This window comes from Sorghum bicolor, chromosome 6 (assembly GCF_000003195.3).
Source record: "Sorghum bicolor cultivar BTx623 chromosome 6, Sorghum_bicolor_NCBIv3, whole genome shotgun sequence".
Lineage (NCBI taxonomy): Eukaryota > Viridiplantae > Streptophyta > Magnoliopsida > Poales > Poaceae > Sorghum > Sorghum bicolor.
In genome coordinates, this window is record NC_012875.2 from 45,615,802 (window position 1) to 45,676,596 (window position 60,795).

At 43.2% G+C, this 60,795-nt stretch overlaps 5 protein-coding genes and 1 pseudogene across 8 annotated transcripts in view; all 6 read left to right on the top strand.

Annotated features, from left to right (window-relative positions):
• LOC8080323 (probable pectinesterase/pectinesterase inhibitor 51) overlaps positions 1-419 on the top strand; it is a 2,758-nt gene extending 2,339 nt beyond the window's left edge. For both annotated transcript variants that reach the window (XM_002446468.2, XM_021463099.1), the window contains exon 2: positions 1-419. This exon is cut by the window's left edge. The gene's annotated coding sequence lies outside the window, so the exon portion shown is untranslated.
• On the top strand, positions 17,344-22,374 carry LOC110436327 (zinc finger CCCH domain-containing protein 28-like). 3 transcript variants are annotated; one of them, XM_021463101.1, is made up of 9 exons: positions 17,344-17,770; positions 17,894-17,989; positions 19,596-19,641; positions 20,026-20,118; positions 20,337-20,450; positions 20,703-20,784; positions 20,886-20,980; positions 21,070-21,180; positions 21,961-22,374. In XM_021463101.1, exons 1-8 carry the CDS (start codon positions 17,391-17,393, stop codon positions 21,160-21,162), a joined length of 999 nt encoding a protein of 332 aa, XP_021318776.1. In that variant the 5' UTR covers positions 17,344-17,390; the 3' UTR covers positions 21,163-21,180; positions 21,961-22,374. The 3 variants fall into 3 exon arrangements, with proteins under 3 accessions (XP_021318776.1, XP_021318775.1, XP_021318777.1); XM_021463100.1 differs by having other exon boundaries at positions 21,984-22,374; XM_021463102.1 differs by having other exon boundaries at positions 20,029-20,118; positions 21,984-22,374.
• On the top strand, positions 23,348-27,346 carry LOC8080324 (glycolipid transfer protein 3). The gene is made up of 6 exons (XM_002446469.2): positions 23,348-23,828; positions 24,066-24,121; positions 26,164-26,294; positions 26,412-26,559; positions 26,759-26,902; positions 27,042-27,346. Exons 1-6 carry the CDS (start codon positions 23,498-23,500, stop codon positions 27,075-27,077), a joined length of 846 nt encoding a protein of 281 aa, XP_002446514.2. The 5' UTR covers positions 23,348-23,497; the 3' UTR covers positions 27,078-27,346.
• Positions 31,690-32,542, top strand: LOC8075835 (probable calcium-binding protein CML25/26). The gene has a single exon (XM_002446470.2). The coding sequence runs from the start codon at positions 31,888-31,890 to the stop codon at positions 32,386-32,388; it is 501 nt and encodes a 166-aa protein (XP_002446515.1). The 5' UTR covers positions 31,690-31,887; the 3' UTR covers positions 32,389-32,542.
• Positions 35,156-37,687, top strand: LOC8075836 (uncharacterized protein C57A10.07). The gene is made up of 4 exons (XM_002446471.2): positions 35,156-35,430; positions 35,521-36,310; positions 36,891-37,015; positions 37,169-37,687. Exons 2-4 carry the CDS (start codon positions 35,728-35,730, stop codon positions 37,487-37,489), a joined length of 1,029 nt encoding a protein of 342 aa, XP_002446516.1. The 5' UTR covers positions 35,156-35,430; positions 35,521-35,727; the 3' UTR covers positions 37,490-37,687.
• LOC8075837 lies at positions 39,830-45,488 on the top strand (annotated as a pseudogene).

Here is a 60,795-nt window from a genome sequence, read left to right on the forward strand (position 1 = left end):
GAAGCTGCAGCAAAATCAGTTCACAAGGATGAAGGACCTTAGGTGGGGTTTCAACACCATAGTCATCTACATTATGTAGAAACTGTGGCAAGAGGACAGTCGACAAATTTTTTTAGAACAAGAGCCTTTCCACTTTATGGGTGACAGAGAAAACAAAAGTGTGTTTATTACAGTACAGACGGGCTTTCCAAACCCAGGTGTAGGGGTCACTTTTGGCTATGTGGAGGGACATCCTAGGTGGCTCGTTTTCAGAAAATGAGCTGTGTCCTGCCTTGTTTGGTGAAGTTTATTGCCTCATTCTTGTATTTAAACCCTTTTCTTATTCATTGAAAGACAGCTCCTGCCATTATGTTTAAAAAAAAACTAGCACAAAAAGAAAGTATTAGCTGAATGGATACTAGCAGTCACCGGTTTATTCAGACTTCTGTTGGCAACAGTATACTTGGTATTATGATTTATCTTCACATCTTTGCAGTCAATGCTATAAGCAACTTAAGTCATGTGAACGATTTTCCTATAACAGCACACTTGACAGTGATATGTTCTACCACTTTGAACGGTTTGGTCATATCACAAAACTATAGTTACTAACAAATTATGATGCAGTGGGATTTGCGTTTAGCTAACCATTTGATCTTGAACTTGAAGATTTGAGAAGGAAATGCTATGTTGCATGTTGTTCACAAATCATAGGCTATAAAACAATGTATTCTCACCTATGACAATACGACCTGTAACCTAAATTGACTACTAATGTTTTAGAGGGTTTAGAATTGACACTTTCTGCCTGGGCAGCGGTACCATATAACAGAGTGCATGTATAATACTAAAATGTGCCTTGTTTTTAGATGTTCTGTTTTTCTTTCTCTTGTTCTTCTGAGATCTTGGATGCTCATTACCCAGTGCCTATCAGAGAAGTTTGCTTTTTTTGCCTGGACAATTTCTCATTTTTGTAGACCTTTATGGCTTTCATTCAGAATGCAAAACTTCTGAAAAATATGGTGTCATCATGTCAGGCAATTTCCACCATCTTGCATGCACTTCAACAATTGCAAATTCTTGCAAGGTGCCTGGTTGGCTGGGTGCAGCACAAACCAGAGGTGGTATCCTGCTAGCTGTAAATGAGGACTTCTTCGATTTATCAGATATCCATCTGTCCACAAATTCTATCACCGCGACAATTACCATGAGGGCGGACATGATAAAATGGCAGATTACTATGGTCTATGGACCACAAGGAGATGCTGAAAAGATTCAGTTCCTCCAAGAACTAAAAAGCATCCCCATTCCCGACCATGACAGATGGCTCGTTTTGGGGGATTTCAACCTTATATACCAAGCGGAAGACAAAAATAATTCAAACCTCAATCGGCGACTGATGAATTCCTTCAAAGCAGCCTTAGATGTTATGCAGCTCAAAGAAATCAAATTAAATGGTCGTCGTTTCACCTGGAGCAATGAACAGACGAACCCAACGTTAACCAGAATCGATAGGCTCTTCTGCACTGCTGAATGGGATCTATTGTTTCCGGCTTGCTTCCTTCACTCCTTGCCGTCTCTTATGTCTGACCACACACCGCTTCTACTCCAAGGAGACCTTGACCATCGCCCCAACTCTTCCTTCCGATTTGAAATTTTCTGGACAGCTATGCCAGGGTTTCAAGACATGGTCCAAGACACTTGGGTCCGACCAGTTAACTCCCAGCTACCCCTTAAACGCCTCCACATCAAAATGGCAAGAGTAGCAAGAAGCATCAAAAAATGGCGTAGAGACAAGATAGGGGACACCAAGCTGCAGCTAGCTATAATCAAAGAAATCCTGTTGCAATTGTAATTAGCGCAGGAATCCAGGACGCTCACAGACCAAGAGTTGGACCTACGACGACGTCTCAAAATCCGCAGCACGGGTCTTGCGGCCATCGAGAAATCAAGGATAAGGCAAAGATCGAGGCTCACATATATCCGCTGTGGAGATGCTAACACAAAATTCTTCCACATAAGAGCAAGTGCCAGACGGAGAAAAAATTACATCCACTGCTTGCAAACAAATGAGGGGATGGCCTTCAGCCATGAGGAAAAGGAAACGTTAGCAGGAGAATATTTTAGGAACCACCTAGGCACTTCCACCCAAAGGACCAGGACCTTTGATTGGCAGGCACTGGGATACAACCCACGAGATCTCTCAGAGCTAGAAGTGCCTTTCTCACAAGAGGAGATCAAGGAAACAATAACTTCAATGCCGTCGGATAAGGCCCCGGGCCCCGACGGATTCACCGGTGCCTTCTTCAAATCCTGTTGGGAGATCATCAAAGATGATGTCACGGTGGCCATAAATAATTTGTTCCATCTGAACTCCCAGGGTTTTGAGCTCATGAACTCGGCGAACATAGTCCTACTCCCAAAAAAGGAGGACGCACTGCAGATCACAGACTACAGACCCATCAGTCTTATACACAGTTTTGCAAAGATCTTCTCAAAGCTCTTGGCCAACCGGCTCGCCCCCCTTCTCAACTCGCTGGTTTCCAATTGTCAAAGTGCCTTCATAAAGAAGAGAAGCATCCACGATAACTTCTTATATGTGCAGACCACAGTACAAAAGTTGCACAAACAAAAAACTCCGGCCCTCTTCATGAAACTAGACATCCAAAAAGCTTTCGACACGATTAACTAGAGTTACCTGCTTGAGGTGCTCCAGGCATTGGGCTTTGGACCACGTTGGCGTGAATGGATATCCATCCTCTTCCGCACAGCCACCTCGACGGTATTGTTGAACGGCCAGCGAGGGCCTAACTTCAGCCACAGTAGGGGGGTCCGACAAGGTGACCCTCTATCACCTATGCTCTTCATCCTGGCCATAGATCCCCTACAACGGCTGCTTGAGCTGGCCACACAACATGGAATCCTCTCTCCTCTACCACCGGCTGCAGCAAGATGGAGGATCTCCATGTATGCAGATGATGCAGCCATCTTCTTAAACCCCATAAAAGAAGATCTAGAAGCTACCAAAATGGTCCTACAAGCTTTTGGAAATTTCTCAAGCCTACACATAAATTTGCAGAAAAGCTCAATCCACCCAATCAGATGTGAAGAGGTGGACTTGGACCACATCCTATCCTCTTTTGCGGGAACCAGAGGTGCTTTCCCTTGCCGATACCTAGGACTGCAGCTGCATGTCCGTAAGCTTCAGAAAATACATGTGCAACCACTTATAGAGCGCATTGGCCAAAGACTGCCTGGGTGGAAAGGGAGATGGCTAAATAGAGCTGGTCGCCTCACTCTAGTCTCCTCGGTCCTCTCCTCCATGCCGACCTACCATCTCACTGTGTTCCCCCTCGCAGCTTGGGCCAGGAAGAAAATCGACAGAATCAGGAGATCATTCCTCTGGAAAGGAGAAGATAATGCAAACGGCGGTCACTGTCTAGTGAATTGGCCAACAGTAGCCAGACCCAAAGACCTTGGTGGTTTGGGGATACTGGATCTGGAAAAATTTGGTAGGGCGCTTCGCCTACGTTGGCTTTGGCAAGATTGGGTGGACGAATCCAAACCTTGGGCAGGCGCAGAGCTGCCTTGCAGCGAAGCCGACCGACTGCTATTCAACTCATCAACTAAGGTCACGATTGGCGATGGCGCAAAGGCTCGTTTCTGGCACAGCAGCTGGCTGGACGGTGAAGCACCCAAATATTTGGCACCACACTTGTTTGACTTGGTGAGATGTAAAAACAAATCGGTCCAGCAGGAGCTTCACAACTATAGTTGGATACGTTCGCTACGGGGCAGGATCACCTCCGCTGTCCAAGTCGAGGAGTTTGCCTCCCTTTGGATAAGGTTACAAAGCATCCAGTTGACACCGGGCGTTCGTGACTCCATAATCTGGAGGTGGACAGCCGATGCTTCTTACTCCACCCGTTCAGCATATAGGATCCAATTCCAAGGTTCCTACGACGGTTCCGTAGCGAACTCATTTGGAAAGCACATGCTGAGAATAAAGGAAAGGTGTTTGCTTGGATAATGGTGCGAGAAAAAGTCTTAACAGCGGATAATCTTCAGAAGAGAGGTTGGCCTCACCAGGACCAATGCGCCTTATGCAACGGACCTTTAGAATCATGCCTTCACCTATCACTCCTCTGCCCATTCGCCAAGGCAGTATGGAACCAAGTTCTTTCATGGGAGCATTTCGATGCACAGTTGATCTGTCCCACTCAAGACCCACCTAACCTGAAGTCTTGGTGGCAAGAGGCCGCAAGCAAAATAGCGAAAGAAGAAAAAAGGCGCTTCAACGGGTTGGTCATCTACACACTATGGAACATATGGAAGGAAAGGAATAGGAGAATTTTTAACAACATCCAGGAGTCAGCAATGCAAGTGGCACTAAGGGTAAAGGAGGAGATCGAGCAAAGAAAAAAAGCTTTAGTTTGGGGAGGGACCAATATCGCAGGGGGCATCGTGTAATCCTTTTGGGAGTTTTGGCCCTTTTGATCTGTACATAAACCTTTTTCCCCTCCTTAATTGAAAGACAGAGCTCCTGCCATTAAGTTCAAAAAAAACAAAAAATTGAGCTTGAATTGGGTGCTTAAAGTAATTAATGAAAACCATTAGCTAATGAAAACCATTAGCGTACTCCATATAGCCTTTCGTATTGACAGTTTGCTATATGCTTATGTGAGCAGAGTTGTTTTTGTGTGCACGCTCTGGCGCGCGGCCAATCGAGAGGCGAAGTACGGCAGGAGTAGAGTTGTTTTTGTGCAACTAACTACTGTTTCAGGCATATGGTTTCCTTGCTCGATTCCATGTACGGTGAATCTTTGAGCACGCAGTAAAATCACCAGAACAAATCCAACAATTCTTCCCTTTCCGATCCCTGCGTGTAAAGCGGCCAATTGCAGCAGCCTCCAGCGGATAATGATGCTCACATCTTTACCAGTTTTAAGTCATATGTCTTTATTTTTACCACATTTGTCTATGTGATACATCAGGTCGGGTTGACACGCTCAAACACAGTTAGTACGGGCACACAAAATGTTCTTGTTGTCCTTGACTCCTTGCTTGCTCCTCTCTCTCCCTCCCCAACAGCTGGGCTGTCACTGCCAGGTGAGCCTCACTTGCCACTCCTGTCACTTTTTTTTCGTAAACCATCAAGTTTTAGTTCTAGTCTAGCGCGCTTTGGTTTTTTTCTAAAGATGTTCCCGGAGAGCGGCAGCCCTTTCTCGTTACAAACAAGTTATTAGTTTTGGATCGCCTCCATGTCATGGGTGAGCTTGCTCGGCGACGACTGCCCGTGCCCGTCCGCGGTCAGCTTGCACGTCTGCATCATCGACAGCTCGAGCCTGCACGCGGCCGCGACTTAAAACCTCTCCCTCCAGCAACGTCGCGCCTTTCGCACCACGGCCTTGTCGAATGCAGCTAGCTGATCCCTGAACTTCCTCTCAACACCTGATGAAGGTCCGTCATCGAGTACTGTCGTCGTCAGCAGCTCGAGCTCCTCGACGAAGCGCACTAGGCTACCACGGAGACGGAGGCATGGACTTGTCTCTCCGTGTTGCACTATTGCTAGTTCGCTTCGTAGGTCAACCACGCCCACTTTTATTGAGAGCAAGCCGCACCAGAGCCCTGTTTAGTTCTAAAAAATTTTGCAAAAAATTATAGATTTCCCATCACATCAAATTCTGTCATACATGTATGTAGCATTAAATATATATATATATAAAAATAATAACTAATTGCACAGTTTACCTGTAATTTACGAGATGAATCTTTTGAGCCTAGTTAATTAGTCCATGGTTGCACAATATTTGTCAAATACAAACAAAAGTACTACTATTCCTATTTTACAAAAAAAAATTGAAGTAAACAAGGCCTTAATGAAGAAAAAAAGTTTAGTTTACCAACCTCTTCTGTTACATAGTCATCCGTGTTTCCTCCATAAATTATAAGACCAATTTTTTTTATCTTCTTTATTTAATTTTTAAAACCTTTATTTTAATAAGTGGTTTTGACTGTGGTTTTAATAATGTGGCGCCACATTAGAGTGCGATAATTTGGATTGAACTAAAAGTCTATGAAGGTAAATTAAACTAGAAATCCTTTTTACAAAAGATATCTAAAAACATACAAAATATTTTTAAAAAATCCAAATATTTTAGATTTATATCATGTGTGCATATATAAACATCAAACCGATGAGAAAGCTATAGTTTTTCTTTCCAAATGATCCTTTTACGCAGCAATCTCATGAGTTGGATAACCATACATAGATACGTGACATGAATCCACCATAAGTGCACACAGTTGCCTCATGGGGATAGTCCTCACCTAGTTTTTTCCCCGGGGTGGAAGCAGTAACACGTGTTGAAATGGTAATACACGAATTCACCATGAGACCTGCGGAGAACCGTGATTCCATACGCTATAAGGATCTCAATATTATGGATTGACCCATCACGTATTGATTTAAAGTCAAAACAATTTGTTCTTTAGAGATTTATTCAGCGATCATCATATTTTTAGTACATTTTGAAATTGAATCGCGGTTTGGAATTGGACCTCATAACGCCATTAGACTCATGTCATTCTAACGGGTACAACTATGAACCGTGAGTCCGAGTCACGAATGGTATAAGAAGGGGCTAAGGATATAGTGAGAAGTAAAAAATGGATCTTCTCATACTACTACAGTCAGGCATAGCAGGGGCGGCTAAATATGTTCTATAAAGACGGCTGACCTAGCCGCTCTTATGCAAACGCTCTTAAGGGAGGTTCAACACCAGCCACCATTATAGTGGTCCACTACCAGCCGCCCTTACAGTGAGCATTAGTAAGGGCGGCTGTTGTTCCAACTGCCTCTATTTTCTACATTTGTAAGGGCGGTTCAATCTAGAACCGCCCTACAGTTATTTTTTTAAAAAAATTACAATAATCAAATTGACAGCACAACATATATATATATATATATATATATATATATATAATCAGATTCACAGCATGTCTATTTCAAATCTGACCACATCACCACATTTACAAATCCATCCAAAAATCCGAAATATTTCTAAGTCCATTACAAATCCATCACAGTCCGCTACCACAAGTTCACATGTAATCAACGACCTAGACATAGCCTATCCCACTGACGAAGATGCTGGTAAAGAGGATTGCTACCTAAGTCAGAAAGTAGGTTATGGTAATCACCTTTGTAATAAACAACCTGATCCATTATAAAGTTGCACAGGTCACCGACAATCTCTAAGAGGTCATCATCCTTGTAGACATCCCTTTTCAGTTCTTTTTCTTCTTTCCACTACAAGATCATAAAAGACAAGTTTAGGTCTAGTGTAAAGAAGAGATTGCAAAGCTAAGTTTTTATACTATGTTTTCATACTACGACCCACTAAGAGATTCGAACTTACCAATTTAGAGTGTCTCCTGTAGCCTTGTGTGTTACTGATGAAAGCACATACGTAGTATCCACAATGCAGACTCCCTGGCCTTTGCTTGGGGAACTTTGTTTGTTTCAATTCACAAATGGAGATGTCAAGTATAAGTACTAAAAACCACGTAACTTAGTGCCAAACTAAGTCACACTTACCGAACACAGAGTTTTGAGACGCAAGTGGCTCCCCACAACTGGATCATGCCTTCCTTTGTGATTCTTGACATAGGCCCTGAATGCCCTGTTCGAATGAGAATCGATATGAAGTCTTTATATTTTGAGGTCACTAGGATTAAAGTGAACATTAAAGTGCAAATGCAACTTATAGTATGCAGAAGTCAATATTAAAGTGAATCATATAAGGTTACTAGGATTACTAATTTGCTTACGTAATGAGAATTGACATGAAGTTTTTATATGTGTGAGGGTCAAAATCTACAGAATCACAAATCCATGTCGTGTTCATCCTGACATCGACGTCTATGACTATCCAGTGATTGCTGCAAGAATTTTAAATAAATACATAAATATCTTTGCATCGAAATAAGATATACCGAACAATCTTTAAATATACATTCGAACTTACTTGAAGTGGTATGGTATCCATATTGTTTCAAAGTGTTGGAGATTCTTTAAACATACAACAATCTACGCCGCAACCTTAAGGGATTCTTCTCTTATTTTGGCCACATGGATCTTTTCTTTCTCCTCCAGCGTCCCTCCAGCAGCTAGTTGTGGTGCATCCAATTCCTATCTCGATGGGTAATTAAAATTTATTTGTGCTATAGGTATAGGGTCTATATACCCGGCTTTCGTTGAGCGTGTAGATTTTATAAAGTGTGCTTGCATTCTACAAATCACGACGTAAGTTAGTTACAGCAAAATCCAACTAAATTACATTCAGATCATATCAAGAGGAAGAGGACTTACAGGCACTAAGTGCGAATCAGATTTATCGACATTGAACTGAGGTGAAAGTATGATCAAATACCTATGCTTCAGCTTCCTCCAAGTCTAAAGCTCGATAGTGGCGCTCCAGGATGCCAAGGAGAAACAAAAACTGATAACAGATGAGTGGTGTAAGCTAATTGATTCATTAACTACAGCTTCTATATCACGCCGCAAAAATAGGACGGTGACAGTGTTGTATATGTATGAAAATTTAAAAAACCTCATACACACATAAAACAAAAAGAGACATCAAGATCCACATAATAAGCATACTTTTATTAATACTTTGTGTCACGATTGCGGTTTATTGGAATCTACATTCACAAGGTGGCAATCCTTGTTCTTTTATTTAATTTAGCGCAACAAAGCTCATCCCCGGTAAATGTCATAGCTACCCACCTCATGTATGTTGTCTTTGTCAGTTCACACAGCAGTACTACTTCCCTCTCTTTCTGCGCATGTCAACAAGAGGAGCTAGATGAATATATTTACACATGCTCAACAAGAATAATAAAGAGAATAACATGTGCGAGAAATAAATATAGGAAAAACAAAGCGTTAGTGGTAATAATCAGTGCAAAGGTTTATCGTCACTATCTCCCGCCAAAAATTATTTTATAGTGTTAACCTTCATTTGAGAACCATTTTAGCAAACACCCTACTTATGTGAATCCTTCACACGGACCATCACTATTTTAGGGCTGGTTGTCTCAGGCGGAGTGCACCTATTAACTATCCAGATGGCGACAATATCATTTTATGTGCCATATTAGTCAGTTGTGAACCGTTTTACACGTAACATAGAGTATAAAATCAGATCCGTTAGCTTAGTTTAAGAAGATTAGTTGACAAACACATATAGCCTTTACTCATTAATTTCTATCGCAACTTAGTTGTTCCTGCTATTATAAATAGTGATACATTACTGACTATGAGTTCATGAAAATACGTACCAGCTAGTTCTACTACAACCTAGCAGTCTATTTATGCCAAAGGACTAGCTTCTAGATGAGATGACCATTCTAGCGTGGTGCAGACATGCATCACCCTACCAGTGTATGGACGTGTATGTTCTAAATAAATTTAGTAAAGAAATCTTGATTAATTTATTTATGTGTATAACTAGCATGGATCAAAAGCACTAGTTCTTAACGACATCACTATTAGTAGTAAAAGATGGCATGTAAAAGGTAACTAAGTCATATTTAATGGAGTAGTATTAATCGTATTATGTATAGTATATATAACATTAGTGGTGTCTAATTAACTTAGCTCTATTATCTGGTGTTTGATGATTAGTAGTAAGCAAAACAAAGAGTAAAACATGTCATTGGTTTGCATGAACTGCAGCACAGCTAGCGCATGAACACAGCTACCACCTATCTGCATGAACAGCTAAATACCTCCTGCCTACAACTACAGTGACTAGATCAGATCTTGCGAGACTTACAGCTGCCTATTGTCTCGCTGCCTCCAGCCGCAACTTTCGGTCTCGGAGGTCCTTACAAATGGCTTGCATACTTGTCTTTCTTCAAGATTATCAGCCTCCGCGACAGCCCAGCTTCAAGATCTACAAGAACAGCTTCGACAAGTTCAGCTTTCCTCTGAGCTTGACAGTAGAACATCTAAATTCGCTGACTCTTTCAACAATCTCAAGTCTACGGCAAAGAAGCGGCTTCAACTGCCGCTTTTTATACTTGGTATATATATATATTCTCTCCAAGGGAAAGTGAACTTGGTTAGTCGATATATTATTACCCATATACTATCATTTCCATTTGGTGTTCTTGGTAACCCCTGTATAAAATTCATACTGATTTCATCCCATTTCCAGACAGGTATTGATAAAAGGGTGTAACAATCCCCTCGGTTTCTAGTGTGCTCTGGCTTTACTTGTTGACATACCTTGCTATCTCTATCTCTCTCTCTTTATATTGTTCCACTAAAATAATTTCTTAATAACTGGGTACATTTTGGTGCCCCAGGGTGCATGGTATAAAGAGACGAGTGGCCTTCTTCTAGAATTTTCTGCCTTAGACAAGCATCACGGGGTACACAAAACCTATTTTGAAACCAGACGGTACCCGAGGAGTCTATTCTAAACTCTAATAATCTCCCAGCTTCTACCCTTGCTTGTATCTTCTGCAATTTTGGGTCTGCTATATGTTTTTCCTTAACAACTTCTACTAGTTTTGGTTTAACTTGAATGGCCGATAAAGATACCTTTGGGGTTCGAATAACTACTTCCACGTCCATTCCTTCCAAATCTCTTAATATAAATTTATGTTGACTAACCAAAATATCCATGTTGCAAAGTGCCTTCCTACTCAAGGCATCCGCAACTACATTGGCCTTGCTAAGGTGATAGTTGATGTTTAGGTCATAATCCTTTAGCATTTGTAGCCATCTTCTTTGTCTCATGTTCAGTTCTTTTTGTGTAAAAGTATATTTTAGACTCTTGTGATTCGTAAATATCTCACATTGTTCACCATAGAGGTAATGGCTCCAAATTTTTAGAGCAAATATTGCTGCGGCAAATTCTAAATCATGGGTCATGTAATTCTACTCATGTTGCTTTAGTTAACGGGATGCATAAGAAATTATCTTTCCTCCTTACATAAGAACACACCCAAACCTAATTTTTGAGGCATCACAATAGATAGTGAATTCCTCACCTCTGGTAGGAAGAGCAAGAGTTGGTGTTGAGATTAATCGATCTTTCAATTCATGGAAACTCCTTGCACATTCATTAGTCCATTCAAATCCTATATCTTTTCTTGTTAATCTAGTTAAAGGGGATGCAATGATTAGAGAAGTTCATTATGAATCGACGATAATAATCTGTTGTACCAAGAAAGCTTCATATCCGTATTACTAATGATGGCGTTCTCCACTCAAATACTGCTTTAAGCTTTTTGGGATCCATTGAAATGCCATCCTTTCATACTATATGTCCTAAAAATGACACACACCATCCAAAAATCACATGTCCTTAACTTTGCAAATAGTTTGTGTTCCCGCAGCGTTTGTAACACTATTTGTAAATGTTTAGCATGATCTTCTCTTATTTCTGAATATATTAGGATATCATCAATAAACACAATAACAAATTTATCCACCTAGCATGATGCTGCCTAGCAGCAAGTTAGAGGACTAGCATGTATTTTCTTGTAACTCACTTCCACCGAATGACACTTCCTCATGTTTGTTGATTTTTTTAATTAGAACTTGCCATGTGTTATACCTATAGTCTTTCATTGGTTTAATTTATACCTCCAGCGGAGCTAATTTTAAACACTAGTTGATAGTTTGGTCTAAATAGCATTCTTCTAAAAACGTAATATTATTGTTGTTTTCTTAAAAAAAATATTGTGATGGTGAGACACATGTGAAAATAATCAAGAACAAGATATCCAAGCAACACAAACATATACTTTTCTTATTTCTTATACCAAAGATTCAAGAAAGTATGTTAGTTCCACAAACTACAATAAAGTAAGGTTCAATAAACACTAACCGAGGAGTGTCTTGCTACCTCAACTCCTGCTACTACTACAGGGTACAAGAACTTTCATGACTAGTCACCTCGCTCTGGCTACTCTATCCTACAACCTCCTTCTAGCCATATGTTTAGCTCACATATTCTCAAAATAGTTGAAACAACTCTACCCACACTGTGATGCTACAAGGCTTATTGATTTCTTCTCTTGGAAGGAAAGTACTAAAAAGAAACCCGACACAAGCTTATGCACTCCTTCCAGTACCCCAGGCTTTCACCACCTTCCTCCTACATGGCTACAATGGTCTCGTTGAGGCAGTGGATATGATGGTAGAACCTCTTGGTGAGGCATTCCAGGAACATCACCTCGTTCTCACTATTACAGATGGTATGTTGCAATTTAGTACATAGCTTCTTTGTTTCTTTCACCCTATTGTATAGGTTCACCATCTGATGGCGTAAGAGCTGCACCAATGGAAAACTAACATCTCTAATTTCCACCTAATGCACATTAGCTAGAGCATGGATAACCATCAGAGCAGTCGCTTGCTCAGCCTCAGCTAATAGTAACCCCAGTTGCTTCATGATACAAGGAACGAGCCTCATACGCTTGTCTAAGAGCAACTCTAATACCAACAATAGTTCTACCATCCCGCCCAATCCAACCAATGATGCTCACTGGACTGAGTCCCAACATTTTCATGGACTCCTCGAGAAAAATCTTGGCAGAGACCTCAATGTAACCAACCACCATCCCTAGAATATACAACAATTAATGGTAAAAAACATATCAATGAATATGCCACCACATCAACTCACATGCATCATGTAGTGCAGCTTACTTACGTATGAATACACCAACAACTAAGCTCAATGTTCCTACTATTCTGGCTTCCTAATATCAGTGTTAAATTTAGTGTGCTAAATCAAAGTTTTATTTTTGTGTGCAACCTAGGCTCTAATACCACTAACTGTCACGCTCCAAAAATAAGACGATGGTAGTGTCATATGTGTATGAAAATTTTAGAATCCTCATATATACACAAGGCAAAAAGAGGCATCAAGATCCATATAGTAAGCACACTTTATTAATACTTTATGTCATAGTTACAATTTATTAGAGTCTACATTCACAAGGCGGCTATCCTTGTTCTTTTATTTAATTTTGTGCAACAAAGTTACTATTCCCCTAGTAGTTGTCACAACTATGTCCACCTTATATGCATGTTGTCTTTGTTAGTCCGCCTAGCAGTACTACTCTCCCTTCTTTTTGCACATGTCAACAAGAAGAGCTAGATGAGTATGTTTACACATACTCAACAAGAATAATAAAGAGAATAACATATGTGGGAAATAAATATAGGAAGAACAAGCATTAATGGTAATAATTAGTGCAGAGATTTATCATCCCCATCTCCCTCAAATAATTATTTTATATGGTGTTGCCCTTTATTTGAGAACCATTTTACTGTGAATCCTTCATATGGACCACAACCTGTCTGTGCATCAGTATTTCAAGGCTGGTTATCTCAGGCTAGAGTGCATCTATTACCTACCCAGATGTTGATGACATCATTTTATGGGCCATATCAATTAGTTATGAACTGTTTTACAGATAATATAGAGCATAAAATACATATCAGTTAGCTCAGTTTAAGAAGGTTAGTTGACAAGCACAATCCTATCTTTACTCATTAATTTCTATGGCAACTCCTGATCAAAGATATTCATGCTATTATAAATAGTGATACTCAGTTGCCTATCTGTATGAACAACTAGATATCTGTTGCTTGTAGTTACTAGATTAGACCTAACAAGACTAGTTGTGGCAATAGACCAATAGTGGTACAAATGCAGTATCTGCTGTTGCATTGGTTCTATCGATCTCTCTTGTCACTTCCTAAAGAACAATGGTGAAGCATTTTAACTAGTCCATGGTGGTGTGTGTGTGGTACTGGTCTAAAGGGATGGGAACATGGCTTTTTATATTAGCACCAAACTACACAACACTCGTAGTAAAATGGGATCAGAATATCAGGAATATCACCTGAACGCTATCTTCTTTAACACTCTTTTCTATCCGGTAGAAATATCCATATGAGTTTATCTCTTCTCCTCTATTTTTTTTCTTATTTCCTTTTTATTGCTTGTTCCTATCTGGATCGCTCGCATAGCTTTGACATAAGCATGAGGGTGTTGTCCGCCTACTAGCTAGTTCATATTTATTTATTTAATGAGATTTTACATCTAATGTAACCTCTCCCTATTAATGTACATTCTCTCTAAAAACATCATTTGTATTAGGTGGGCCACTAAGGCCAAGTAAGGCCAAGTTTATGATAAATGAAAATCAAATGAGGTTCATACCACCCCCTCCACCCTTGCCCTATGTTGACACTTCAAAAGTTGATAAAAGAATTCCTTCTATCTTGGTATAGACGTAAACATGAATATAACCAGTTAAGTTTATGATGAAACCTAGAAATCGATCAACAATCCAATTTGACTACCTCTATGGGATAGACCTCAATAGAAAACTATTAGTAACGTCAGCAAGTGATTGAGTTCACTAATTTCTTATAGAAAATTATCGACTCTAGAGCTATGGTAGTATGGAGAAGACAAATTTGATATAGAGATATAAGATATGTTTAGAGAGTTTCACCATCGCTAGATCTATAAAAAATAAACTCACTCCACAAAAATAGTAAGCCAAATGCCTTAGCTCTACAAAATCTACAAAACATGGATGTAAGGGCTAAATCCATGGATTTTGTGGAACTCCTCAAGGGGTGCTCTAAGAAAACTGCTTTCAAACTTTTTCATGGAGTTGGATGATAGTTACACATCATACCAATGCTTAGACACCCAAATATCTTGTATTGGTTCCCCGACGCAATTCTTCATCTTCTGAATCTCCCGTGTCGCCCCAAATAGTAGCCTCCGCCTCCACCAAAATCTACTAGAGGGATAGCTCCGATGACCTAATGATTACTAGAATGGACTGATCTGCCCATCCTCCACCCTTTCCTCGTCGATTTCTATAGTGCTAAGCAAGGATTTTTTTTAGTCTTCCCAAATGCACACATCACATGCAATAGTCATGTTAGTGATACAGATTGTGAAACATGCTTCGTTGGCCAACAAGATGACAAAGTATGATGAGGTAACATTTTTCTTCCAATTTTACTAGTATAACTTTAACTAATTATGAAGCATAATGACAATAGTATGAATTAGAGGTCCACAGTACAATAGAATTGTCTCGTAGTACTATTATATGAAAATATATGTGAACTGGAACTTGAAAATGTTGTGAGGAAATCATGGTCTAGACAATTCAATGGATTGGAATGATGAGCATACCACACTTATTTGCAAGTTGTTCATCAGACAAGTTAGAAAAGGAAATTGGCTGAACGCTCATTTAATATACCATGGGCCTTATTGAGGTAACAAAAACATTTTAGCAAAGGGCAACTAAAGAACAGGTGGGACAAGTTGAGGGGTGATTTGACTGCATAGCAAAAATTTATGAAGCAAAGAGAACTGGTTGGAACCGTGAAAAAAGTTGATCATCATGGACCTCGAGTGGTGGAAGAACACAAAACTTGTGCGTGTTCCATCATTTTTTGATTATAATGTTATGTTTATTGATGCCTAATTTCTTACCTTGTCAAATATTTTAGAAAATTCCTGAATGCAACATGTTTAAGAAGAGGGATCTCTGAAACAAGGATGACTTAAATGTGATGTTTAATGACATCACTAATGATGAGCAAAGATCATTGGAATCCTATGAGTTCCAACCCCATTATACCCCTACGCCGAGATGCTCCCATTGAAGTTGATAATCCCAATGGTAATAATGTTTTTTTATGTTGAGGCTTGAGGGTGAGGTTGAGGAGGTTTCTTCTGCCATTGTCTCCACGTAGTCCTTGACAAACCTTCCAAGAAACCTAAACAAAGCACAACACTTGTTATTCAAGAACACATAACAAAGGGAAAGTTCAATCACATTCACTCATCAATACGCAAAGACAACAAGCTTTTATGTGAGAAAAATGTGGTGTAAATGATCAATGGTGTATAAGGAAAGGCAACAAGCTTTTATATATAATCTATGATAAAAAGAAGTATGTTTTAGATGATGACGATTTTATTTAGGTTAAAGGTCATCAAGGTTTACTCGATAAAGAGAAGGGAATATATTTGAATGGGCACTAAAAATGTGCATCGATGCAACTTTACAATGGTCATGGCAGTTCACCTCAACACTCACATACACCCGTAGGTTTAACAATATGGTTGCATTCCACGTGGAGCCTTGGTTCCATCATGGTACCAAAGCAGATATAGTCACATATTGTAGAGCATGCCATTAAGGAGCACCTTATTGAGAGAGAAGATGCAAAAGCGTATACATGAGATGCAATTATAGCAACATTCATAAATAACGTAATACAAGTCAATTTGAGATTATATAGAATATGTTTAATGTCCTGCTAAAAGTTTGTATCGGTGATTTAAATATCATAATGATTTAAATGAAAATTTTAATATTGTGGATCATGTTGTGAGCTATAGTGAATAAATTATATCTCTATTTGTCTCCATATGAAAAAGATACAACTTATAAGGGCCTTAAAGATATGAAATAAGAAAAATCTAGTATTTCTTCTTTGTGATAATAATGCCAAGAAATCTCAAGTTGGCTCAGTTGTCTTTCTTTCCCTTATATTGATCATTAGAGGCATATGTGATAAGTTTCGGTGCATAAGTCATAAATTTGCATCATTTTTAAACAATTTTAATGAACACAAATATTAAAAACTTAAGACCATAAAGTCATAGATTATATATAATAGTATAAAAGATTATCTTCATTTGGCTTTGTATAAAAAAGATATATTTGTTTAAAGTGCAAGGATAACCTTTGTACACTAATCTTAATACTTGGCAAAATAGAGCTGTCATGCCAACATGAGTGGCGTGATGAGCTTTATATATTAAAATTGCGCTAGTCATATATGCTCCAAATAAAGTTGTTATGTCAACATGAGCGAAACAAAAAGCTTTACACGTAAAAGTACATGCTCTAATATAGAGTTTTCATACCAATATAAGCGAATCAACATGCTTTACACGTGGAATATGTGCCATTAAATCCCTTCTACGGTAATACTCCATAATATGTGTCACAATATGGAGTATATGTGACACGACATAATAGTGATTTTGCCAAGCCAAACGGCTCTAGCGTGGCACACGCACACCTGGTCTTGCCAACACATATACTTATACTGTACCTTGGTAAGGTGTTTTTATCACGTCATAGGTTTTTTTTTATAAAAATAATCACGTATTAAAGCTATAATTTTATTAATTAATTTATTAAATAAATGAAATTCTCCACAACGATATCACCTCTTTCTTAACCTAGACTAGATCCCCATCTTCTCACGAGTACGCCTATATCCCTCCCCTCCAGACCAAACTACCCTCCCCCACGCCAGGATGGCCTCCGCCGAAATCCCCAACTCCAGCCCCGACGCCACCAACCGCGCCGCCGCCGCCGCCGCCGGCCCCGACCTCTCCTCTTCGCCGCCGCTCCCGCCGCGCAAGCGCCGCCTTTCGCCTTCCCCATCCCCCACGCGCTCCGCGTCACGCTCTCGGTCCCCCCGCTCTCGCTCCCCGCGCGGCCGCCGCTCCCGCTCCCGCTCCCGCAGCCGGAGCCGCAGCCGCAGCCGCAGCCCGCAGTACCCGCCCGATGGCAAGCGGCGGCGGCACAACGACCTTAACGTGGAGGCGTGCCGCGACTTCCTCCGCGACAGGTGCACCCGCTCCGACCTCGAGTGCAGATACGCACACCCTCACAACTCCGTTTCCGTCGACCGGTGCGTGCGCGCGAGATCCCGCCTCCTCTTGCGCTTGTAGCAGTAGGGTTTCCGTTCTAATTTTGGTTTTGCTTGTAGTCGTAGGGTTTCCGTTCTAATTTTGGTTTCGTTTGATTTGGTCAGGGACAATAAGGTGACGGCTTGCGCGGATTCTCTGAGGAATAATTGCTTCCGGGGGAGGACATGCCGTTACTACCATCCGCCTCCACATATCCAAGAGTATGAGCTGATTTCTCCATTTTTGGTTGTTCGATTCGTTTGGTTTTGTTGGCTGGTTAATGGTGTTATGCTTTGGTTTTGGAAATGCAGTACTGTGTCTTGTTTCATGTTTATTGAAGTTTAGAAGCACGACTGACAGATACTTTAACTGTGAGCTCGTGAAGACTGCAGAGTATAATATAACATATAAATTTGAATTAGCAGCTTCACAATGCGCCTTTTACCTTGTGGTAACAGCTGATGCAAATTGCAAATGGCTAACAGCATTTTTCCTTTACAACATTGCTTCATGAGAAAAGCTACTGATGACTGAAACACATGGCCTATAGATTGTTTTAAGTCTTTTTCTTTACAACATTGCTTAGAAAAGATGACTGGCCTATAGATTGTTTTAAGTCCTTTCACAGTGTAGGAATCTAACTCCTCTCCATTTCTGCATAGCACGTACCATTCAAGGCGCTCCCGATGCAGAAACTATTATAGTTTCTATGCATTTACTAGCATGCCACTTAAGCATTTTGCTGATATGGCAGGAGAGTTATTGAAGAGAGAGAGAGAGAGAGAGACCGTTTCTATATTATTTACGAAGTCTTCACGCCTGCTGATGTCGCCCGCATGCGCTTCCCTGATCTCATGCGCCTGCTTCTTCCCTTGCGTGCTGCCTTGAACCCCTGCACGAGCGTGCTCGACAATCTTTGTCCAGCTCATGTGCGTCCGCTTTCCCCGTGCCGCAGCCCTTCCTCACCTGCCTTGCAGCTCGTCGTCCAGCTCGTGCGCGGCTGCTTGTCCGACGCGGCAGCCTGCGAATCTCATGTGATGTGCCACCATGTTCCATAGAAAGGCCGCCATTGTCTCCCATCGGCAAATTGGAGGTGGAGGTGGAGATGGAGCTGTCTGTCCCGCCTGTGGTGCTGCTACTTGCATTTGCTTCCCGATTAATGAATTAATCCAATCCAAAATAATCCCTCCCTGTACGGTGCGCGCGGCCTCACCCGCTGCTGCCGCCTGGACCTCGCACGTGCTGTCGCCCTGCGCCACTGCCCGCATGGCTTCACCTAGCAGACCTCGCGTGGCCATCGCCCTGTGCCATCGGTTGCAGTGGCCTCACACATTCGCCAGCACTGTGTCTCCACGCTTGGCCACACGAAGTGCCCATCACACAGGATGAGGAGAAGAGAGAGAAGCAACCGAGAAAATGGAAGGGAGGAGAGGTGAATGATTGAGTCTGCATTGGGGAACATGGTTTTTATGGATAGTTTCTTGTGGCATAGAAACTACTAGATAGTTTCTGCACTGGGAGTGCCCTCAATCCCATGACCTCCCTGACTTGGAAAAATCGCTGTTAGCCCTCCCACTCTCCACTTTCTTAAAAAAAGTTACTACATAAGTACAGCAGCATATCCCATAACCACCTTTTCTGTTGTTTTGGGAAGCCTGCAGCCCTGCAGAGTTTGTTCTGCTTGACTCTGATCGAAGACAGTCTGTTAAAACTTGACTTGGATGAACTTGTAGAGTGACATGCAAATTTCAATTATCCTGTGAGGGCACAAGAAGATTTTTAGCTGCACTTCTGATTCCACTGCTTTTATTTGCTTCTTTGGTTTAGGCAATTGCTGAGATCAATTGGTGTGGAAGACCCAAAGGTGAAGACGGTAAGTTATATTTTTATTGTGTAATAACATGGATCTGACTTTCCTTTTCTAAGTGTTTAAAATTTCTTTCTATTTAGTGCCATCTGCTGACTAAGAGTAGAATTGATACCTATGTGCTTAAAATGATAACACAAATTATATATCAGGGTTTATACATTTTGTTTTGCCCTGTGTAACGTAGTAACATATATCCTTTTGTTGAAATTCGTGGAAGAGGTGATGTCAACAATGTTGAACCTATCTTGTAGAACAATGTCTAAAGTCCTGCTTAAATTAGATGCCATTGTAGCAGCTATGCTGATTTATCTATCTTATATTAGTAATCTGGTCTGCATATTACATTTTGGATTGCCAACTTAGCAATTTTTTTTTATGAAACTTCAGCAGATCTGCAGAGATTTCACACGTGGGAAGTGTTCAAGATCAGCAAATGAGTGCCGTTTCTTGCACCATTCATCTGTTGAAGATGTTGCAATTGTAAGTGTAGCTCATTGAAAATTATGTATTATTATTATTATTATTATTATTATTATTATTATTATTATTATTATTATCATTGCTATAAATTGCCTATCAAAATACAACTGAGAACAGTTTTCTCAGTACTTAGAGCAAGAACATCGTCTTTTTCTAACTGATTCCCCCATTTGGCACTTAGGCTGATTTAGTTTTTTTCTACTTTGTTTCTGTGACAGGTTTGCCAAGATTTCTTGCGTGGACAGTGCAATCGCATAGCATGTAGGTACTCTCACGTAGTAGCACATCCAGTGCCACCAATGAGCCATGTTCCTATGCCATACCCTGAGATGGTATGTACTTCTGATGGTTACATTCCCACATGTTAACACTATTACTTTTTATGGAAAGAGTTCTTGTTTTCTTATCTATTCTTCATATTTTAATAACAGTGCTCTTTGGAGAACTGAGAAGCTTACCCCTTTTTTGCCTCTATTTTTTAGTGGAGTGTTCATCTTTGAATTATGTATTATTAATATAAATGTAAGATGATTAATAATCATGAGTAACATACTGTGTATCCCTTTTTATGCATTATTCCGAAGCTTTACATGCCACCACCACCACCACCACCCCTTGGAGTACCAATGATGGGGCCTCTGCCTTCGCCTCCTAGACCATTTGCTGGTACATAACGCTCAATGATCAGTTTTTCCCCCTTGTATTATTATTGTTGCTTTTGACATTTAATGAACTACCCTGAATAACTTACTCATCTGAAAACACAGATAATAAGAACAGAGTTGAAGTATGCAGGGACTTCTTGAAGAACATGTGCAATAGGGAATCCTGCCGGTTTGCACACCCTGAGACACATACAACGGTTAGTATTTGTGCCTATTCTTTTGCCTTTTTCTGCAAGTATGCAAGCTACTAATTTGCAAGTTTCATTTTCTGTGTCTAATTGGCCAGGCGGCGAGCGCCAATGTTGAAGTATGCCGTGATTTTAAACGAGGAGAATGCACTCGACCTGCCTGTCGCTATTTTCATCCATATACAAGCTGAAGTTTTCTGTTAGCTAAAGTAAAGTAAATTATACCTTGTTTTCCCCCTTTTTAATACAAAATTTCAATTGGCTGCCAATACATATAGATGAATGAATGCTCCCCTAGGAATACCTAGTTAACTTTAACCTCAATTCCTTGTATATCAATTTTGTCCATTCAAACCAGCTAGAGCAATATAGAGTTTAGGATTGACAATTTTTGTCATTTGGGTAAATTAACATATTTTCAGTGAAATGCAACTTTTTATCTGACCTGAACAGGTACTGTTCAAGTGATCTGTTTGATCAGCTTCATTGTCTTTTATTCTGCATCAATTCTTTTCCTTCTGGGAAAACTCTTCTGCTAAGTTTTTTATTTAGATGAACCACAACAATGGCAGATGAACTCTTATATCAGTCCACTGTTTTAGAATTTAGTACTAGTTTATGTTGTTGGGCTGTTGATAAAGTTATATGGTCTGATCTTCTCCTGCATATTTCTCTCCCATGGTCCCACCAACTAATTTCATCAGTTTAGATAATAAACTAATGACTCATTAAATGTGGAGAGTATCTTTCAAGCGGCACTACTATTTATTTTGATAACCGGGTCATCTGACATGTCTCATGCATAATGCTGGGTCTTATAAGGTCTAAGAATAAAAATAGCTGTCGCTATATGATTTTCCATTGAGAACTCGTCAGTGTCAAAATCTATATTCTGTTTTTTTCCCCTTTACTGAACCAGAAATCTGCAGGCAAGCCCCCACATTTAGTTTTCAGTCTTATTTACAGTGCTTTTTAGCTGTCTTTAACAGATGGGTACTGCTTGTTTCCTCAGCTTGAGTGCTCTGCCCAGCGCCGCTGCTACCGCTGTGCTGCTGCTGCTGCCGCCGCCGCCAATTCTGCTTCTGCCACCAAAGAGCTGCTGCGCTGGCTGCTGCGTCGCTAAGGTGCCATAGAGCATGGAAGCCGTAGAAGGTGCTATGTATGCATGGAATAAAAGATACTATCATGCTGTGGTATTCTGATGGTTGCTTGAACTTGCTTGACTCAATGGTTAAGTAGTACCCTGTCACTATGAGGGCTGTGGGTGTGGTTATGTATTTGTTGTTTTAAAGATTATATTGTGACGTGAGCTCATTTGGTATCTGCACTTTTAATCGGTGGACAAAATATTCCCCGTGTTTCGTGATGGCCTGCTTCTGGTTCAAACAGGCACCACCAGAGGATATGCTGATGTGCTTGTGGTGTTAAACTAGAAATATATACTACTAGCTACCAAGCCGATTGAAACGGCAAGGTATGTGAAAGGAGCGTGCCATTCTGCTGCTGCTTGAACGCGGGCGGTCTATGGGTAAGCGATTTTAAGCATGAGCTCTGTGGGCACAAATTCAGACATGCAACGGTTTTATGGGTAGCCTGCTTGAAGCACGCCACATAATCTATGACTGGGCTTCGCTCGCAGCTGCTCATGGTTACTAGATTGTATTACTGCAGTAATATTGCTGCCCCAAATCTTTTGCTACGTCGTAACCACTAGCTGCAGTAGATTTGGTGTGCCGCTCGCCTTTTTTTTTTTTCTGACGACACTCGATAGCGTCACAGGAGAAAGCAAGCACGGTCAGGGCCGTTCTCGTTGTCGCCGCCGCTTTGTTTGGATAAAAAGGTGACGTGAGAGCGAGAGAAAAGTCTGCAGATTCATCTGCAGTGCAGTGTCACTCCGGCGTCGACGACGCCTCGCCGAGCACGAGCAGGGAAATGACATCGCCTACTATTTATACGTCATTGCTTAAGTAACGTGACGGCCGGATCGATGAACTCACTGTGCCACTCCCTTTTGTTTAGATCTATCACGCTTGCAAGTTTGATAGGTTTACATTATTTTGTTCATTAAGATATGTGATGTCGACATCATGAGTGTAAGCTGGTGAGGTCTGCGTTATCATCTATCGCGACTGAAGCTGTTTCTCTGCCTGCATTGGCAAGGCAAAGCCGCGGTTTGAGCTGATCTGCAAACGTAACGATGCCTACCCTATTTTGAAAAGCCAAGGACAGCGGTTTGAGCTCCTAGTACTAGTAATAGCACGCCTGTTTCTACAGGGCTTTCCGTAGCGACACTTCCTGCCTGGATATTAGTAGCATATATATATATATATATATATATATATATATATATATATATATATATAGTTATATGTGGTCTGAGGGCCTGCTACCGTTTGGAAGGTCAAGTCTTTGCAAGGCACGGGCATTTGACTTGATCTCTGTGTCTGTCAGCAAAGAGCCCGCAGGGAGGATAAGCTTGGAATGCTTCGGCAGTGAGAGCTGCAGCACAGCAACCGGCGCGCGTCCATGGTGGAGAGGGAAAGAGACGAGGGAGAAGCAGCCAGGGCCCTGACCACCGGGCCACCGCAGCAGCAGCAGCAGGAGGAGGAGGAGGAGGAGGAAGGAGCAGCGGAGGGCGAGAGCGACGAGGAAGCGGGAGACGAGCGGGAAGAGGAGGAGGATCATCGAGACGACGACGAAGCCGTGGAGTGGTCGGAGATACGGCTCGCCATCGAGGAGCTGTCCCCGCCGGCCCGTCTCAAGCACGGCGGCGGCGGCGACGATGGCAAGGCGGCCGCGTCGTCGGTGCCCACTCTGCGCTTCCTGGCGCTGTCGCACCTCCTCCTCCGCGTGCTCGGTGAGTTCCGTCGTCCGCTGCCATGCCATGCATGTATCTGTTCTTCATCTTGCCCTGAAAAGCTCATCGATCTCTACTTCTTGATCCTTCTGTTCTGTATATAGCCACTCACCTGCAGTATCATATCATGCTTGCTTGTGCCTCTTGTCGATCGGGTCGCTTGTGAATTCTCATCGTTGTGTTGAATGGCGATTTTTGGCCATGGCGTGGTGCGTGGTGTGTCGTTGGTGTGTGCAGATAAGATCGGGCCGACCATGGCCGTGCTGAGGCTCGACGTCCAACGGAACATCGAGGTGAGTAAACAAGACCTCCTCCTCTCTTTCTCGTCTCTCGGATTAAGAGTAACAGACAGCTCTTCATGGTTGCTGATACGGTAGATTTATATTTAACGCTGGTACGTAGTACCTGCAACTGCGAGGCTGCAATTAGGCAGAGCTAGCTTGCTTAGCTACCTCCGGCTCTGCCTAAACCTGATCATCATAGAAGAGGAGAGAGCAACTATTATTTGTTACCATAAAAGAAAGAAGAAAAGGTTGGATCCAATTGCAGCATGAAATCGCATCTCGAAGCTGTTTGGTGTGGTCCACGCAGCGTAGCCAGGGGGGGCTACGTCACTCATCCGATCCGCGTCTGCTTGCCCCTGTCCCGTGCCGACCACACGGCTACGCCACCAATAGGACCGGGTCCGTTTGGCCGCATATATCGGGTTGTGTCACGTCATGGTCTGGCTTATTTTAGCACCCCCGGCCCAGCCGTAATTAATTCAAATTTGAAAGGCGGTACGGGCACGATCGCACAGCAGCCCATGTATATTATCCAGGGGCAGGGAGAAGTGTGCGTGAAGGGGTCTCTTTCTTCTTTTTGTTTTTTGCAAGACCAGCTACAGACGTAGACGCTCATAACATAAGCGCACACTCACTCCACGCACGTACAAACTATTTCTACGAGGAGTCTATCACTAAAAATATAGCGCTATTAAATTTTGAAATTAATTTAGAAATATACGAACATCCGTGTTAAGTTGAAGATTTAACCTAGATAGGTAGGTTTCACCACAAGAAATCAAATCAGCTGATGTTGATGATCAGTTTGCGTGAAGGGGTCTCTTTCTGGCGCCTTAAAATTCTTGGACTGAAAGACAACGATGGGTTTCAGGGGAAGAAGAGGGCGTCAGACAAATCAAGGCTACCATAGGATAGGAGAGGAGAGCTTATTTGCTGGTCTGAAAAATCATGACTGAAAATACTATTCGCTGATTTATCGTGAAAAAAAACACTATTGACTGACAGAAAAAGTATGTCTCCGCTGGAGACGCGCAGAGGGAAATCTCTGCAGCACTGAGCTCATCGCGTTGCTTTGCTTTCGCGGGACGCCGCCGGAGGCGCGCGGAGGGCGACCGGCCGGCGATGCCGACGCCACGGCCTGGGCCCGTTACGTGTGCCACGCACAGGCCATCTCCAACTGCTCCGGTCACATCCGTGGCTGCTCTGGTGCAATTTTTTTGGCCGGCAGTTCGTGTCCCGTCCCTTTCGCGATTGGCATGTCTCTCTCTCTCCTCTCCTATCTTTGCGAGAAGCTGACGCATTTGTCATCTTTTTTTGTTTTGTTTTCCATCCCATCTCTCCAAAGATAAAGATAGGAGGGCGAGCAGGGTGTATGTAGAGTAGAGGTAAAATCTTCTATTACTCCTAGACTAGAGCTTGTAGGCAAAGGACGTAGTGATGGAGATTTGCCAATGCAAGTGGGCTAAGGATTGTCTTTTTGCATCAAAGACGTGAGAGCTATATGCTGGGGCAGGCCTGTCCATGGAACTTCTATTATTGGCTACTACAAAGTATCAACAGCCAACAAATGTAGATCGAGTGCCATAATCCGTCTTTGTTGCAGTTCAAAGGTGGTTATCCTGATCCACACACACACACACACACATGCATGGTGATGGCCGAGTTATTGTATTGTATTGCCCCATGTATAGCTTATCTTTAGAAATGTTCTGTTGCTTCGGAGTAGGGTTCAGATTTCATAGCTGAGACTCCATTATCACTATGCGCGCTTGCGCGCCTTGTTTAATTCCCAAAAAATTTCAAGATTTCCCGTCACATCGAATCTTACGACACATGCATAAAGTATTAAATTTAGACGAAAACAAAAACTAATTACACAGTTTGCCTGTAAATCGTGAGATGAATCTTTTGACCCTAATTAGTCTATGATTGGACAATATTTACCACAAACAAATGAAAGTGCTACAGTACCCAAAATCCAAAATTTTTGCTAACTAAACAAGGAGAAAGAAAAAAACTGAACAGTGGATGATGATGCCTGTTGCATGCAGAGGCTGCAGGAGCTGTACCTGTTGGACCCAGCCAAGTACTCTACCCTAACGGAGGTAGTGGAGAAGGAAGTCAAGGAGGGCACTGCAAGGAAGGTCGATAGCTGTGCAAGGGCTGTCCTGTGGCTTGCTAGGTACTGTATACAGCAACCGCTCTTCATTCTGCCGTCGAGCTAGTAGCTACTTGTAAATATGCCTCTTCGTTCTCACTACTGCATTTTTTCTTTCTTTCTTTCTAATAACGTGGCCAGATCCATGGACTTCACAATTGCGCTGTTAGTGAGCATAGAAGAGGACTCTGATGAGCAGCAGCAGCAGAGCCTCGCGCAGCTTGTCGAAGCCGCGTACGAGGCCTGCCTGAAGCCATGGCATGGCTGGATCTCTTCGGCGGCGTGCAAGGTCGGGGATCTAGATCTATCACTGAATCATTTGGATGGTGGTGCTGATGTACCTGTAGTTAGGGATTTACCACCTGTGCGAAAATATATATGCCGACGCTTTCCTCGTCTTCTGCCTGACTGAAGTTAACCGGATTAGTTTGGCGCAATTCTGAATAATCTCTCTGGTAAATTATTGATCGATTCGACTACATTTGCAGATAGCGCTGAAGCTCATCCCTGAGAGGAAGGTCTTCACCAGCCTGCTGCTGGGGATGGGCCAAGACTGCTCTGATCTCAAGGATGAGATCAGGAGGCTCGCGTTGCTGCTCCGCCCCCTCCTTGATGACATCCACTCCATGATGGTTAAACACTACGACTGCTGCTGCTTCTGATTTCGTTTCTCTATCTTAGCTAGCGCTGAATCTGATCCTCTGATCACTGCATAATACTGTACTAACATAACATCACCATGTATCTCTGACTGATGCCGCGCTTTCGCAGGCCAAGTTCAGACTGGACAGGCTCAAGTCGACGTGATCGATCCATGGCGAAGCCCTCAAAGCCATGGACCCCGTGCTTTGCTCTGTGAATATTTGCCCTTGTTTAATTTGTCGGTGCTGTATCCTGTAAGAGGTTCCAGCCCATCACCATCTTGGAGTTGTATTGCTAGCTGCTCTAGTTAGACGCTGCTCTGTAGTAGTCTGTACATAGGTGTTGCTGTAGTTGTAGGGTATTAGACTGTAAGATCTGCATGCGGTGCCTTTTTTTTTCTGTACAAATTTATGCCTCGTTCCTTGTTTGGATCTCCCGATGGACGTGGCTTGCAGTTTCAGGGAGACCCAGGAATCGGTTTCAGGACGATCAGGTCCCTCCCTGGGCAGAATCCGGGACGCGTCAGGTGTACGTGGCTGGCGCTGGCCTGTAGACGTGAGGAGAGACTGCAAATGAGTTCGGCCACGACTAGGTGAACAAATTCGATCCACAAAACCTTGCGCAAGGTTTCGTTTGCAAAGAAAGAAATCTTCGGCGCTGCTAGCGCCCGGACATTCGGATCCACAGGTCCGTCCGAACGCACTTAGGATCTGTGTGCCTCCCGTATGAAACTCCACACAGAACGTCCCCCTTCCCCAAGAGCGGGATGGGAAGGAGCACAGAGCAGATTAGAGGATAGTGGGTTGGGAGGGAAGTGCGAAGCACAACTGAGCGAGATAGGAGTCTACCTGCATCGCGAATAAGGCAAGCGCGTGTCCATCCCACCATTCCACCTCGCCGCCAATCACACTGCCATTCCGTTGCACCACCCCGTCTCTGGTTGTGCCCCGATAGGTGCGTCACATCTTCACCACGGAACAAATTCTACTACAACATCGCAAGAAAACAACTGCGACAACAAAACAACAATTACTGCAACATAAGATGTAAGAATAGAAAAATAGAAAACTAATACAACAAAGGAACATTGATTGTTGTAACACCATAACAAATACTACTACAACAAAAACATAACAAAAAAGCAAATGCAAAAGAGAGCGACACAAAAAAGACTAATGCAACCAAAAAAATTACTTGTTGCAACAGGAAAGAAACGCTACTACCGCAACAAAAACAAAAAAGCAAATGCGAGATGCAACGTCAGAAAAAAGTAATAAAACAAATGAAAAATTACTTGTTGCAACAGCAAAACAACACTATTGCAACAATAGAAACAAAAAACAGTGTGAGATGCAACTTTAAAAAAGACTAGTGCAACAAAAAATATTGCTTATTGAAACATCAAAACAAGCCTACTGCAACAGAGTTCGCTAGAACCCTAGCCACCGCGGCGTCTCCCAGATCCAAAGGAGCCGGAGAAGGATGAGAAAGAGAAGGAGAAAGAGGAGGAAAACTCAGATCTAGAGGAGGAGATGGAGGAGGAGATGGAAGAGGAGGAGGACTCACATCTAGACCTACCTCGCTGTAAGCCACCACCATCATCCTCCTTTTTGGTTGCATGGAGGTTGTGGGGCAATGGAGGAAGACACGTAGGGAGGGAGGGGTGGCTCACCGAAAACTACCACTGTCATCGTGGAGCCAAGGAGGAAGACAGGTAGGGAGGGAGGGAGGGACGGCTCTCTGGAAGCCACCGCTGTCACTCTCCTCTCCCGTGGCATGGAGGTCACGGAGAGAGGAAGGGAGTGTGAATAGGGAAGGCGGTAGCGAGCTGGATGCGAGCATGGTAGTCGTTTCGGAGAGCAGCAGCAATAGCAGCAACGAGAGTAGCGGTGAGAGCAGCGGCGAGCGTAGCAATAGGCGCAACAGTGCGGAGGAGCAGAGAGGAGAAAAAGGTGAGTAGAGAAAAGAGTAGACGCAGGGGTTCACGGGGATGAGATGGAACGCACCGCTTCACTTTGTGGCTCGATGGAGTTGAGGTCCGTCCGGATGGATGGACGCCAGCATTACCGATAAATCTTAGCAAGCAAGCGTTCTGTTTCTTCAGCGAGCTAGCTGGAGCGAGCTTCTTAGAGCCCTATGCCAAAAGGAGAGACACCTAAAATTTTGCACCCCTGATGAACTCGAGGATTCGAAATCTTCTAAACCCAGGCGCGTGCGGTGATGACCGACCATCGACCATCCTATGGATGTGATGTGACTCTGCTCCCATGAACTTTCTGGTGACCCCAATGGTCTTCCAGCAGCGTGGTTAGTTGGTTGCCGTGTAGGTTTAGATCACGATGAAATTGTAACATGTCATTTCAATCTTCATTTTCCCTTTAGTGTCAATGTCATTGGCTTAAAATTTTCTCCCTTTACCGGAAATTGATTTTAAGTGACAGCCCACAGGCCGTTTGACGGTTTGAGTATTCGGAGCGTCAGAATTCCGGATCAGACGAAGTTTTGCGTGTTGTTTCATTTTTTATGAGCAGGCCGCGGTGGTTCACTCGCCATTTGATTAGTCGACGCTGAACAATTGAAGCATTATCATCAGGACGCTTCCATTTAACAAAGCAAAGCAAGGCCAAAAAGAAGAGAGAGAGAGAGAGAGGGAGGGAGGGAGGGCACCGCACAAACAAAAGATAACAGATACGAAAAAACAGGGAAAATCACGTTGCCACTGCTCTGCCCCTAAATCAAATTTGTTATTAAGAAAATCCGAATTGCAAGTTTACCACTTAACCTTCCAAAAATCCACTGCAATGCATCTACCACTACTTTATGGCCTGTTTCGTAGAGCTCTGTTTTTTTTACAAACACTTGTTTCTAAAACAGCTTCATGGATGAAGCTATTTTTCTTCTCCTCTCATAAAGATATGAGTTGAGATAAAGCTGAAAAAGTAACTTACTGTAGCTCTCTTCCTCATTTCTCTCTCATCTATGTAAGAAGTAGTTGGTGAAGCTATTTTACCAAACACTTTTTCTAAAATAGCTCAGCTTCATCTAGAAAATTGCTCATGAAGCTAGCTATTTTCTAAAAAAACAACTTTACTAGTGAAGTTGAGCTGTGCCAAACAGGGCCTTAGTTTGTCGAGCACCAAGCTTCTGCTCCCTTCATTACAAATCATAAGATATTTTATTTTTTTAGAGTTAAAGCATCTCAACTTTTACATTATAAGACTGACATATATTGTATAATAAAATAAAACTTAGATAAAACATCCACCCTTATAGTGTATAGTTTCATTCTATAGTTTCATAGTATAGATATTTAATTTCATGACTCATGTATAGTTGGTAATCATAATAAGAGAGCTTCGTTTAGGTGAAATCCGCTTCTTCTTTTTCTTGTTAGAAATATTGCAATGCCATCGAAAACATCTATATAACATACTATTAAATATATAAATAAAAACTTATGTAAATCTTCCACTGGCCTTATCAAACAACATGTAAAAATCCAACGTCTCCGCTCGTTTTTTTTTATAAACTATGTTTTTTCTAACATTGTTTTCTCTTATAATAAATTAGCATGCAGCCTTCACAGAGAAAAAAAGAAAAAGTTGGTGCTAGTGGTATCTGATCGTTGTTGGTTTGCGACGTGGTGGCCTGGTGGGGTGCGGTGCGCGCGGCACCGCGGCGGACCGTAGTAACGGTATTTTTGCAGCAGTCGAAGAAGACTCCTCGTCGAAGGAAAGGCTAGCCAATGCAAACGGATTTTCATGGAAGCTCACAGTCGTCGTGCGCACCGTACGGGCAGCAGAGCTGCTCGTGTCGGAATCAATTCTGTTCGCTGGTCTAAAAAAAATCATAACTAAAAATTACGGTTGCCTAATTTATTATAAGAGAAAAATATTATTGATCAGTAAAAAAATATGACTAAAAAGAAAAAAAGAACAGACTGTGCCGGCCAGCACGCGCCAGCGGCGGCGGCGGCGGCTGCTAGCCGGCCGGCCGGTCGACGCGAGCAGCTGGCCGGCCGGAGCCAGCTGATGATGCCGTTGAGACGGTTAGTTAGCTAGCGCGTGTTGACGAGTCGCTCCATCTGATTATTTGGCCCATGCAGCTCCTTAATTACTTAGCGGTGGACGACGCATATCGATCGTGATATCGGCCGTGCCTGACTGTCACAATGCTGTACGACATGTGTGCCGCCCAAGATGTCATGTGGTGCGTGTTTGACTTGACTAATAATTTGCTGCTTCGGTGATAAATAAATTAAGGCATTGTTTAGTTCTCACCGAAAACCAAATTTTTTTTAAGATTTTCCATCACATTAAATCTTGCGGCACATGCATAAAGCATTATATATAGACGAAAACAAAAACTAATTACACAGTTTCCTTGTAAATCGTGAGATGAATTTTTGATCCTAATTAGTCTATGATTGAACAATATTTACTACAAACAAACGAAAGTGCTACAGTAATGAAATTCAAAAATATTTCACATCTAAATAAGGCCTAAGTAATTTGGTGTATGCATGGTTCTTGCAAGAGAGGAGTAACAATCAAGGTACGCACGATGCATGAAGCATGATGCCCTCTCCTCCCGAAAAGACGCGGAAATTACATCGCAACTCACCTCTTATTCTTTTGCTTTGTTTTTCTCTTTGTCGTCAAACAAACAACTTGCTGTACTCTTTTTTTTCTAAGGGAAAACAACTAGGGAAAACAACCTCTTCCAAGATAATATACACGCACATTCATATATATATATATATATATCTCCACATTCATATGTATCATCAAGATTCAAGCAGAGCTAGCAGGCGAGAAACCAGCCAACTAACGAAACTATGTACGGAGCCACAAACTAAACTACAACTACCTGGAGTAGTACGGACGTACCGTAGCCAACCAACCATTCAGCTGCATCCATCTTCCAGTCCTGCTGCTTACGTGCTCTGCCATACGTGATCGTGACCCAAAAAAAAATGGCTGTCACGGCGACGGCGGCGGCGGCGTCGTTGTTCGAGACCCTGGACAAGGACGGCGACGGCAAGGTGTCGGCGTCGGAGCTGCTTGGCTGCGCGGCGGCGGAGCTGGACGAGGAGGAGGCCGCGGCGGTCGTCGCGGTCGCGGACGCCGACGGCGACGGCCTGCTGTGCCGCGACGAGTTCCTCGGGCTGGCGCGCGAGGCTGCGGCGTCGGCGGACCAGCAGGCCGAAGACAGGCGGCGGTGCCTCAGGGTGGCGTTCGGGATGTTCGCGGCGGACGCGGACGGCGGCGCCACGGCGGCGGAGCAGTGCATCACGCCGGCGAGCCTGCAGCGGATGCTCGGCCGGCTGGCGGTGGGGGCGAAGCAGCAGCAGCAGCAGCTGGCCTTGGACTTGGACGAGTGCCGGGCCATGATCTGCAGGTTCGATCTCGACGGCGATGGCGTCATTTCTTTCGAAGAGTTTAGGGTCATGATGCATGATGGCCTCTTCTTATGATGTATACCATCCTGCGACCTCCGTTGTTCATACTACGGCTGTTACCACCACACCTTCGGTCACGTTTTTTTCAGTGAGATATATATTCAATTTTTTGGGATGAACTTTGGACTCTATACATTTGTACAGATTTTATGTCAAAATGTGGAATTACTACCACCTGTGCTATAAAGTACTTCTTCCATTCCAAATTACAAGACGTTTGACTTTTTTAACCTCAAATTTGACCACTCATCTTATTCAGAAAAATTATGCAAATATATATAGTCAAATTTAAGTTATTTTTGAAGAACTTTTATTAATAAACTAAACTACTACAAAAGAAATAATATTTTATCTAAATTTTTAAATAAGATGAGTGGTTAAATTTAGTATCAAAAAGTCAAACGTCTTATAGTTTAGAATAAATTAGGTAATTTAAATTTAATTGCCTTCTATCAGTAAGAGCTAGCTTGCAAGGCCGCGCACGGCGCGTGTAGCGGAGGGAGGGGTTCAAACAGCAAGGGCCGGCTAGTCGTGCTAGATGTTCGTTTTTTGGACCAAAAAGTCTGCAAACATCTTCCACGAAGACCTGTCACGACGGAGCACAATGAATCTACCAAATTTTAAAATAGTGGACTATTAAAAATAGCGGCAACTTTTTTTTTCAAGTAGCTATGCAGCTATAGCAGTGCTATAGCGGCGCTATAACATATAATGTTTTTATAAAAAATACATGAAAAACACGAGTAATAAATAAAAAAGACATGATAAATATGAATTTTGATGAATTAAAATATGTTTCCATAAGTCTAGGTAATATTACTAAATACCAATATGACATTTTAGCATGGTTCATGAAAGGTTAATTGTCCAAAACCAAATTAGTTGCAAATAATAAATGATAATCTAGTCTAAGATGGAGTTTAGAGAGTCAAACCGAGAAGATTTGTCATAGTGGCGCTATAGCGTGTAATAACGGTGAAAGTTGTCATAGCAAATACAATTTAGCGGTGCTATAGCGTATAATAACGGTGAAAATTATAATAGCGGAAAAAAAATACAAATAGCTTAGTAGCAAACTATCCAACAGCTGTAACGTCGCTATAGCCTGCTATTTTTTTCTTTAGAATCTACAATGTCAACAAATCTTGTTAATAGAGACTCTCGATATATAGCAGAAGTTGGAGAAGCTATAAATAGAAGCTTAAACTTATCGACATTACTTTTTAGCTATGAAAAATCAATAGCAACCGCTGAAAATATGCCAGCCGACGTGCCGAACAGGGTGTAATTAGTCTTATCTCAGAAGAAATCATTTTCAAAACATAATCTGTAATAAGTTTCCTATAAAATCAGAGGAATTTGCATCGAAATGCACAATCAGGTCGGCTAGGAAGATTAGGCAGCTATCCATCTACTAGCATGCGTGGAAAAGGAAAATGGGAGAGGAAAAAGAAAAGGAAAAAAGATTTACATATGGGCTCCATATGTCAGGCAATTGATCATACTATTTGTGTCAAAAAAAACAACACAAAAAAGAACAAGATACTTCCGTTCTCACTTAACCAAACATGTGACAGAATCATCCCCTCTCTAGAAACTATAACACAATTGTCCTGTCACATGATGTCTGTCAACCAAACACAATCCTACATTTCATATGTTAGTGCTCGTGCGGGTATAGGCCAGCCTACTAGATACTCCCACTAACTTGTAATATAGTGTATTTTGAAAAATTTAAAATAAATTAAATGAGAACATATAAGACGCATGTGTCCTTATTTTTTTTCTAATTATATACTATTATAAACATGTTTAATGGTGAATACTCCCTCCGTTCCAAATTATAAGTCATTCCAAGAATCTTGGAGAGTCAAAGCATTTTCAAGTTTGACCAAAAATATAGAGAGAAATATAAAGATTTATGTCATAAAATAAGTACACTATGAAAATATAACTAACAAAGAATCTAACGATACTTGGTTGGTACCAAAATTGTTATTATTTTGCTATATAAATCTGGTCAAACTTGAAAAACTTTGACTCTCCAAGATTCTTGGAATGACTTATAATTTGGGACGGAGGGAGTAGTTAATAAATATAAAGCATTTAATGAGAAACTAGTTTTTTATCTTCTAGAACCCCTGATATTTAAGTACAAGTATTTGAATGCTCCTCGAAAGCTACATCAATATTACTAGTAACACTAGCTACGTATTATTTGGATCTAAACTAGCAATCTAGCATGCTAATTTCTCGTCATCGCTAATATTATTAGCATAAATCTTTAATATAGTGTTGTTTGATTCATCTTGATTTATGAAATTTTTTGACCTTGATTTATGAGTTACTCCCTCCATCATAAATTATAAGTTATTCTAAGAATTTTGAAGAGTCAAAACTTAAGTTCGACCAAAATTATAGAAAAAAATTACAAAGATTTATGACAACATATATATGTGCTATGGAAATATAATTAACGAAGAACCTAATAACACTTAGTTGGTATCATAAATATTATTATTTTATCATATAAATTCGCTTAAATGTGAGATAATTTGACTCTACAAGATTCTTAAAATGACTTATAATTTGATATGGAGGGAGTACATGTTTGCTTGGCTGATAAATCATAGCTAAAAATATTATTTACTAGTTTATTATGAGGTAAAAGCACCACTAAATGTCTAATAGATTCATTAGATAAATTCAAGGAAACAAGGTGAAGGTGGATTGAAAAGGAGCAGGGGAAAAAAAACTCGGAAATGTCTTGCCCCGGACCAAAGGCAGTTATGAACGGTGAAGTCGATGATGGTGAACCAGTTTGTCTCCACTCCCCTGGCGTCGACCCCGACCGGAGCGGAGCGCGCGCGGGCGCACAGACACCGGACACGACCGAGCACGGAGCGACGCAGTAGCGCAGCGCCGCACGGCCACGCGCCCACGCCCCAATCCTGCCGGGCCGCGTCGCCGACTCGCGCCGCCTGTTGCCATTCGCCTCTGCAGATCCGGCACCGCGCGCGGCTCCTCGCCGAGTTGTTCCCGGCGGCGCATCAGAAGGTGGGATCTTTACTTCCGAGATCACTGGAGCACTCTATCTCGGTTTCATCCGTAGTCGCGCTGATTGGCGCCGATTTCTCATCTCCGCAGGCTGTCTCCTGGGATCAGTTACTCGCGTGGCTCGCACGACACTCGGGGAGGGACTCTGACCTGGTACCAAACAGCATCTGCATCTTCTCCGCCCCCAGGCTTTGGATCTGGCCTTCGTCTCAGTTCGGCGAGCTGCCAAGGACAGCTTTGATTTGGTGCCCAAAGTGATGTAGTGTGAGAGGCAGAGGCTGACTTCTTGAGAGCGCGATGAGCAGCCAGGGAGGATTCGGTACGGGGAGCCCCAAGTCCTTCCGCTACCCCAGAGGCGGCGGCGACTTCGATCTCGAGTCCGGGTCCCCCCGCAAGGGACGCAAGCCCAAGAACCCTCACCTGGAGACCTCGATCGTCATGAGGATCCGCTACTTCTACGAGGCGCACCCCGTGGCCGTGGCCCTCCTCCTCCTCTCCTTCGGCCTCAGCGTCCTCATCCTCCTCTCCGTGTATGAGACCCGGTTCAGGACGATGAGGAGCGGCGGCGCGTGGTCCAGTGACGGCGGGGAGTACCCATTTCCGAAGCTCCGGAACCTCGTCATGGTGGCTGGGCATTCCATCTACACGAGCTCGAGATGCGGGGAGACTGAGAGTGAGAATTCCTGGTTCTTGGAGCCGTACCAGAAGCACCCTGGACAGGCGGCCACCTTCCTGGCTCACATCAAGGAGGGGGTGGGGATCGTGGCCAGGGATGAGGGGGCGCTTCTGTTGTTCAGCGGCGGGGAGACGAGGAGAGATGCTGGCCCGAGGAGCGAGGCACAGAGCTATTGGGCTATTGCCGAGTCCAAAGGATGGTTTGGTGAGTTTTTGACAACTTCAACATTTCTTAGTTGATGTACTTTAGTTAGATTTGTGCCATTGTGAGTCTCTGATCCTCTAACCGAAGGCAGGATATATCGTGCAATTACTTATGACTGCTAACGCATCAGTTGCTCTAGTAAAATGTAAAAACAAACAAGCTTTATATATTATTCATATGATAGTGATGTCAGAACTGAGAGTGGATGGTTCAAATGGTCACATTATGGTGCTTCATTATTCTCAATTCAAAATCATATATTCATATTCTGTTTCTGTAAGGGACTAGCAATAGGCAAGGCCTAAAAGGCTGGGTTTCTGGCTATGTGAAAACATATAATCCAGTGCACGTTTCCACCTCTGAAACAAGGACAGTTAGGGCATCTGATTATGTGCTCAAACAAGTTAATGTTATGTTTCCTGGAGGTTTATGTTTTTAACTTCCTCACTGTCATCACCATTGTGGTTGTTACACCTTATTCGTGCTTGCAGCTTGATCTTGATGTTTCTTTCATTTTCTGTATCTCAGAATGACTTCCCAGTTGCCCTTCACTACTAACTTTATGTGTGGACATGCACAGGAAATGATGAGAGTGTAAGGAGCCGAGCACTCACTGAGGAGCATGCACGAGATAGTTTTGAAAACCTCCTATTTAGTGTGTGCCGTTTCAGAGAGCTCACTGGAAGATACCCACAAAACATAACTGTAAGCTTTGCTTCTTTTGAAAACCTTGAATAACTATTTACTTATTAATATCAGTATAGTAATTGTATTGATATTCTGAAGTTTGAATTCAAGCTCTTTGAGTTCTGATTATTGCCATTCTCTAATCGGCACATTTGAACATTTTTGGCTTAGGTTGTTAGTTATGATTTCAAGGAGGAACGGTTTGCACAATTGCACAGAACCGCACTCGGATTCCCAGAAGGAAGATTCTTCTTCACAGGTACACCAGCTACTCCTTCTGCAAGGGAGGCTGCTCTGAAAGGCGAAGCAGCTGTCCGTTCTCAGTTCCTGGAAGATCCATATGGATGTCTAGGATCTCTTCATGTAAAGAGGCTGAAGAGGGACCCGTTCCACCGTACCATTCCATACCCTGATGGCTGCCCAGAGCTGAAGGGTTTGTTTTCCTATTGTGGCCCGGTGCCTTACTCCGGGCACCTCCCCTGGACTGAGTAGCTAGTGTAATGTACATCAATCTTTGATCGAGCTCCCCACTGTCACTGCACGATTCCAGCACCCTTTGCACTGACCTTGTTCTGAATTGATGGAAACATATTCAACCTTGCCTTCTTCATTAGGGAGAGGATTGCTTTTGCAATACAAGTAAATGTTACACTATCAATATATATACTTTTAATCTTTTTGTTTCTCCTCGATAACTTGTCTATTGTCTTTACTCACAATTCAAACTTCTGAATCTGCTCTTACACGTACACCGTATTCTGTGGTGCAATGCAAGCAACGAAGAACTTCCCCTTGCAGCTGAAGTTCTGAACCTTCTCTGTCAAGAAAACCTGAACATCCCATGAACAAAATTTGTACTCTCTGATATCCTGCTGTTCTTCCAATACTGATCCCTCGCTGCTTTTCCAGTTTTTCAGACCAGTTACATTCACTTCCACCAATCTTATAATATTGCAAAAAGCTGTATACTTTCATTTAACTTATAAGCCGTACTTATCTTATAAGCCATACTTTTTCTACCAAGCTGTACTTATCTTCACCCATGACTTTTCATCACCCATGACTTTTCAGACCTGCAAACGTGCTCTTGCGTATCAGTTTTCTTTTACATAATATATTCTATACTTTGTGTGAGTTGTCTTCATTTCTGAAATGTGGCGCGCTCTATTTCCCCCCTCGGATTAAGGGCTTGTTTGGCTTTGAGCCAGGCAAGGGCGCAGGCTTCATCTTGGGCGTCCGATCATTAGACGCCTGGGGCTGAGATTGATGCGTGGGTCTGGGCCCTAAATATGTGAACAGAGTTAATTCTTTTCTCTTGGAAAGCGATGAAAAAAGGCAAACTAAAAAAACAAAAAAAAATGGCTCAGTGAAATTATTCAAGTTTGAGAGGAAACAGAGCTTTCTTCACGTAGAGGGATTAGCCAGGGCCTTGTTTAGATGCGAAATCTTTTTGGATTTCGCTACTGTAGCATTTTCGTTTGTTTGTGGCAAATATTGTTCAATCATAGACTAACTAGGGTCAAAAGATTCGTATCACGATTTTCAGGCAAACTGTGTAATTAGTTTTTGTTTTCGTCTATATTTAGTGCTTCATGCATGTGCCGCAAGATTTGATGTGACAGGAAATCTTGAAAACTTTTTGGATTTTGGTGGGAACTAAACAAGGCCCAGGTTTACAGACATGAAAACAAAAAACTGCATCCCTACGGCCTTACCCAAACAAATTCCAGAATTCGTCGGTGCAATGGAGTTGATATCCAGGAACTCAAGCCAGTGCAGCAAGACAAATCTTTCTGTGACTCAATTGGATCAGTAACTTTTTTTTTTTTTGCAATCCAATACGTTGACCTATTCGGCTATTCCCATGTGGAGACAGTCAGATGGATAAATTAGCACCTAGTAATTGTTACAGTAGCACGCGAAATTAAACAGGCCCTAAGCGGCTGAACTGCGACCAGCTCAAATTTGTCTTCATGCTTACTTGCTAGAGCCATTCCAGCTTGCTGCGAAAAAAAAAGACATGTAAATGATCAGGTAAATACTGAGCAACAACAGAATGCCACTTTCCATACTCAAGCATGTGTCGCGATTTGCAATATATTCCGAACAAGATGGCAAGGCAGGTACATTTAATTCGGCGAAGAAGAACGTTGCAAACATTATTCGGAAGCACCGCACAAAATCGCGATTAGAGAATGGCAATAATCAGAACAATTAGAAACAAGGAATGTTAGAAAAATAGAGATGAATTCTAGGAAATCTCAGAATAATTAGAAACATCGAGCCTTTAATTCGATAGTCTCTAATCATCATCACTGTCAGCTACTAGTAGCCATTTGGATCTATTATAATTTATAAAAAAATTACCACATCTGTCATTATGAAAAATACATAAAGTAACATCCTAAAATTTATATTTAAACTACCCACCTATGACATTATGAAATATAATTCAAAATAACTCCATAATTTGTATATAAATTACATACACATGAAATTAAGAAAAAGTAACTCCCCATACTTGCATATAAATTCCTCACATTTTCTATTATTAAAAGTAATTCAAAAATAACCTCATCTAAATTACTCACAGTTGTCATTATGACGATAATTCAAAATAACCTTCTTACTCTGTATCTAAACTATCCACATCTGCCATTATAGATGGTAATTTGAAATGCCCCTAATGATTTCATAAAGTACCCACCTGTCCCCCTTCCCCATGAAAAAGGATAGATATGAAATCAAGAAAAATAAAAAGTTTAAAAGGGAGAGAAAGAAAATTGGGGGAAAAAAACCCCGGCCCAGTCCGATTGGGCCGGCCGGCGTTCTCTTCGCCCCTTCTTCCCCTTCAGCTGCTTTCCCCCCTTTGGTCTGCTCTGCTGCAAGGCCTCAAATCACCGGCCGTTTCGTGCAGTTTTCCTTGCGCGGGCTTCCTTCCCGCTCGCCACAGAAAACCGCGCCGCCGCTTCCTCCGCCCGCACGCGCAGCCCGTCTCCCCGTCGACGCGCCGCCCGCATCCCCGGCAAGGAGGAGCCCCCCGCATCCCTGCTCGCGCGCCCATTCCCGTCCCCTCTCCGTTCGCTCGCTAGAAGGAAGAGACCGGCACCGCCTGGATCTTCCGGGGCGCCCCATCCCAGGTGCCGAGGCTTTCGTTGGTCTCTTCGCCGGCGACGGGCACCCACCAGGTACTCCCCCACCCCTTCTCTTCCCTTTCATGCTGTTGTGCGAAGCTGAGTACACCCATGTCCCTTTATTGGATCCGCCCCTCCGCAGGCAGCCATGGACGTGAACGAGGAGGCAATGGCGGCACACAAGCGCGCCTTCCTCGACTTCCTCGACCAAGACGTAAGCCCCCTCGCCGTCCCTACCGCCGCCGCTGCCGCCGCCGCTTCGCCGGGTTATCGGCTAATGCTCTCGCCTCCCACCGCAGGTCGGGAAGGGGGTTTACATGCAGGCCGTCCGCGACATGGTGCAGAACAAGCGCCACCGCCTCATCATCGGCATGGACGACCTCCGCAATCACAACCTCGATCTCGCCCGCAGGTGCCCCGCCCGCCTCTGCCTTTCCCTCGCTTTCTCGTTGCGTTTCTGTTGTTCCGTCGGGCAAGTTCCTGCCTTCCTGGCTGATATACGGTCTGCCCTTGCGTACGTCTGAATAGGGTGATTCGGAGCCCCGGGGAGTATATGCAGCCGGCGTCGGACGCGGTGTCGGAGGTGGCCAAGAACCTGGACCCCAAGTTCTTGAAGGAAGGGGAGCGCGTGATGGTGGGCTTCTCGGGGCCGTTCGGGTTCCACAGGGTCACGCCCAGGGATCTCATGTCCTCCTTCATCGGCACCATGGTCTGCGTTGAGGGCATCGTCACCAAATGTAATGTCTCACTTCTCCCTTTCATTAGAATTAGATGGACCACATTGTCGTTATGCTCTGGTTCCACTCATACTGCTTGTTGGGTGCACTTTGTTTACATGGTACCAGATTGTGTTGTCAGTATCTTTTGAACAAGCTCCAATTAAACCTTAGCATTCTTCTTGCTGGTGAATACAAGTTTTGTGTTAGTCCAACTGGTACCTTTGTGGTAAAGGGAAACTGCAAAATAGAATGGGTAAAATTGTCCTTGTTAGCTATGTCAGTTAAAACTGAACTTGAATGACGATGTCAGAATGTCTGAGCTATACGAATTTGTAATGAAACTTTAGATTGACTTCTGTTAATTCATCACTTATGCTGTGCATACAGCATACTAATCTGATGCTAACTACTTGGCCCATCAATCCATGCCAGCAATTTACTAATACAAAGCATAGATAGACACCTTTGACTCCACGTGCTAATATTATTTTTCCTCCTGAAAAAAACAGGCTCGTTGGTAAGGCCAAAAGTTGTTAAGAGTGTTCACTTCTGCCCTGTGACTGGGGCTTTTCTGTCACGTGAATACAGGGACATCACTTCTTTTGTAGGCTTGCCTACTGGCTCTGTTTATCCAACAAGGGTATGCTCCTACTATTTGCTCTTTGCACTTTCATTCAGTCAACCCCTTTGGTTCTGTAGTTGTAATGCCTCTCAATCTGGAATGCCTAGGATGACAATGGTAACTTGTTGGTCACTGAGTATGGAATGTGTGAATACAAGGATCACCAGACATTGTCCATGCAAGAAGTGCCTGAAAATTCTGCACCTGGACAGCTCCCAAGAACCGTCGATGTTATTGTTGAAGATGATCTTGTGGATTGTTGCAAACCCGGCGACCGTGTCTCAATTGTTGGTGTATACAAGGCTCTACCAGGGAAAAGCAAGGGAAGTGTTAGTGGGGTGTTCAGGTCAGTTCAGCTATGACCTTCACCAAAGCTGGCTTCAATTTAACTATTTCTGAAGTATAATGTGGTTTCGTATTACTATGCCTGTAGAACTGTCCTTATTGCAAATAATGTGTCACTTCTTAACAAAGAGGCAAATGCACCTGTCTATACTCGGGAAGATCTGAAGCGGATGAAAGAAATATCAAGGAGAAATGACACCTTTGACTTGCTGGGAAACTCACTTGCTCCATCCATATATGGTCATCTGTGGATAAAGAAGGCAGTAGTACTATTGATGCTTGGTGGCGTTGAGAAGAATCTAAAAAATGGAACTCACTTGAGAGGGTAAGTGGTGTTTCAGATCATTATTGACACATGATTTCATTGATTGTGCTTTATTTATTTATATTTATATTTGTATTTATATTTATATTTTTGGCATACAGAGATATAAACATGATGATGGTGGGAGATCCTTCAGTTGCCAAGTCCCAGCTCCTAAGAGCTGTCATGAACATTGCCCCTTTGGCTATCTCAACAACTGGCAGGGGTTCATCTGGTGTTGGTTTGACTGCTGCTGTGACTTCTGATCAAGAGACTGGTAAATGATGCAATTCTACTTAGCGCATTGCCGCATTGGTATTCATATTCCAGTAAAAGCCACATGACAAATTTCTGTTCAGGGGAAAGAAGGCTTGAAGCTGGTGCCATGGTTCTTGCAGATCGTGGTGTTGTCTGCATTGATGAGTTTGATAAAATGAATGATCAAGACCGAGTTGCTATTCATGAAGTTATGGAACAGCAAACTGTAACCATTGCAAAGGCAGGAATACATGCCTCGCTAAATGCGAGGTGTAGTGTAATTGCTGCAGCCAATCCAATATATGGAACCATATGATTAGCATTTCATTCCCTTGCTCCATAAGTGTTTTCCACTTGATTGTTTGCTGTTTCTGACAATAATTTCTGCCCTTATGACAGTATGATCGTTCATTGACGCCAACAAAGAACATCGGGCTTCCGGATTCACTGCTCTCTCGTTTTGATTTACTTTTTATTGTTCTTGATCAAATGGATCCTGAGATTGATCGGCAAATTTCAGAACACGTTGCACGAATGCATAGATATTGCACTGATGATGGAGGTAGCTTTGTTGTTTTACAGTCCAGTATATTTGTTTTCAATTCTCCCATTCTTTTCATTTGCTTAATAAAAGACATCCTTATAAACTGCAGGAGCAAGGTCTCTTGATAAAGAGGGATATGCTGAAGAAGATGGTGATGCTAATGCAGCCATTTTTGTTAAGTATGATAGAATGCTCCATGGTCAGGATAGAAGAAGAGGAAAGAAAGCCAAGCAAGACAGGCTAACTGTCAAATTTCTGAAGAAATATATTCATTATGCGAAGAACCTTATTCAACCGAAGCTTACTGATGAGGTAACCTTTTCCAATCCTGGATACAGAGCCATACAAAGTTGGCGGAGAAATTATTTTTCTATTGTGCATTAACATACGATGTTTTCCTCAACAAGTTGGGGGCTGCTTTGTTTTCTTCCTCTTCAATACACTTCTGTATTTCTATGTTTCTTTGATTTATTTTTCTCCATTGTTTAAGAGAATTTCTTTTCTTACATAGAATAGAATGCTCTCCCTTCAGATATAACACTGACGTTCTTCTGCTGCAGGCATCTGATCATATTGCAACTTCATATGCTGAGCTCAGGGATGGTAGTGCAAATGCAAAGGTTCGATTCAAGCATAGCTGCCTGCCATCTTGTTAATGTTATATGTTTGTAACTCTTATTTAGGCCTTGTTTAGTTCGCGAATTTTTTTGGATTTGGCTACTGTAGCACTTTTGTTTGTATTTGGTAATTATTGCCCAATCATGAACTAACTAGACTCAAAAGATTTGTCTCGCAAATTACAGGTAATTAGTTATTTTATATATATATATTTAATGCTTCATGCATGTGCTGCAAGATTCGATGTGATAGGGAATCTTGAAAAATTTTGGAAACTAAACCAGGCCTTATTCACCTGTGTGTTTCACAGTCTGGTGGAGGTACACTCCCAATTACAGCAAGGACATTGGAAACCATAATTCGTCTATCTACAGCTCATGCCAAGATGAAACTGAGGCATGAGGTATTTTGTTTATTCCACAAGCAATCTACCCACATCAAGAACTTTCTGGATGAGCCACAGTTCCTATTTGTTTGCTCATGATTTTCCTGAAACTTCACCAAGAAATGAAGCATTTTCTCCATTTTATAAACAGTTTGATATTTTAGAAGGATAACAGAGGCACTTGTCCTTGAGAAGACCTGATCATGTTGGTAATGTCTTGTGTTGCAGGTTCTGAAATCCGATGTTGAGGCTGCATTGCAAGTTCTAAATTTTGCAATATACCACAAGGAGTTGACTGATATGGAAGAGCGTGAACAGAGAGAAATGGAGATGAAACAGCAAGCTGATCATGATGCAGTTGCAACTGGTGGCACTGTGGATGGACATGGAAGGTGATTTTAATATTTTATAACTTTAGCCAAACACCCACTTGTCTCAGTTTTTTTAAGAACTAAGTAGTTCATTTACAGTATGTTTCCTGTCCCATATGTGCCTTTTGTTCTTAGTTTTTACCATCTCCCTATTCATGTATCTAAAAAGGCCTTACTCTTCACAGCTCTGGAAACGATCCAATGGATGTGGATGTAGGAAACACTTCAAGAAATCAGGATGTTCCAGCAGAGAGGTTACTACATAACCTGCAAATCTGAAGTTTGTTTTGTTTTGTTTATGCCTGATCCTAGCTGCCCTGTTTTTGGATAACCTGCAGAATTGAAGCATTTGAAGCAATTCTCGGTCAGCATGTGTTGGCAAACCATGTAGATCAAATGTCAATTGATGAAATCGAGCAGACGATTAATAGGGAGTCAACTGCACCTTACACCAGAAGCCAAGTAGAGTTTATTTTGGAGGTATGAAAAAACTAAGCTAGTTTTCTTTCAGGCTTGTAACAAATATAGCCAGGCATGTCGATTGCACTGAAATTTTGTTTCCTTGTGCTCTCAGAGGATGCAAGATGCAAACAGGGTAATGATACGAGATGGTATTGTTCGAATCATATAACTACCATTCTACCAGGACAGGACGTTTACCTGCGGATGTCATGGTGCCTCTCTGAGTCCAGCTGAAGCTCTGCATCTGCATCTAACTTAATTGTTTAAGTACTTGTTCCTTAAAGGTCTACGTACTTTCAAAACTAGATTTACTAAGAAAGCTGGCGCTAGAAATCTATCTTTGGTCCAGACGATAACATGGTCCTTTGATCTTACTTCGAGATTCGTACATCTAATCCATTAGATCTTCATGCACTTAAAAAATAGCATCTCACTTTTTATTTAGGTAGGATTTTCTATTTAGCTTAGTCAGGATTGGTATTTATAGTCCATTTGCATGCAAGAACCACTTCTGATTCTCTTCAGAGTTGCTAGAAACATTTTTAAACCGTCAAACACGATACTAATTCTAGGTAGAAACGTTTCCACTAATTCTCTTTTTGTACTAGAGATTAGAATCACCTCTAGAGTGGTTTTCTCCATATTCTGTTTCTTGCATTCCTACCTCCTATGTAATGTAGAAATATTTCTAGTGACCCTCCTCAATTGAAAATTGGTTTATTTTGATTTGATCATCACCCATTAAAAAATAACATTTATGATTTTTTTCATGTATCCTTCAAGAATCAGAATCCATCCAACCCGTCAAACAATTTAAGGAAACGATTCTGATTCACCAGAAGAACGTTCTTACAATGAAATTAAATCTGAAATATTTCTGAGATAATCTGGATCTCTCCAAACGCACCCTTAGATTAGGATCCCTAACTATCTAGGTCACATTAAAAATCTTTGTCAACAGGTTTCAAATTCACGTAGTTAGTTAAGGGGTGGACAAAAAATTGGGCTAAATTTTGGTTCTTTAATATTATATATGAGGTATAGATTGGAAGAAAATTTTGATTGCAACTATAGTTAAGAAATATAGTAAATACTCCCTCCATTTTAAATCATAAGTCATTCCAACTTTTTAGAGAGTCAAAGTATCTTATTTTTTTATCAAAATTACAGAGAATTACAAACATTTATAGCATAAATCAAATACTATAAAAATATATTTAATGAAGAATCTAATTATACTTATTTGGTATCATAAATATTATTTTTGTTATATAAGCTTGATCAAACCTGAGATGCTTTGATTCTAAAAAAATTAAAATGACTTATAATTCGAGATGAGGGGAGTAGGATTCTTTTTACTGTGCCAAAAATATATGGGGGCTACTAAGCTGAATTTGAAAGGGCAGGTGGGCTGTGGCTCGTTACCACTACTAGCCAGGCGGGTAGCCAAGGCCCATGAAGTTCTGGGGCGTGGATTCAGTTGATGGATGGATAATAATAATATATTAATATATGTATACTTTTCCGGTTTATTAATTAATTCTCTCTCCTTTTTTTTTTGGCTCAGAATCAGTGTGATTCGTTTCCGAGTGTTGGTAAAATTGGCATCAAATAGTTGGACCAGGTGATACATGGATTCGAGACCAGTCAGCACTCGAGGCTCTCTCACAACACGAGCCAAGGCAAGGGAAGTATCAGAATCAGCGAGGTACTAGTACCCTTTAGAATTTCCGGTGTCGCAAGCTATGCGTTACCTGCACACACGGTTTAGGAATTCCGGTTTAGCACCTGACTTGTGACAGCCACAAAGCGGCAGCTCGAGCAACACTCTCATTCCAGAACCTCCGAAAGTTCATTTGGGCTTATCAAAGAAAAAGAGAAGAATATTACTAATACTCCCTCTTGGCCTCTCCATTTCAAATTAGAGATGTTTTTAGCTCCTTTTAGATAAATTGCTTTTACCATACATCTAGACACATATATCCAAATATATAACAAAATTTATATATCAAAACACACGTATATCAAAATATATAACAAAAGTTATTTTTCTAAAAAAGCCACAACGTCTAACAATTTAAAAAGTGATGGAGTATTAGTCAATCCATACTAAATTATAAGTCATTTTATCTTAAATGCTTAAATTTATAGAAGGATGATGTTTTTTCCGTGTAACCCGACGAATTTAAGCATTTAAGATAAAAATGACTTATAATTTAAGCATATAAGATAAAATGACTTATAATTTAGTATGGATTGACTAATACTCCATCACTTTTTTCCGTGTCAATCCATACTCCCTCTTGGCCTCGTCTTAGGTAAGGATGATGTTTTTTCCGTGTAACCCGACGAGGCAACGTATATACAAAAAAAAATAATCTTAGGCACAATTGGTTTTTTTACCACACGTTGCCTCGTCGGGTTACACGGGAAAAACATCATCCTTACCTAAGACGGCGAGCCAATTTTGCTCTCTCTCTATCTCTCAACCCACACAAGCCAGAACTCGTTTGTGTGGACTCCAAGGTGATCAGGGCAAAGAACCAAACACCCGGACTCATTTGGCAGTTTGGCAACCTTGCTTGGCAAGGTTAAAGAGTTCACGTCGATATAACCAAATGCACTCTTATTTTTTTTTTAATAAGCTTTTTTTCTATAAGAATGTGCTCTTTATCTTAAGGGATCAATGCAACTTAATAGAAGAATGTATATATGACATCAAACTATATTTATTAGATACAATATACTTTTGTAAGCGTGATGAAGTTTGAGTTGGATCAAAAAATCAAAACAAACTAATTGAAACGGAGGTACAGTAGCACTTGTTGCTGTAGTATTTGCCATGGGCAGCGAATAGAGCCAACAGAGGAAGGAGGAGTTAGCCCGTCCGTCATATGGCTACAAAACGCCACGGGATAGAATAGACGACACGGATGCACGCGTCCACATTCCCCCGGCGGGGCTCCGTTCCCTTCCAAACGCCGAGTGAGAGTGACCGCGCGCGGCAGAAGCAGCCCCGGCCGGGGCCGGGCCGCCATCATCATGGTCCCTTCCCTTGTTGTCCCTCCCTGTGGCCACTGCAACGTGCCATGGACAACAGGGCAGGCCGTCCGCACCGCAGGCAGCGAGCTGCGCCTGCGCTGCGTGATGGAAAAGTGTTCCTCCTCCAGACCGCAAAGGTAAGCAAAGGTAATCTAATATACGATTATTAGCCTCCAAAGCATCGTCCCAGAATACTGTTGTTAGGGTCTAGCCTTTGCAACAGCTACTAGCTAGACAGGGCAGGCCCAGAAGTGGTGTCCATTTGCTCGCAAAAAAAAAAAAAAAAAAAGAAGAAGTGGTGTCCAGAGTGCTCCGGACATGCTTGCCCCGGAGAGAGAGGGTGAAAAAAGAAGAAGAAGAAGAAGAAAAAGATGGCTATCGGCTATGGATGGATGGAGCCGAGATGATGCGTAGGGGCTGATGCCGAAACTTCCGTGGAACAAATGGATTCCACGCCACACCCACACACCGGTCGATCGCCGCCGAGACGTACGGTTGGTTTTGACAGCCACCAGCGTGCGTGGATCTGGCCAGAGCTTTCGTGATCCCCTGGCCCCTGCCCCCGCTCGCTCGCCTGCCGTGGCTTAAACTGTCAAATCTACGAACTATTTAATATATTAGTATCTTTTTTAATAATGAATCAGCGAATAATACTTTATATTACAGTTTATAGAATGAGGCGTGTAAAATTATGAGGGAACGAGATACTCTCGGGGTCTCTCGGCTGCGTGTTAAATAAGAGTGAGGAACAGCCCCTCACGTGGCTTACAAGATCAGATTACAATGAGTCAAGGTTGTTGCAATTGCAACTAACTAACCGGCTATACATGTGCTCTATCATACAATACATGCTAACAACCTTGACCACACATCAGATATCTAGTTACATGATAACTACACTAGCCGAGTCAATCTATATCTCTAACACTCCCCCTCAATCTTAGCCACTAACAAGGCCAAGATTGTCTCTGAATTGTTTCATCTTGACAACTGGTACTGCCTTGGTAAAACCATCAGCAAGTTGATCAGCAGAATTTATAAACCGAATATCTAGCTGCTTATTTGCCACCCGCTCACGAACAAAGTGAAAATCAATCTCAATATGTTTCGTGCGAGCATGAAAAACAGGGTTAGCTGATAAATACTTGGCACCAAGGTTGTCACACCATAACCTGGCCGCCGTTGGATGCTGAATACATAACTCAGTCAATAATTTTTGCACCCACATCATCTCAGCTGTTGCATTGGCTAAAGCCTTGTACTCAGCCTCAGTACTAGATCGGGACACCGTCGCTTGTTTCCTTGCCATCCAGGAGATAAGATTATTACCCAAAAAGACAGCAAAACCGCCTGTGGAGCGACGGTCATCCACACACCCGGCCCAATCGGCGTCAGAGAAAGCACTGACAAGAGTGGAATGAGAGCGCTTAATCTTGAGCCCAAGCTTGATGGTACCGCTGACATACCGTAAAATTCTTTTGACAGCACTCCAATGGACAGTAGTTGGGGCATGAAGATACTGACAAACTTTGTTAACAGCAAAGGAGATGTCAGGCCGGGTAAGAGTGAGATACTGCAGGGCTCCAACTACACTTCTATACCGGGTAGAGTCATCAGCATGAAGGGGATCACCAGCAGTGAGACTAAGCTTCTCGGTGGGAGAAAGTGGTGTATCAACCGCCTTCGCTTTGTCCATACCAGAGCGAGACAAAATATCAGCTGCGTACCTCTCTTGTGATAGCACAAGACCATCAGGTACATGTTTGACTTCGATGCCCAAAAAATAATGCAGTTGCCCCAAGTCCTTGAGAGCAAAATCAGACTGCAGATCCTTGAGAAGAGCCTCAGTCGCCTGAGATGAGGAACTAGCAACAATGATATCATCAACATAAACAAAGACAAACATGCTATACCCACCACGATTATAGAAGAATAGTGACGTATCTGCCTTGGATGCCAGAAAAACCAAGTGATGCTAAACGCTGACACAGTCTAGCATACCAGGCTCGAGGAGCTTGTTTGAGGCCATAGAGTGCTTTATCAAGCTTGCACACATAAGTGGGATGAACTGAATCTGCATACCCTGGTGGTTGGTGCATGTAAACCTCCTCCTCTAGAAGACCATGGAGAAAGGCATTCTGTACATCAAGCTGACGTAGCGACCATCCCTTAGACACAGCCAAAGAAAGAACAAGCCTGATAGTTGCAGATTTGACAACAGGACTAAATGTCTCTTCGTAATCTATGCCATATTGTTGCTTGAACCCTTTGGCTACTAACCGTGCCTTGTAGCGATCAATAGTCCCATCGGCCTTGCGCTTAATCTTATAAACCCATTTGCAGCCCACAATATTTTTACCTTTAGGACGTGGAACAAGATGCCACGTTTTATTGTTCATCAGTGCTTGGTACTCTGTGTCCATAGCCGTGACCCAATCCTTATTACCCAGAGCATCATTTAGTGTTGTTGGTTCACCTGTTGGAACTCTAGCATGCATACACCATCTGACAGTCCCATCAGTACGGGTTTTAGGTTTCGAAATACCGTGAGAGAGGCGTGTGGACGGACGCTGAGGAACAGGAGCCGCAGAATCAGCCACAGGAGCAGCAGTCGTACCTGATCCTGAGGGAGGAATCACAACTGTTGCGGTCGGTGGAGCTGTCACTTCGGTGAGATCCGGGTGTGGCTCAGCATGTGGCGGCGTAGCGAGGTGCGGCGTTGGAGAGGCCACAGAGGATCCCATCCCGGAGATCATGTCACCACTGGAAGCAAGGGACAGTGGCGCCGATCCTGAGGATGATACGGTGGCGGTACCAGGAGGATCAGGTGCAGGTGAATGAGTACCGGGACTTGCGCTGCCCCCGACCGGGGAGCACATAAAATGACCCGGCAAATGAGCATTGTGACGCCGATTTTCTGCATCATTTAAGCTGGGACTCGTTCCTGTAGAATCTGCAACATCAATAGAACTTGAAGAACTATTAGTGGGGTTAGGAGAAAGCATATGTTGGTGCAGCGAAGTTATGTTCCCAGGGCTAGTAGCGGATGAAGGAAAAAGATCTGGTAGAAGTTCAACTTCCTTGCGAAGTAGTGCACCAGCATTGGGATGTAGGGAAGCAAAAGGGAAGATATGCTCATCAAACACAACGTCACGGGAAATATATACGCGACCATCTTTAGGATCTAGGCATTTATATCCTTTGTGAAGAGAGCTATAGCCAATAAACACACTGTTTAGAACGAAAAGCTAGTTTCCGAGAGTTGTAAGGCCTAAGGTTTGGCCATACAGCGCATCCAAAGGTGCGGAGAAAATTATAATCAGGCTGTTGTTTCAACAGTTTTTCAAAGGGGGATTCATTTGCGATGACTTCAGATGGAAGCCTATTAATGAGAAAAACTGTTGTAGAGACTGCCTCATCCCAAAACTTCAATGGCATGGATGCATGAGCAAGAAGGGTGAGGGCCATTTCAATGATGTGACGGTGTTTACGTTCGGCAGATCCGTTCTGCTGATGAGCATGGGGACAGGAAACTAGGTGAGTGATGCCTACACGCTTAAAGAAAGAATGCAAGGCTTGATATTCTCCCCCCCAATCAGTCTGGATGGACTGTATTTTACGGTCAAATTTTCTCTCAACAAGACTTTGAAACTCATGAAAAATGGAAAAAACTTGAGACTTATGCCGTAGTAAATAAATCCAAGTAAATTTGCTATGATCGTCAGTGAAGCTAACATAATATGAATATTGTCCAATTGAACTAGGAGCAGGGCCCCATACATCTGAAAAGACTAAGTCCATGGGACTAGCTGACACACTTGTGGACTTGGGGTATGGTAACTGATGATTTTGCCTTGTTGGCAAGCATCACAGACTCTATCATTATTTGAATCATGAAAAAAAGACAGCTTATGACGATCTAGGACTTGTTTGACAACTCGAGTGGAAGCATGACCCAAGCGGTGGTGCCACAGGGACATGGGAGACTTGGAAGCACCAAGAGCTTCCTTATTCGACGGAGACGACGATGGAGATTGCAACGGGTAGAGTCCTCCTCTACATCTGCCTCTGTGAAGAATTCTCCTCGTCCCCTGTTCCTTAATCAAGAAATGATCAGGATGAAATTCAAGGTAAACATTATTGTCTTTGGCAAGGCGATTGACAGAACACAGACTTTTGTGTGCTTGAGGAACGTGAAGGATGTTTTTAAGATAAAGAGATCTACTAGGGGAACATAAAGTGCTATGACCAACATTAGCAATCTCCATACCTGTCCCATCGGCAGCATGAATCTGGTCGCCTCCGTGGTACTTGTTGCGCATGGTCAGACGTTCCATCTCACCGGTGATGTGATCGGTGGCGCCAGAGTCCATATACCAGTTCGTATCAACACCATACGAACTGGAAGTAGCCGAGACGCACTCTTTTGGGGCGGCCCGTTGTAGTTGGGGTTGAACCGCTTGAAGCAGCGATGAGCAGGATGTCCTTCTTTGCCACAGATCTGGCAAATAACGCCTGGCTGAAAATTACGGCCATGGCCGCCGTTGGAGCCGTTGTTTCCGGTGTTGTTGCCTCCGGGACCACGGCCACCACCGCCGCGACTAAAACCCCCACGACCACTGTTGCGGCCGTTGGAGTTGTTGTTGGAGGAGGAACCAGATCGCCCTTTCTTGGTTGCAGAGTTGGCGAAGTGACCGGCAGTGTTCGTCGGGTTGAGGCCCTTGCGCTGCTCATGGGCGATGAGTTGCGCATACAACTCAGGGATGGTGATGGGTTCGACCCTGGTGGCGATGGATGTGACGACGTTCTCGAAATCTTCATCGAGACTAGTGAGAATGTAGGTGGCGAGGTCGTCGTCATCAAGTTTCTTCCCCGCCGCAGCCATGTCGTCCGCCAGCCCTATCATCTTGCCGAAATAATCGGCGATGGAGGATGTCCCCTTGGAGGCGGTGGCCAGAGCCATGCGGGTGGAAATAATCCTGGCCCGGGACTGGCTGGCATGATGTGCCTGGATCGCCGCCCAGAGCTCGGAGGCGGTGGTTGCCGAAGAGACTTGCGAGAAGACCTCCTTGGAGAGCGATGAAAAGAGGTAGCTGAGGACCTGGGAGTCCTGGGTTACCCACGTCTCGTACGCGGGATTTGGCTGAGGATCGCCCTTCTTGCCGGTGGTGGAGTCGACGACGCCGTCAAGGAACGCCGCCGGGGGAGCCGCATTAGGGCTGATGTACTTAGCAAACTGCGCGCCTTTGATGGTGGAGGACACCTGGGCGAACCACATATTGTAGTTGCCACGGGAGAGTTTTTCGGAGACCGGTGGAAGGAAGCCGAAGGTGAAAGCCGGCATGCCGGCGGCGGCAGCGCTGGAAGTGGCCATATGGATCTACTCCGTCAGGAGAAAAAAGCTCGATACCATGTAAAATTATGAGGGAACGAGATACCCTCGGGGTCTCTCGGCTGCGTGTTAAATAAGAGTGAGGAACAGCCCCTCACGTGGCTTACAAGATCAGATTACAATGAGTCAAGGTTGTTGCAATTGCAACTAACTAACCGGCTATACATGTGCTCTATCATACAATACATGCTAACAACCTTGACCACACATCAGATATCTAGTTACATGATAACTACACTAGCCGAGTCAATCTATATCTCTAACATGGCGTAAACGCGTGTGGCCTTAAGATCCTCCACATGAAATGGGGCCGTAGTGGTAGTGGCGGCGACGCGCTGCCTGTCAGTGTCAGCTCGCTCGCAGCCGTGGAAAGAGGGAGGCGCACGGCACGACAGGGGGCTCCGCTCATCATGCGGAGCTGCTGCTGCTCTCGGTGCAGTGTGGTGCTCCGCTTCGTCAGGCCGGTGGTCGTCCTTGGTCCTTGGCTGGCCTTTGCCTCCCACCTCCTCGCCACTACCGGCCCCAGAATCATTAGCCTAGCAGTACTCTCAAACGCCCTCTGCTTGCTGGCCGCGGAAAATTGCTTCCGTTCGGCAGGGCAGTTGCCGCCCACTGACGAAAAAAAGATGGATATCCTTTTTATCTGTTCATTCATGAATGGTGGTCCACATGGAATCTACTACGTAGAAATGAAAAATGGCAGGAAGCTTTTTAGGCCGCCTAGAAATCACAGGATAGGATATAGAATCGGGGCAGTATATATATAGGGTTGTGGATGATGAGAGTGAAATGCGGCAGCTGCCACACGCAACCGATGAACTCGGGGCATGGCGTGCAGTGCAACGATACAGGGTACCGGGTGGGCATGCTACTCTACGTTTAAGTCTCGTTTAGTTTGTGAAAAGGAAAAAAAGATCTTTAGATACCATAGTATATTTGTAGTTATAGCTATTAGTATTTAATTATAGATTAAATAGATTTAAAAAAATGTCTCATAAAATACATGCAAATGGTTTATTTTTTTATTTATATTTCATACGCCATACCCATGTCTAAATATTTACATGTCTAAATATTTGATAGGATATGGTTCATTCATGGCAGTTAGAAGAAAGAAGGCAAGTACTCCATCTCAAATTATAAGAAGACAATTACTCGTTTTATTTAAAAAATTTGTGTAAATATAGTTAAATTTAAATCATTCTTGTAGAACTTTTATTAATAAACCAAGCCACGACAAAATAAATGATATTTAGTATAAATTTTTGAATAAGACGAATGGTCAAAATTTAGTGTCAAAAAAAATCAAACGTCTTATAATTTGAAATGGATTGAGCACTTTACCGTGTGTTTGGTTAGGGGTTGGGTGGGTTGGGTTGGATCCAACCCAGTTTTTGGGGACAGAGCCAACCCGTCCAGTTTTTTTGTTGCACTTCTGATTTTGGGAATGGATCCAACCCGTCCAGTGTTTAGTTGAAAAGAATTGAAAACACGAGTTAGGAGGCATGATAACACCGTTAGTGAGGGTCCCACTTGCCACCAGTGGACCCCACCTGCCAAGCTCTCACCAGTGGACCCTACCACACGGGACCCACTCAACCCCGCTAGAGGGGCTCCGTACACCAGTTTTGACGAACGAGTCTAACCCGCATCTAAGAGAAATATTCCACCCTGAAGCCAACCTAACCCTCTCATCCTCCAACCAAACAGCCAGAAAAAAGGTTCGCTCCGACCCGGCTCACCCCACTCTCCAACCAAAAACACGGGCACAAGACCGGAAGAGTCGTGATCCTCAGAGCAGAACGCAGCGACCGGTATCGATCGTTCGTTTTCCTCGCGCGTCACGTACGGCCGCGACCCCGTTCCGTTTCGGTGTGCATCCGCGTGAGGCTGACCTCAAGGGTCTCAAAACGTTTGTCTGCGGATCAGGCTGCGGCTGCGGCGGGTGGCTGGTGACGACCGAGGAGAGGAAGCCGTGGACGCAAGAGCGAGGCCTCACGCCACGCCCGCACAGATGACGCGCGCAAAGGGTACAACAAGCAAGTTGGTTTTCTTTCTTTCTCCAAGCTGAAAGGAGCTGCCCTTGCTTGCTGGCTCGACCCATGGTCCACCTGACCCATTATTGTTTTGCTTTAATCAATCCATCATCATCATTATCATCATCGACCTCGGCTCCTCTCCTCCCTCGTTTCTTTTTTTCTTCTTCTTCTTCTTCTTCTTCTGCTAATCTTCGATTCGCGGACTGATGTCAATTATTAATCGGAAAAAGGAAGCGATGACACGGCAGCCGGGATGTGTATGTATATATCTCTCAAAGGGCCGGCCGGAGAATCTGGCGTGCGTCAGTCGGGCCAGGCAGCGACTGAACTGTGATGCACGACGCCGAAGGAATCCGTTGACACGGGAACTACTTCCTCCGGCCTCCTACCAGTATTATTGATGGCGGCGGTTTTTCTGGTTGCGAGGTCCACGGGGGTTAGTTAGCCGTCGCCGTCGCCGTCGGGTCCATGGAGAGCGCCGGAGAAAGAGAGCATCATCATCCGTGGCCGTGGGCACTGAGGGGAGGGGAGGGGAGGGGAGGGGAGGGTTGGGTGTTGTGCTTGTGCCCCCAACGCATGAGTGAATGCTACACAGGCAGCGACGTGGTCGGCCATGATGCGCGCGTGCGGGCTCCCGGCTCGGCTCATCAAGCGCCACTACCTGTCTTGTGTCCTCTGTCCTCTCTAGCTAGTCGGATCTGTGTCCTCGGAAAGGGATGGGCATGGAGTACTCTTACATATATTCATCGCGATCTTGTTTAGTTTCGAATTTTTTTTTTTCGGAACTGTACTAATTTCGTTTTTATTTGGCAAACATTGTTCAATCATAAAGTAACTAGATTTAAAAGATTCATCTTGCGATTTATAAGTAAACCGTGCAATTAATTTTTATTTTTGTCTATATTTAGTGCTCAATGCATGTGCCGTAAGATTCGATGTGACATGAAAAGTTTTTAGTTTTTAGGGTGAACTAAACAAGTTTTTGATCCCCTCCTCGGGCTCTACCGTGACGGTTTAAGATCGTCACAGATTCGGTTAATCCATGACGGTTTTGGACAAATCGTCACACAGGTTAATTCATGACGCTCAATCCGTAATGGTATCTAAAATCATCACAGATGCTATTTGGTGACGGGTTTTTGGTGATCCTTGACAGAAATTTCATCACAGATTAACAGAATTCTTGTAGTGGAGGGCACATGCGCCAATGCATGCGTCCTCTGCTTCCCCTTCCGTGATGGGCGAGGTGGATCGGTGCGGTGTTGGATGGTGTGCGCCCGCATGCCGCCACCATGTTTGCCGTTAGTCATGGGAGTCTCTGCCGAATCTAGGGAGGGCACTGCCAGTTCAGGCAGGGGAGGGTCAGTGATGTGCTCGAGCTTGCCAGCCAGATCTAATCTGATGTAGGAAAGGGTCACAGATGCCATGGATTGGGAGGAGGGGACGCCACGGAGACCGCCGGCTTGAGGAAAGACCCATGTGGAGGAGGAGTGCTGCTAGATCCATGGGGGGAGGAGAGGAGATGAGAGGACGACACCATAGCAGTTGCAGCAGTGATTTGTTTACGAAGAATGGAGAGAGAGCGGGTTGCGGTTAGGAATATGTAGACAAGAGCCTACGAGCCTTATCCGGTGGGGGCTCGGTGGGTCGCTACGAGTAGGTTCTAAACGGTGCGACCTAGTGGATCCGTCCACCGCGGATGGACGGCCGAACAGGAGTATTACCGCCTGTCGGACCCATGCTAGAGGCTCGAGCTGGACCCATACGAGATGATGCGACTGAGGGCTTGTTTAGATCCACTCAAAAACTCAAAAGTTTACATGATTTTCCATCACATCGAATCTTGCAGCACATGTGTGGAGCATTAAATATAGATAAAAATAATAACTAATTGTACAGTTGTAAATCGCGAGACGAATCTTTAGTTAGTTTATGATTGAATAATATTTATCAAATACAAATAAAAACACTATAATATCAAAATCCAAAAATACTTTGCATCTGAACAAGGCGTGAACCAGAGGCCGCTCGGTCGGTCGGTAAAAGCTCTCAACCTCTCGTCCTCCAGAGGCACGCGATGCTTTACCGGGGATCTCCCTCACGAACGTCCGGGTCCAAGTATATGATGCATCATCACTCACCAACAACCGTCGTTACAACCCTCTCCTCCCAGAGGGCAACAAGCCGTGCGTGGATCACTGGATTGGGTTGACCATATCTGCCCCCGACCTGCCCGAACGCTCGCGGAACGGCTGCTTAAGCGCGCGGCCGTTGAGTCGCTCGCGCCACGCCACGCCGCGCCGGGACCCCGGACGGTGCGTGCGTTCACCGTTCAGTTTACCAACGACAATAACGTGCGGCCTCCTGCTCACGAGCTGAGACGAATTTTTTAAACTCAGTTACTCCATAATTAAATAATTTTTATCAAATAAAAACGAAAAATGCTATAGCGTTAAAATCTAAAAATATTCCGCATCTAAACAAGGCCTGAATTGTGAAATGTGAACTCCCCCTCCCCCCGCATCAGATTGAATTCAACGCACGGTTGCTTCTCCGACTAATTAATGAACCCATCAATCACCGACGCCGCGTGTTCAATAATCAAGCATTAGTATTTACTCGCTCCGTTTTCAAATTATAAGTCATTCTAAAAATTTTGGAGAGTCAAAACATTTTTAAATTTGACCAAAAATATAGAGAGAAATATAAAGATTTACTTATATCATAAAATAGGTACACTATGAAAATATAACTAACAAAGAATCTAATGATACTTGGTTGGTACCAAAAATGTTATTATTTTGCTATATAAATTTGGTCAAATTTGAAAAAAATTGACCTCTACAAGATTCTTGGATGACTTATAATTTGAGACGGAGGGAGTACTGTTTATTACGGCAAAATGCTCTCCCTCAGTCCGGCTCCACCGAATCCTGTACGACAGGAGTATCAAGCAACCCGGACCTCGAAGAAACAGTCCCCTGCAGCACCGTACGTGTATGATTTTTGCACTGAAAATTGCTGTCTACTAGGAGATTTGTTTGATTTATTTATATAGTAGTATTAATTATTGGCTGCTTTTTGTGTGCCAATTTCTGCCCGGCGAGGCCAGGCCAGGTGCATGTCCATTTCACTCCCTGTCATCGGTCCACTTCCTCTAGCTTTTTTATCCGTTTCAGCGATCGATGGCTACACTTACCAAATCTACTGTGAGCAATATTGCAAATCAACCTTTCAGGCGCACTCGAAGAACGCCATACCCAAGTGGGATGAGAAGAGCCCTTTAACCTTTTGGATACAGTGAAACAAATAGAGCAGGCCACTCACATTATCTAGTTATTAGTAGTTACTACATGTTCCTCAATTTCAGATACATAAAACGATTTGTGCTTTTTTGCGAATATACAATTATTATTTGATGTTCAAACTTCAAACTACCACTTCACAAGTGGGAGTAGGGGGGGGGGGGAACACAGTCCCTTTGTAATTCACCTCAAAAAAAATTGTAACCATCGTTCTCGTTGAAAACCATGGCGAGGTCCCGTACCGATGGACTTACCGTTTGCAATTGCACGTTGAGGTCAACTCACGCTCTCGTTTCTCCACCGTAATTTGACTAAGGCCTAAGTTGGCGAAAAAATTTGGTTTTGTTTACCGTAGCACTCGTTTGTATAATTTATAGTTAAATAATAATTATCAAATATAAACGAAAGTGTTGTTGTATAAATATAAAAAAAAGTTTTCGATCTAATTAACGCCTAATTTATTGGAACAAGGCAGGTGATCCACGTATTAACCGTGGCCCCGGCGAGCAGACGCACAGACGCAGACGCATGCACGCACGCTGTCCACGAGAAGATGACGATACCCACACGTGCAGCGTGAGATGGGGTCAGGCCGTCAGACGCTCGCGAGGGCAACTCCGTAATTCCGTGAAGGCAAGTGGGCGTACGAGTAGAACCCCCACACCCCCCAAGCTCTCCTCCCGTGCGGTGCGGTGCGGTCCCTGCCACGTTTCCTTCCAGACAATCGGAGGCGTACTCCTGCCCTGCGCTACGTACACGCGTCATCGCGGTCTCGCGGCGGCGCAGCCCTGACGCCACTGCCCACTCGCGAGACGTGCACGGCTGCCATGTGGGGACGGCACCACGCCGGGCCCCGTCTGTCAGCGGCAGCGCGAGGCCAGAGGCCCGGGGATAGGGACCGACGATTGATTACCTGCTCCCGCCGCCACTCCGGGAGAAAAAAAGTGACGGGGAAGGGGAAGTGACGTGTCCGAGTTGGATAGCCGCAGCACATGGACATGGATGGGGGTCAGTGGCGTGCGGCTGCGCGAGACATGTAGCCCCGATCGGCCATCACGCCAAGATTCTGGGCGAGATTCATCGGTCACCGGGACACGGTCTGCGGTTGCATTGCAGCTCCACCTTTCGTTCGTTCGTGCTGGCTGGTTACTCACCGGGACGCCACTAGGCCTTGTTTACATCATCCTAAAAACAATTTTTTTTCAAGATTTTTCATCACATCAAATTTTACGAAACATATATAGAATATTAAATATAAATAGAAATAAAAACTAATTACACAATTTGCTTATAAATCGTGAGACGAATCTTTTAAGTCTAATTACTCCATAACTGAACAATGTTTGTCAAATAAAAACAAAAATGCTACAGTGTCGATTTCTCAGAATTTTTTGGAACTAAACAAGGCTCTAGTCTTTTGGTTAGGACGATTACTGTGTGCTTGACATGGATTACTTATGATAAAGAAAGGTATGAATAGTAGCAACATCACATGTTGCTTGGAGATATGAAAAAGGGTAGCAACTTTAAGCAAGTGCTAAGCTTGTTACGAGAGCATGTATACATCGTCAGAAGCACACAAGTCTCCCGGTAACCGAAAAATAGGTATACCAGCTATAGCTGGACGACCGAGAAGAATTAGCATGCATTATACTGTAGTACCAGAATATAGTTAGGCAATCTAGACATCTAGTAGGAGTACAGGCGTGTCATTTTCTCTGTACGTGGACCAAAATTGGAGCTCTTCTCCCTACCTCTCCCTGTCCTACATCTCCATGCACTCTTTGTTTTCGTCGTGTGCATGTGCGCACCGCGATAAGGCCTTTATTCGTACGATTTCTTCAGATATATAAGTGTTCCTTCGACGATCAAGTATTTGTATTGCCATCATCCTAGCTGGAGACAGCACTAAGAGATTATATTTTACTCCCTCAATTCCCTTTTATAAGACACAATTTGATACGATATATCTTCAAATTTACACTTTAACTATTTATTTATTTTATAATATATTGTTTATACTTATATACTTATGAATAGCCACTGTATTTACACTAAGGGATTATATTGCTTTATACTTATAATCTCTTAGTGTAAATATAGTATAAAAACAATGGCTATACTATTCTTCTATCTAAAAAAAATGTAATTCTCATCTTCTAAATAGACAAACAACTTTAAATTTAACTAAATCTATGCAAAATACTAACATTTAAGACAACGTATAGATATCATACATTATCCATGATGTATATTTA

What these genes read in the sequence shown, in the direction of transcription:
- LOC8075836 (XM_002446471.2), top strand. Translation starts at nt 35,728, where the DNA reads ATGAGCAGCCAGGGAGGATTCGGTACGGGGAGCCCCAAGTCCTTCCGC. An exon ending in CGAGTCCAAAGGATGGTTTG is followed by an intron (nt 36,311 to 36,890) that starts GTGAGTTTTTGA and finishes GGACATGCACAG; the next exon opens with GAAATGATGAGAGTGTAAGG. An exon ending in GATACCCACAAAACATAACT is followed by an intron (nt 37,016 to 37,168) that starts GTAAGCTTTGCT and finishes TTTTTGGCTTAG; the next exon opens with GTTGTTAGTTATGATTTCAA.
- LOC110436327 (XM_021463101.1), top strand. Translation starts at nt 17,391, where the DNA reads ATGGCCTCCGCCGAAATCCCCAACTCCAGCCCCGACGCCACCAACCGC. An exon ending in CCGCCTCCACATATCCAAGA is followed by an intron (nt 17,990 to 19,595) that starts GTATGAGCTGAT and finishes TCTTTGGTTTAG; the next exon opens with GCAATTGCTGAGATCAATTG. An exon ending in AAGACCCAAAGGTGAAGACG is followed by an intron (nt 19,642 to 20,025) that starts GTAAGTTATATT and finishes ATGAAACTTCAG; the next exon opens with CAGATCTGCAGAGATTTCAC.
- LOC8080324 (XM_002446469.2), top strand. Translation starts at nt 23,498, where the DNA reads ATGGTGGAGAGGGAAAGAGACGAGGGAGAAGCAGCCAGGGCCCTGACC. An exon ending in CCTCCTCCTCCGCGTGCTCG is followed by an intron (nt 23,829 to 24,065) that starts GTGAGTTCCGTC and finishes TGGTGTGTGCAG; the next exon opens with ATAAGATCGGGCCGACCATG. An exon ending in GCTGTCCTGTGGCTTGCTAG is followed by an intron (nt 26,295 to 26,411) that starts GTACTGTATACA and finishes TAACGTGGCCAG; the next exon opens with ATCCATGGACTTCACAATTG.
- LOC8075835 (XM_002446470.2), top strand. Translation starts at nt 31,888, where the DNA reads ATGGCTGTCACGGCGACGGCGGCGGCGGCGTCGTTGTTCGAGACCCTG.